At 40.7% G+C, this 72089-nt stretch overlaps 2 protein-coding genes across 2 annotated transcripts; one reads left to right on the plus strand and one right to left on the minus strand.

Moving 5' to 3' along the window:
- Nucleotides 1–5118: 5118 nt before the first annotated feature.
- Nucleotides 5119–29718, plus strand: LOC149285551 (endonuclease 8-like 3). Its single transcript, XM_089495212.1, has 10 exons — nt 5119–5223; nt 8850–8959; nt 10158–10292; nt 20489–20702; nt 22438–22512; nt 22588–22754; nt 25486–25655; nt 26407–26824; nt 28597–28771; nt 29569–29718. Exons 1-10 carry the CDS (start codon nt 5119–5121, stop codon nt 29716–29718), a joined length of 1719 nt encoding a protein of 572 aa, XP_089351338.1.
- A 7408-nt stretch (nt 29719–37126) lies between these two features.
- Nucleotides 37127–45620, minus strand: LOC149285552 (N(4)-(beta-N-acetylglucosaminyl)-L-asparaginase-like). Its single transcript, XM_089495163.1, has 9 exons — nt 45503–45620; nt 44023–44176; nt 43438–43550; nt 43047–43159; nt 42538–42655; nt 41619–41694; nt 41097–41204; nt 38126–38259; nt 37127–37227 (listed from the first exon to the last, which is right to left on the minus strand). Exons 1-9 carry the CDS (start codon nt 45618–45620, stop codon nt 37127–37129), a joined length of 1035 nt encoding a protein of 344 aa, XP_089351289.1.
- Between the last annotated feature and the right edge of the window lie 26469 nt (nt 45621–72089).

A 72089-nucleotide genomic window follows, 5' to 3' on the forward strand; every position in this document is an offset into this window, starting at 1 on the left:
AGTGAGGAGCCGGTATCCTCAGACGCTTCTCCTTTAAGCAAGGACAGATCTTAAGGAAATCCAGGAATGGATTACAGCAAAGGGGGAACTGTAGCGAGACAGGGGAACTGTAGCGAGATAGGGAAAACCAGAGATATGCAGCTCCGCAGCCTGGATGGGGCGTGACAAAATAAGAGAGGGTGTGGGGGATGGGGGGGATGATTGCTGGGAACTAGAGGACTGCATTGGGAGGCGGGTCCTGCGGGTCCCGTGGGACCCGCCTAAAAACTTGCGGGCGGTCTTGCTGGGGCTGCGGGCGGGAGCGGGCGGTCAGGCACTGTACCTGCGGGTCACAGTAATCCCGCGCAGTCCCGCGAGGCTGCCTTCTCGCTGCTCCCTTACAGTGTCTCCTATCTTGCTCTGCCCAGGAACAAAACGGAGTCACGTGATGTGATGTCACTTCCTGTGACTCCGCCTTGTTCCTGGATTGGCCACAAATGTGGCGGGAGCGGAACACCCACATTGCGGGAGCGGGATTAAAAGCAGCGGGAGCGGGATTAAAAAAGCAGTCCCGAGCAGGGCTCTACTGGGAACCCCAAGTTCTAAACCACACAATGACATCCAGATCTGTAGTCAATGTCTGCAGCGATCTGTGAGGCTGTGACACCAGCTGTGAAACAGCTTTTAGATACATAGATGTAATTTGACAGCTAACATTCTTATTTCAAACCATTATACCACTCCATCCTTAGCACCACCACAGTCAGTCAGTTAAGGCCACAAAAAAAATTAACAAAATAAAATGTAAAAAATATTTCTAAATAACATCAGATTTATAAAACTATCACATCTTATTTGAATGACTTTTTACTAGGGTCACAATGCACTCATAGAGATTAGACACGTAGCAGTGCAGAAAAATATACCCTGCTTATATATTTATACAGCAACGTTTGTATTGTTCTCACCATAGCAACCTTTAAAATGTTTTTGCTGAACCATTTTGGACAAGAATGAATCTTATACCCTAAACGTGCCTTTTTTTTATTAAGTATGTTAGAGACAAATTAACAACAGACTAGTTGCAAATTAACAGCATTGAAAAGCATGTGTTATATCTAGTTGTGCTGCGATGGCAGAGCCAAGACTTTGTCAAAAATGGTAGCTACCTGTCTGTTATACATTTCATAAGTTTTGATCAGAATATAAATTACGTAGGCTACTATGTAACTTTTAGTGTTACAATGATTACAATAAAGAAATCTGCATGTATTTAACATTTTTTGGAATACTGCTCTTTGGGAAAATATACTTTCCCACTACCCTAGTTAGCAGCATATCTATTACCTAAAGTTATGGGCCATGCAAAATGAAAGCTATAAGTATTATGGTGCTTAATAGCACTATTCAAACTGTATTAAAAAGCCATTGAGAAGTCATAATTGCTTATAACATTAAAAGCTGCAATTGTTCACTATAAATAATTATAGACTTTATCCTCCATTGCCCCATAAGGAATTGATTGGAGAGCCACGGTAGATCTACAGAATAACGCTTTTGTCTGCCAAATAACTCATTCTATACCTGGTAGCAGTTCATAATTTTCTAAATGTCTATATTAAGAGGTCAAAGATTATTTCAACATGTTGCACCCGTCATATATAATATCCAATCTCACTCCACAATAGTAAGATAAAGCTTTGCCAAATTCATTCAACAAAGCTGTCAAATTATCCAAAATGAAATTACAACCATTTATGTTTTTTAATGCACAATATAACCTTACAATGTAAATTCATGCAAATAGAGATGGCCTTCAAGCTTACAAATTGATGAAATTAAAATGTACTTTTGCACTAGAAAGTTTAAAATAAAAGTGTTTGTTGATATAAATTATAAGTATCCTTTGTTAGAAGGTTTATTTAATGTTGATGAAAGAGATGTTTATAGGAACTATACAGTTATTAGCATCAGTATAGCTCACTCACCTAGATGATGTCAAGTATGTGGACAGCTATTCACAGCTCATCACAAGCCAAACCAAGGCTGAGCTAGACCCTGGCCTGGCTATGTAAGCCCACACACAAGATAAGATCAGGCTTGTCCTTCAGACAGGTACTTGGAAGATCTATTATGGAGGAATATGAGAAACTAATAAAAGTTGATATTTTAGATGGCTCATCTTCCTATCCTCTTGATGAGCTGGGCTTAACCCACACATCGCATCTCACTCTATAAATGCTATGACAAAAAGAACACCTATAACTCTAACATCAGTATCTCAGATCACAAACTGAAACATGTTCATGATAGAAGTATGCTCAACAGTTATTTGATTAATGATAATGAATGATGAAGGCAGTGAGAAAAATGTTTCCTCAAATATTTGCCAAAATAAAGCTAGCACGGGTTAGGATGCATCATCAACTCCATAGGTTAACCGTGACATTCAGTAAGAGTAACTCTAACCCTTTAAATGCCTAAAAAGTTCTAATTTTCACTTGTCACTTGATAATTCACAATTAAAGATGGTAAAATAAAAATCGAGAGTATTTACAGGCAATCCTTTCTTTTTTATTTCTGCAGAGAAAAAAAAATATTAAGAGTATTGAAAAAGGTGTAAAAGTATATAATACATAAGAAACATTCAAGTTTATGAAATTTCAAAGTTCAGTTAATACTGTAAATATTAAAATATTAAACAGTTTAATAGAGTTTACACTTAACCAGAAAAAAGAAAATCATGATCAATCCCTACTTTCAATGGAAGTTTTCCCTTTACTTCTATAACACGCAGTAAGGTTATAAGTCATAAAGTCCAGATTGGTAAAGTAATTTTTAAGTTGTGCACGGCACCACCAAGCTCACTTAAGCAAGAAGGTCATCAGCGCCTCCTGTTTATTCAAGGAATTGTGAGAAAATGAACTTGTTCTTAGGAATGCATTGAATAGCAACGAAGTAATGTACAGCGCTGGAAATTTCCACTAGTAAACGTGCCGGCGTCCTCAGAAAATACAGCATAGATATAGACATAACGGCTTTGCAGAATAGTAAATATCCCCTGGATACATATTTTTGGTGCTTAATATTTGAGGCATCAAATTCAATGACATTATGTTTTTTCATCTAGCGACTGCATATTCCGTAACGCTATTATATTACAGGATGGTGAAAATACTTAAAATTATGTATTTGTATGTATTTACTTTGTTAATAGTTTCATATTGATGCTGTAAGGTTACTTTTGTAAACAAAAGTAATAATTAACCCCTTCAATCCCCTATAGACGTACTGGGACGTCCAAAAAACGCCCACAAAGAAACCCCTATGGACGTCCCGGTACGTCCAGCCCTTCGTGCAGCGTCAGGGACACATCCCTGCCGCTGCACGGGAGACCAGGCTGTCGTTTGACAGCCTGGACTCCCCACTGACAGCAGAAGCCGGCTTCGCCGGCTTTCTGCTGTCCGATCGCCTGTAACAGCTTCCGGCATGAAAGCCGGTAAGCTGTTACCGGTAAACTGCCCGATCGCGTGATCGGGCATTCCCTTCCGGGTTACGTCACTGCTGACGTAACCCGGAAGGTCATCGGAGGACAGGATATCCCCTGCGGGGATATCCTGCCCTCCGATGAGGCACAGAGACGCTGCGATCTCTATGCAGGTCTGTGAGGACCTGCATAGAGATCACAGTGTGATCGGTGCAGGGGGATCGCGGGGAGGGGAGTGAGAAACCATCTCTCTCACTCCCCCTCCCGGCCTGTAACAGAAAAGCTGGAAAAAAAAAACCGGTTAGTCATTTAAAAATAATATTAAATAAATCATTAAAATAATAATATAAATAATACTAAAAAAAATTATAATATGAGCTGTGATGTCACTGTGACATCACTGGTATGTTCAGGAGGTCCCTAGGAGGACCTCTAACCATTACTGTGTAAAAAAAAAAATGTAAAAAATACAAAAAATGTACAAAAAATTAAAATAAAAAAAAATATATAAAAAAATTTCTTAAAAAACCCTTACATCCCATTGCCCTAGCATAACATCTAGCCAGTATAACCCTCCTGCCCCCGTTCACAACCCCCAAACCCGTTAAGCCATAGGCATAAAAATTATACAAAATTGTACACCTAATAGTATGCTCCCTGGTGCTGGGAAAGTCTGGAAAATCTATATAAATTAGGTATTTCTGAAATCAGGACACCTGAATTGATAAACTTGGAGGGGATTTTCCATCACTTTACCTAATTTTGTGAGGATTCAGAGGGAAAATGTAAAAAAAAATTAGTTTATTTTTCTAATCTTCGCTAGTTTTTACTAAATTTCTCATTCTAAATTTTCAGCTAATCATCCAACTATGGTATCAAACGAAAGCTCTATCTCTCCTTGAAAAAACAATATATAGTTTACATGGGTACACCATTCACAGGAAAAGAGAATCATCGCTAAACCGACATACCCCAAAAATGGCAAAATTGCTCTGGGCTTTGAGGTACCAAAAACCCCTGGGATTGAAGGGGTTAAAGGATACCCTGGTGGAAAGTACACTGGATACATTACAAACATAACAGTGCAAACTTTCTGGGAAGCTCTATTTACAACCTGGTTTAAAACCATATTATGTAAACCTCTGGAGCATTAAAATAAATGGCTCCAATTATAACATATGCATAATTGTTCAGTAAATGTGACTTATATGACGGTGGCTTCCCGGTTAGTTACGTCAAAACCTACATTGATGCAACACTATGGCACGTTTACATAACTCCAGCTGCAGAGTCCACAATGTATTTTTCTTTATAATACATTCAATGTGTTTGTGTGGGGGAACGAGTTTATAACATGTGGCGTCGCAAAACGTTTAAAAAAAAAATTAAAAAAAAAAAATTATATAAGTTCCTCTTTGAGCCCGGAAACAGCTGCCAAAATGATAAACCAATAGGAAAATTGCAGGCACTTCTACTTCCTGTCTACCGGCCAATCAACGGATGGCTATGTATTGTGTCATTACGGGAAATATTGCCGCCAAATTTTGAATATCTGAGTTGCAGTGTCTAATACATACAGCTGGGTATTGATCAGTTTTATATTAATGGTGTTGCGGTAATTGTTAGCGTCCCTCGTCACTATTTAGTTAATCATGGTTGAGGGTCCGGGCTGCACGCTGAATGGGGAGAAGATTCGAGCTCGCGTTTCACCGGGACAAGCCGTGCAGGCGCTGCGGGGAAGCGCCGTCACTAGCCAGGTGAGCTGATCTCGGTGGAGATAGCTGGTCACGTAATAAATACATTGCTGTTAACGCTATGAGCGCCAGGCTGCTGTGGGTGAAATAATCGTCACTTCCGGTTTCCCTTTGCTTCTTGTCTTAACTCTTCGTGTAATTAGGAAACAAAGTGATGCCTGTCAGATTAATTTGGCAGTTAAATTGTTGATTGAATTCTGTTTTACGTTATGAGTTCCAGTGGGGGGGAATAAATATTATGGGCAGAATGTGTATCAGTGTTAGCAGGTTCTAATAAAACTCCTTCCAGTCTGGCCATCTTTCCTAAAATGAAAATTTAACTAGTTCGGTCATGTCTTAGATTCAGGATAGCCAAATGCCTATCCCATGTTTGTTTAAAATCCTTTACTGTATTAACCTAAGCCACTTCAGCTGGGAAACTGTTCTGCTTATCTACCACCTTCTCAGTAAAGTGAAACGTCATTGCTTTACATTTAAGCCCATGACCCTCTTGTTTTATTTTATGACCTCATGTCTCCTCCTTTTAAAATAAACTTCCTTCCTTTTCCCTAATGTGTTAAAATGGGAGACTCCAGCCATGGTGTCTGTCTTGAAAACTCATAGGGGCATCCTGCACGGTCCCGACATATGCCACGTAAGGAACATGTTCTGCTGGACACGTCCCTGCGCATGTTGGTGTGCGTGGGGTCTCTACAGACCCTTGCGAGGAAAGCATTTCCATTAATTTCAATGGGAATGCTTTCCTGTCACTGACTGCTTCAAGTAGCCAGCCAGTGGCAAGAAATGTCTGACCGCAGAAGTGGAGGGCAGCTTCTCTAGTGGGAGTGCAGATAAAAGCTTTTTCCCACACAGAATACTATAACATGCATTCTTCTTTATACAGATGTCGGGGACATACAATTGCTACCCCTTTTTTAGCGAATTAAAGCCAGCTGTCAGTCATCAGTAGTCCAATTTTCTGTTTGGTTTTTACTTTACTAGGTCCGGATTCATTTTTTTAGAGATTCATGTATAATTGTTATTTTTCAGAGAAATTAATTCCAAATATGAAATTATACACATACATATCTGTACAAACACACAGTTTCATATGTGCATTCGAAATGGTTTAGTAAGTGTAAATTAGAGCTTGCAACACCTGCAACTATACCAGGGCTTAACAAACCCCAGGTTGCTATGGCAACTAGAAGCCACTTCTTGGTGCCCAGGGTTTTGTGGGACAACGGGTAAAAACTGGCCAGGACAGCAAGGTGCCCAGCAGGGTAACAAAATTTGCATTACGTGACCCCACTGGGCACCTTACAACAACTGCAGAAGATAGGCGGTATACAAGTGTATACTGTAGTGTCAGTCAGTGTGTATATGTAAAGTGCTGGAGTCTGTCTGTGAATGTGTGTTTATACCGTTGTCAGTCGGTGTGTGTGTGTGTGTGTGTGTGTATAGTGCCAGAGTAAGTGTGTGTGTAAATATAGTGCCAGAGTCGGTATGTGTAAAGTATTGTAGTACCAGATTGTGTGTATTTGTATATATGAACAGTGTTGTTGGATAGTGAATGCATGTGTATAAGTGTAGCGTTAGGGTGTATGGTGTTGTGTATGTTACAGTATGACACTAGCATGAGTGTGTATGTCAGCATATATATAGTGTGTTACTGTATAGTGTTAGTGTATGTAAGAATAATGGTTAAAGATATTTAACCCTTGAAGAGCTTAACATCCTTTAACTGCTAAATAGTTATTTTTTAAATGAAACGTGGCCAGCTTTAAAACACTGTCACAAAGTAGCTGAACAAAGAAGGCTTTTATTTCTTTATCTTCATAGCTTTTTTCCCTCGATGTATTTAAAGTGAAGCAGACTTCAGCTTTAATTACCAGTTTGTACTCAGCCCTGAGAACAAGTAATTGACCGTGATGCATACCAGAACATATGCCAATAGTGTATTTGTAATTATCTGACTTGGGTGAAAGAAAGCAGATAAGTGTGCTAGTTCATTAGAACAAACTAACAGCTTCTTTACATGATATTCTTCCTTATTTCTGGTCCATGGCTTCTCATCGCCTTTTTTTTTTAAATTTTTTTTTCTTTATGTTCATTTAACGCTCACCTGCCACGTTGGCATTTAAGCTGCACAAAATCTTGAAGGAAGTTCATGAATGTGAATGATGTATCTGGACCACTGAATCCCTCTTGTCTATTTAGGAAGTATTTTGCAGTCATGGGGCTACAAGGCTTGGTTTCCAAAGGCATTTCGTTATTTTAAATTATTAAAACAAATATTCCAGCGGCGCCATGTACCATAATGGCTGCAGTTGCAAAGGCTAATTTCTGAGCAAAATGACTCTCAGAAGGAACGGCTTTGGGGGGGGACATCAATATTGCTGTTTAGCACGCAATTTTTGGGGGAGAAATTATGGAAATGAAAAAAGCTTTGATAACGGAATGAGGCTGTAGTCTGAAATAAGTTAGTCCTGTGATACCTATTAGGAGATCTTCAATTTACCAGTGTCAATACCATGGGGAGAACTCGGGGACCTTGTTAGCTTATGCAAAAAAAAAAAAAAAAACTTGCCATAGCGCTCTGTCTTTTGCATTCATTACAAGCATTTGTAACGTTAACAAGTCCCTAGTTATGTAGACAAAGTGGATCGGCGACTGCTGTCCTGGGGTGAAAATACGCTATTTTGTCTGGCTGTTGCCATATCTTTATTCAGGTTACTGTATATTCAATATTACTGCATATGCAGACTGCTTTAGGGTCCTAAAAGTTATGAGTCATATTTTACTAGTTTTAGTATTTACAGAATACATAGAAAAAGTGAGTTTAAGTACGCATGTATTTAGCTGTCCCTTACTGGAAGATTATAGATTACTGATATTTTATTTTTTTATTTTTTTTTCCTTTCAACATGGGGAAAAAAGATTGAAGCCCAAACTATGGCTAAATATTCATTCCGTTTGATGCCTGGGGACATGTATTATAAAGGACAGGATAAAATAATCCCAAATGCTCAGAACCTCCCCTGTTATCCCTAGATAGATGTGGAAGTGCTTTCTCCTAATACATGCTTTCCTCTCCTCCTTTTTAGTTAAGGGTATATGAAGGGGTAAGACAACATCTGAGGATGCTATAGATCTAGAAGGAAGTCTCCACAGTGCAGGGTCCTCAGTAGATTGTTTGGTGTGGGTTCCGTCCTCTAAGTTAGCAGAGACGAACTTCTGCACTAAAAATGCTGCCACCGTGAAAGACGAGGATGGTATGAGCTTAATTTTGTGTTATTTTGGTATGAAATGCCAAGACTGTTGGACTCCAGGCCTGGTATGAAAGTTGCGGATCTGCCCTGGAAAAATAGAGAGTTTGAACCACTATTTAGAAGTGTATATTTGTGTAAAGATGGGGTTAAGACAAAAAAAAAAAATCCTGGTGTTGGGCAGGTTTTATTTTTTTATTTTTTTTGTTCTTTTTTTGTTCTTGGCTGATTGGGCACCATACAATTATATTTGCACAAAATGAATTGCTTCTACTGTGCAGTACTTATAATGATAATTTACAGTTTTCAGAAACTTTAAGCATTTAACATTTTTCTCCTCTCTGACCAATTTTTTTCCCCTCCCAGAAGTCAAATGCTCAGCCATTTCCCTCCTGCACATGTGTTTTACCTTCACTTGTCGGATGCAGTTTTACCGGTGTAGAAACCTTAGGGAAGGAGCTTTTTCTGTATTTTGGAGCAAAATCATTACGGTAAGGCTTTTTTCTTGGTTTTTAAACTGTATGGTTTGAACATCGGACAGAACATTTCCATGCGATGCAAATAAAACTGATGGCAAATTGTACGTTTACGCGTTATTTCCAAGAAAAAGCAACCAAATCCTTTTGCGGTTACCCCAAGGGGGTTAACCCAAAAATAAATTTCTGAAGCAACCAAAAAGAAGTAACTAAAACTTTTACTGTATATCTCTAAGAAACCTTTTGTCAAAATTGCAAAACCATAAGTGCCTTTTGGCAAATCTAGATTGTCTAAAACACAACACAGAGTGTTCACTGAACAAAAAAAAAGACTGTGAACCAGAATCCCCTGAGCTTCCAAACAAAAAAGCCAGAGAAAAAAATGTTCTTTATTCCTTTAATTTCCATCTGCAGATACAGACTGTATCCTTGAAACATTGTCCATGCCTTGAGCTTGGAAACATGTTACCTTTTTTAATTTATGGCAATACAAATTTATTATTTACAGCCAAATCTAATATGTTTAAAATAAACAGCAGCAGCAACTGTATTGATGGTTACAAAGTCTCTAAAATGACCTTGTATGAATATTTAAATATGCACGTGTCTGGATAATTTAATTTTAAATAATTCACACAGGTGGAAACAAACAGCATTAATATACGCACAGTATTTTGGGTATGCAGATTATAATTTTTTTAACCGTTAGCACTGTGTCTAAACGCATAAGCATTTTCTGTATATAAACTCCCCGAACAAAATATGACTTCAACGGTTTATTAACATTATGTGGATATATAGTTGCGAAGCCTCAACTGCTGAATAAGACTATTCACGCTGCTGGCATTGGCTCATTTAAACTTTATCGCGTATAAAGGATGAGTGTGAATTTGTCACTGTCAGAAGCTCTCCGTAGTGGTCTGCTTAAGAGCTGGGTTTTTGTTTTCCTAACTTGCTATCTAAACTTTCTGGCTATTCAGCACATCAGTTAAATTTGCACCTCTCCTTGGTTTCAGCGGCGCAAAGTGCCGTGGAGGCGATCTGACTTAATTTTTATTAATGCATACAGTGAGTAGACCTCCATGGACAGCTATAACATACATCTCATCACGCCATATATTATATATATTTTTAATATTGCCGAGCAGCGACTTCTTACTGTTAATTCATTTTTCTGCATGACTTTAAGTAGAATTTCCCTTTCATTTTTCAGAGTACACTTTGGCATGAATGGGTCGATGCGGATTAATCCAACTGAGAACAAGGACAGAAACGGACACCCAGCTGCTTTGGAACTGAAACTTGCAAGGGATGTGATTTGCTTCTATGACTCTACATTTGACATTAGGTAAAACTTGTTTGAAAAATGGCATGGTATAAATGGATTAAGTGTGTGTATCTACAATATAATCACACTGTATATATATTTACCTTACTCAGAAGTTGCCTATAACATTTTATTACAATTGTAATTTGTTACAATTTTTCCTGCCATACAATGGCAGTACAACTGGGTAGTGTTCTCTCCTGTGGACAAGATGCTTAAAAGAATAGAAACAGGAAGTTCTACTTACCGAGAGCTTCTTTTCCCTGTCAATCCCTGGTGACACTAGGATAGACTCCTCCTCCGTACCTGATAGGGCAGGACTCAAAACTTTAAAAGGGCCCTCCCCTCCTACTAACACCAGTGAATACCAAAGACCACACAGGCAAAGCAATCTGATGCAACAAAATTTATTGAAAAGAAGGGAGGGAACAAAAACGTGTCACCAGGGATTGACAGGGAAAAGAAGCTCTCGGTAAGTAGAACTTCCTGTTTCCCTGCCATCCCAGGTGACACTAGGATAGATTTACCAAAGAAGAAGGGTGGGCAAACTAAGGAGACAAAACAGCCTCAAGGACCTTCCGACCGAAAAGAGTCCTCCTGAGCCATCTGGTCGAGACGGTAATGCTGCACAAAAGCGTGGAGAGTCCGCCAAGTAGCTGCCTTGCAGATCTGGTCAGGCGAAAGACAACATCTTTCAGCCCAGGAAGTGGAGCCTGCCCTAGTAGAGTGGGCACGGATCCCCACAGGAGCAGGTTGGCCGGCTGCAGAATATGCCAAGGTGATGGTTGCAACAATCCACTTAGCGATGGAAGACTTGGAGATACTGATGCCCCTGTTGGGCCCTGAAGAGGCCACGAATAAACGAGAGGATTTACGCAGGGGTAGAGTCCGTTCCAAATAGATGGTGAGGCATCTCTTCAGATCCAGAGTGTGAACTTCTTCTTCTTCATCCGAGCCAGGAGCAGGAAAAAAGGTAGGTAACATGATCTCCTGGTTCTTGTGGAAAGCCGACTGAACCTTGGGTGCGAACTCTGGCGGCAGAGAGAGAACCACCTTATCCGGGAAAAAACGGAGAAACGGTTCCTTCATAGACAAAGCCTGGAGTTCACAAATCCGACAAGCGGAAGTAATGGCTACTAAGAAGGCTGTCTTCAGCGATAATAGATACAGAGAAACCGACTGAAGAGGCTCAAAAGGAGGTAATGTGAGTCTTCGAAGGACGAGATTCAGGTCCCACGGAACCATCCTGGTGACCGAACGAGGACGTATCCTGACGATGGCCTTGGCAAAACGTCTGATCACAGGCAGAGATATAAGCTCGAACCCGAGGAGAGCACTGATGGCAGAAATCTGCACCCGGATCGTAGAAGGCTGAAGTCCACAGTTGAATCCTTCCTGGAGGAAATCCAGAACAGAGGCAGAGGAACAGGAAGTTGGCAAAATCCCCTTGGAACAACACCAACTGTGAAATCTCTTCCAGATCTTAATGTATCGCAGAGAGGTAACCTTCTTTCTACTCTGCAGAAGAGTCTCAGCCACATGACAAGAAAATCCTTGAGCTCTCAGCAGTCCGCGTTCAATCTCCAGGCCGTCAGGTGGAACACGGCAGGGTTTGGGTGTAGGAATGGACCCTGATGTAGAAGGTCTTTCCAAGCTGGGAGCTTCAGAGGGGGAGAGAGACCTAGAGCGATCAAGTCGGAATACCAGACCCGCTTCGGCCAGTCTGGTGCTATCAGGATCACGGAGGCGTGGTCCTTCTTGATCTTCTGTAGGACCCTGGAGATTAGGGCAAACGGAGGGAAACGCATGCGAGACGGAAATTCCATTCTTGTGAGAAGGCATCTATTGCCAAGGGATGATCCTGAGGCCTGAGGGAAAAGAAGACCGGAATCTGAGCATTGTCTCTGGATGCCATCAGGTCGATCTCGGGTAAGCCCCACCGTTGGACGATTAGATTGAAGGCCATCGGATGCAGAGCCCATTCGCCGCTTAGCACAGGAGTTCTGCTCAGGAAATCTGCTTGAGAATTCAAAGTTCCTCTGAGGTGAATGGCGGACAGAGTCATGTGATGGGACTCTGCCCAAAAGGAAATCCTGAGCGATATATGAAGAAGCCGAGGACTTCTTGTGCCCCCTTGTCTGTTGATATAGGCTACCACTGCTTGATTGTCGGAACAAAGCAAAATGTCCTTGCCGGCGAGCAGATGCTCCCAGTGATGCAGAGCTTTTTCTACTGCAAGTAACTCCAGACAGTTCGAGGGAAGAAGTTTCGTAGCTGGAGACCAGAGACCCTGCACAAACAGGTCCTGATACGTAGCTCCCCATCCCTTGACGCTGGCATCGGTGGTGAGAAGTACCTTGGAGACAAGAGACCATCTTCTCCCTGCGGCAAGGACGTTCTGTTGGAGCCACCAGGAGAGGGAAGCTCTGACCTGCGGAGGAAGACAGACACGCCTGTCCAGAGCCAATGGGTTGTCTTCCAGATGGTTGAGGACAAATCCCTTAAGTATTCTCATGTGGGCCAGAGCCCAGGGCACTGCCTAAGTTGCGGAGACCATCTTGCCCAGCAGGGACATACATAACCGCAAGGAGCTGCGGTGCGCAGAGCGAATCCTGCGTAATAGGAATCGAATCCCCTCTATTCTGGCAGTCGGAAGGAAAGCTTTCCCGGAGCAGGAATCCAGACGAAGACCCAGGAACACTAGACGTTGAGAGGGAACGGTGCAGGATTTGTCCCAGTTCAGAATCCAGCCGAGATCTTGTAATGTGTTGACCACCGTGGAAAGATGAACTCGAAGAATCTGCGCCGACCGGGCATGGATAAGCCAATCGTCCAGATAAGGAATGACTGAGATTCCCTGGACACGGAGATGGGCCGCCACGACTGCCAGAAGTTTTGTGAAAACTCTTGGTGCCGCCGACAATCCGAATGGAAGGGCTTGAAACTGGAAATGCTGGACAGTTGAACCCCGAGGAATCGCCACTCTCAGGAAACGTTGATGGGACGGATGGATGGGAACATGGAAATATGCATCCTTTAGGTCTAATGAAGTCGTTGAGGCATAAGGTGTCGAGGGTGGATCTTACGGTTTCCATCCTGAACCTGATGAACTGGAGGTGACTGTTCAAAAAACGCAAGTCTATGATTAAGCGAAGACCACCCGGTCTCTTGGGGACCAGAAAAACAGGAGAATAAACCCCTTGGCCCAGTTCTGGCCAGGGGACAGGAACCAGGACTCTGAGGTCTGACAACTGCTGAATGGTGGATAACAGGACTGACCGCCTTGCCTGGTCTGGAGGAAGGTGGGAGATCAAAAAACGGTCTGAAGGTCTGGTCCGGAATTGAAGTTGATATCCGTGCGATACAATGGCTCTCACCCAGGGATCTCGGGTGAGTGAGAACCAATTGTCGGTGAAAAAACGGAGCCTTCCTCCCACCGGAATGGAGGAGGCGTCATGCAGCGTTCTTGGGGTCTTGAAACGCTTTGGGGAAGGCGATCCTGTCAAATCTCCCCCTTCCGCGAGGGAATCTGCCTCGAAAGTTTTGTTCTCTAGACGAGGGGTTGAACCTAGAACTATGGCCTCTAGATTGTCCCGGGAAAAAAGGCCGAAAGGACTGCCGTCTTTTTGAAGGAGGCTTTCGTTGAGGCATCCAATGCTTGTCCCCTGTGGTCTTCTCCAAAAGGGACTCCAGCTCTTCCCCAAATAAAGTCTTGCCCTTAAAAGGGATATTAAGAAGCTAGTTCTTAGAGGCATTATCCGCCGCCCAGGCCTTAAGCCACAAGGCTCTTCTGGCTGCCACCGAAAGCGCCGAAGCTCTGGCCGTCATTCTGATGTTTTCAATTGAGGCATCACAGAGAAAATCCACGGCCAATCTCACGGCAGCAACATTCTTGAGGATAGTCTCCCTGGAGGTTTTGGCAGCAATATCCTCCTCGATCTGGGAGAGCCAAATTTTGACAGCTCTGGAAACTGAGGCAGAAGCAATTCCAGGTTTAAAGGTCGCAGCTGAAGCCTCGAAAGATTTCTTAACTGCAGCTTCGGCTTTCTTTTCCATATGGTCAGAAAAATGAGAGCCATCCTCAAGCGGCAGAGTAGTCTTCCTGGAGACCTTCATAACAGCAGTATCCACCAGCGGGGTAGCACAAAAATCAGCAAAGTTCTCATCAAAGGGAAACATGCGTTTAACCCGTCTGGACAGGTTAACCCTCCTTTCCGGGTGGTTCCATTCCTGCTTGATAATGTCAGAAAGCGCAGGATGAACAGGAAACGAGGCAGACTGTTTGGAGAAGCTGGCACCAAAGAAAGAGTCATTTTTCTGGGTGGAGGCCTCCTCCAAATGCATAGCTGATCTTACAGCAGAAATTAAAGTCTCAATTTCCTCCACCGGGAATAAAAAAGAACTTTCCTCCCGGATCTCTCCTTCCTCTGAGGAACCTTCCTCTACCTCAGGATAATCAAACTCAGAGTCTGAGAACAAGGGCTGACGCCCCAGAAGAGCAGGGTCTTGTACCGCGGGAAGGTGATGATAGGCAGGAACAGGAACCGACTGACGGAAGGCAGAGAAGGTAGACTGCATCTCCTCTTTAAGCCAGACCAAAAATTCCCTACCCCCAGAGGGCTCAGAATCCGCTACAGACCTCAGGCAAGCGGAGCAGAGTTTCTTCCTTGAATCCTGCAAAGCCTTGTGACACCCAGAGCATTGGGCATGTTTACACTTCATAACAGCTTTCTTAGGCTTGTCCTCAACAGAGGGCGGCTCAGAATTATCAGGGGCCGACATGATGAAAGATGCAACAGCACCTGAGCAAAAGAAAACAGCAGAAACACACACAACATCCAAATCACTTACCTTCTATATATATATATATATATATATATATATATATATATATATATATATATATATATATATATATATATATATATATATATATATATATATATATATATATATATATATATATACAGTGAAAGGAGCTGAAATTAGGCTGGAATCTGCAACAGCAGAGAGTTTGGCGCCAAAATTTTAAATTACGACCAAAACGAGGCTTGGAACGCACAACCAGAAGTGCAGAAGCCCAAAACCGGAAGACATCAGACGCCATATTGGCCGAAGCCAGTAAGCCGCAACAGCGGCATCTGTACGCCGAACAGCCAGACCGGCAGGCGTCCCCGGCTATAGGAGGCGCCGGCAACCCGCCGGATCACCGTAAACACGGCCGGAGGAGTTGCCGCGCTACCCGCCAGGACGGCGGCCACGATCACCGCCGGTGCAGCCGAACACCGCCGGGACGCCGGCGCCACCGCGGCCCGATCACCGCCAGGACGACGGTGCTGCCGAAGCTGCGAACACCGCCGCGACCGGGACAAGCGTGGGCGACGCAGCACCAGCCATCGGGCTGAGGTGCAAGGTATCCCCCAGGAATGGGGGCTTAGCCCGGGGAAATGGCTCAACCTAGAGCCTAGAAAATAATAAAAGGTAGACGAGTCCCCTACCTGGTAGGGCAGGAAAAAAACACTGGTGTTAGTAGGAGGGGAGGGCCCTTTTAAAGTTTTGAGTCCTGCCCTATCAGGTACGGAGGAGGAGTCTATCCTAGTGTCACCTGGGATGGCAGGGAAAGGGTTAAATCACGGATGACTCCTCCTACTCACCCATAAAACCCGGCTTCCCCTGAACAACACCAGTTTTCTTCTTGTCCCGTACAGGGACGGACTTGATGCTGTGCTGGGGAATTTTCCCCGAAGATCAGAAAGCTGGTGAGGCACACGGGTTGTTGCCTGGGGGTTTGCAGCCTCCGATTGCTCCCCGGGTGGTGAGCAGAGCGAGGTCCCCTCCATAATGATGGACATTACGGAGGGTTGTATCGGAGTTCCTTTTCTTCGAAGCGGTCTGGCAGAGGAGCATGCGCAGTAGGTGGAATGCACACCCGGGTGGCGTTGCGTTCCACCGAAGATCCATGCGCGAATCGGATCTTCTGGAGGGCGCCAAATTCAAAACTATAAAGGTTGTTTTTCGTTCCTGTCTGTCTGCATGGGCATTTCTCAGGATACCGTGTCACCAGCCCCCCCACACGGTTCTGAGGATTTGGAGATGTCTAGTCCGGTTGCTCCTGGAGATAAAGACAAGAAATCTGCTCCCATTCCTAGAAAGTCCACTTTTAAATCAAAGCATGTGGCTTGCTCTGAGTGTGCTGCTACTCTGCCGGATGGATGCAGAAAAAAGATGTGTAATCCCTGCTCGGCAGAGCAACTCACTAAAGACAAACAAAAGGACTTGCAATCCTTCCTGGGATGGTTTTAGGAAAACCTAGCACAGACCTTTGAGGCGTTCCAGGTCTCTGCGGCTCAAGCTCAGTCGAAGGTTCCGGGTAAATCTGCCCGTAAACGCAGGAGATCCCGGTCTTCCTCCAGATCAGATCTCTCATCAGGGGAAATTTCGCAATCTTCTGACTCCTCTACCTCGTCAGTTCTGAGGACGAAGCGGTTTTTCCTCCCCAGGAGCTTTGCAGATTCACTAAGGAGGTGACTCGCATGTTATCAGACAAAGAGGTGGATAAAATCAAGGGTTTTCCTATTCTTCCCAAGTTGATACAGCTAATGGCAAGATAATGGAAATACCCAGGGAAGAGGGCTTCTCTCCAGGCATTTTAAGCATCTATTCCGGCTTCAAAGTGAAGAGCATTGGGATGAACCCCCCAAGGTGGATGTCCACATAGCCCAGCTGTCGAAAAAGACGACCATTCCCATTGGAGGTGTCTCAGGTCTGAAGGACTCTACGGATAGAAGAGTGTAGACTTCTTGCCGGCGCGTATTTCAGACAGTAGGTGCGCAATGCAGAGCGGCAGTGGCCAGTACAGTAGTGTCTAGAGCACAGAGTTGTTGGATGCAGGCCCTGGAGGACTGTTTTCCGGATGATCAAGATTCCAAAATCTCCAGACTACTAAAAGATTTGCGATTATCCAACAGTTTTCTTACAGATTCCTTTCAAGAGTTGGTGAAGATATCCGCCAAGTATATGGGGTTATCATCTGTGGCTCGTAGAGCCTTATCGTTGAGATCCTGGACGGCCTCCAAAGCATATCTATGTGACTTACCTTTTGAGGGGAGTAAATTGTTCGGAGCACCATTGGAAGATTTAATTAAACAAATGTCGGAGACCAAGAGGGCTCTTCCTCAGGATAGACGTCCTAGATGGAATAGGAGATATCCTTACAAGACAACCAGGCCTTTCCAGATGTCTTCCAAATCGCAGAATTTTCGGAATTTCTATGGAGACAGTAAGTTCCAGGACCGCCCCAAAAAACAAGAGAAAATAAAGTTCTGACAAAGTGGGAGGAAGGCTGCAGCAGTTCAAGCATATTTGGGAACAGACTACACACAACAGTTGGATTCGGAAAATCGTTTCAGAGGGGTACAGGATCGGTTTCTTCTCCCTTCCCAGAAGTCAGTTCCTGATCTCTTCATATCCTTCCTCGGTGAAAAATTTAGCTCTACATTCAGCGAGCCTATCTCTCCTATCAAAAGGGGTTATAGAGAGAGAGTTCAGATTTCTCAACGCTTCCAAGGAGTCTATTCCAGACTGTTCCTAGTCCCAAAGCCGGACGGATCCTTTCGACCCGTTTTGGATCTAAAGAGTCAACAGCTGCATCCAGTATCGCCACTTTGGTGTGGAGATTATTTCTTCAGTCACCCACCTTCTTCAGAAGGGAGACGTCATGGCAACTTTGGACCTGAAGGACGCTTACCTTCACGTCCCAATTGCGGAGATTTCCAGAAAGTTTCTCAGGTTTGCAATCCATATAAAGGAAAAATTCATAATTTCCAGTTCAAGGCCCTTCCGTTCGGTCTGTCGTCGGGCCCCAAGAATCTTCACAAAGATTTTGTGTCCCTTGATGGCTTCTCTAAGAGGAAAAGGGTTTTCCATCGTTCCTTACCTGGACGACTGGCTCATCAAAGCCGAATCTTCATGGGAGCTCCGGGGCGGATCTAGTCACCACAATGAGATTGCTGGAAGTGGACGGCTGGATTATCAACCACAGCAAATCCAACCTCATACCTTCCACCAGGATCCAATTCCTAGGCCTAGAGGTGGATTCGATTTCCCAACGTATATTTCTACCTTCCGAAAAGATCAGGAATATCATAAAAAAGGTCAGATCGCTTCAATTACATCCAACTTGCTCTATCAGGAAGGCCATGAGCGTCTTAGGTCTACTGACAGCCTCCATCCCATCAGTCAGGTGGGCAAGATCTCAACTTCGTCCCCTTCAGTGGGATATTCTTCGGGGTTGGTCCAGGCGAGAGGACGACCTAGACCGGGACATAACTATCTCGAGTCAGGTCCATTTTTAAAGTGTTAGGTTTTTTTATGCTAAACAAAGTAAGGAGACGTTGAACTATAGTATTAGACAGGGCTGGCAAAGCTACACCTGCAGCAGAAGCTCTCCTATCAATTCTCTCTTTAGTGAATGTCTTAAATGTTCAGTCTTATTGAAAGGCAGTAAATAATAGGGTAAGAAACTTGTGCTAGCAAATGTGTAAGTGTCGATTATTTTAATAATTCAAAGACCTAGACCGGGACATAACTATCTCGAGTCAGGTCTTATCCCATCTGTCCTGGTGAAGGACCTCTTCTCATCTTTCAGAAGGCCTTTCTTTTCGTCCTCGCAATTGGATAACTCTTACCACGGATGCTTCCGGTATCAGTTGGGGCGCCCATTTAAGTTATCACTTCAGGCAAGGCATCTGGTCTCCGGAAGATTTGCTTGGTTCGTCCAACTACTGGGAACTAAAAGCACTAGTAGCCTTAAGGCCCCAATTGGAAGGACGTTCCTTGAAGATTTAGTCAGACAACGCTACAACAGTCGCGTATGTAAACAAACAAGGGGGTACACGAGTGAGGAGCCTGCAAGTTCTTTGTTCGACCATAATGAGTTGGGCCCAGCTTCTTCTGGAAGACTTATCGGCTACCCACGTAAGAGGCTGCGACAATGATATTGCAGAAGATCTAAGCAGGCTAAGATAGTCTCAAGCAGAGTGGTCCTTGATCGAAAGAACCTTCACCTCCCTGGTGTCAAGATTTGGCCTTCCGGATATAGATTTGATGGCCTCCAGGCGAAACAGGAAGGTACCTATGTTTACCTCAATCAACAGGCAAGTTTCGCCCGACTTCCTGGACGGTCTGTCCGTCAGGTGTAACTTCCATCTGGGATACGTGTTTCCGCCTGTTGCATTAATTCCCCGTGGCTCGGGTATTAGCCGTTATCCCATACTGGCCGAACTACCTTTTGTTATTTCCGATCACGGCCCACTCAACCAGGGCCGTGTCTGCTTCTTGGGCTGAGAAGGCTTCCGCTTCACCAGAGGATATTTGCAGAGCAGCTACGTGGTCGTCTTTCAATACATTAGTTTGTCACTACCGGCTAGACGTCTTCTCATCCTCGGCAGCGGATTTTGGGCGTAAGGAGCTCCAAGATGTTGTTTCCTAAGGAATTTATTGCCCTCCCCTTTTTTACGGGATCTTGTTACATCCCAGTCGTACTGCCACTGTATGGCAGGAAAAATGGAAATTTTTTTACTCACTGTAACTTCCTTTTTCCTTAATACAGTGGCAGTACGGATTTCCCTCCCTTTGTTTCTAATAAATTATTTTTGCAAGCAGTTTTGTGTTCTTGTTACTTACTGGTGTTGTTCAGGGGAAGCCGGGTTTTATGGGTAAGTAGGAGGAGTTATCCGTGACTTAACCCTTTCTATTCTTTTAAGCATCTTGTCCACAGGAGAGAACACTACCCAGTTGTACTGCCACTGTATTAAGGAAAAAGGAATTTACGGCGAGTAAAAAATTTCCATTTTTAAAGTGTTAGGTTTTTTTTATGCTAAACAAAGTAAGGAGACGTTGAACTATAGTATTAGACAGGGCTGGCAAAGCTACACCTGCAGCAGAAGCTCTCCTATCAATTCTCTCTTTAGTGAATGTCTTAAATGTTCAGTCTTATTGAAAGGCAGTAAATAGGGTAAGAAACTTGTGCTAGCAAATGTGTAAGTGTCGATTATTTTAATAATTCAAATTCAAAGATTTTGACCATTGACAGCTACAGATGTGGCCATGGCTGCAAATTGCATACTTTCATGACTATACATTCAGTTGAAGTGCAGATATGACTTGGATACAATGGAGAAAATTACTACACGTCTTCTTCTCCTCTCTTTATTCAGAAATGCCTTGGATTGTCAAGAGAAAGTAAGATCGTTTGGGGATTTGGACGTTTGCTCCCCTAAATTTAGTTTTGCGAGAGCAGAATGTGAGGTTAAGAAACAGGGGAGTCGTATTGTCTGTGATGTGCTGCTTGATCAGAATGTGTTGCCTGGAGTTGGGAACATTATTAAAAATGAAGCTCTTTTTGATAGTGGTCTACACCCTGCAGTACAGGTAAGTCATTGCTGACAAGCTTGAATTAAAGTAGGGGTGTGTTTATATTAAAGTGAAACTATAATGAAAGCAAATAGTTGATGCCTTGCATTTCAAGATGATGGGATGGGTCCTATTCCTCAGAAATATATTATTGCTTCACAACATCTTTTTAGAGGTCATCCTCTGAACCAAACTGAAATACAGTAACTGAAATTTTTTATGCAACTTAATACTATTTGAAAGTTAAATGCAGTAAAGAAAGCTGAGGGAATATGCCTCCTTTTATTAAATATGCTCATTCCTTTTTTAATACTTGCTTATATTAATACAGCAAACACTTTGGATTTATTTTTAAGAAGATTCACAGACTGTCCGAAGAAAAATTCTAACAAGTTTCCATGAAATTATGATTCCTAAACCAAAAATGTGTCCACCTTGGCATATCATGCTGCACTTTGGTCTAATTCAAGAACAACTGATGAAATTGGTCCTTTAGGAAGTGGCCACATCTGTTGACTATAAGTCATCCAATATTAGCAGTTCATGATGAGTAAAATGGATAGATGGTCCAAGAATAGTCATTTAGTCAAACGTGGTACCATTTTAGTGGGCAATATACAAAAAAAGGGTGCTCGATAAATGGAACAGTCTCCCATTAGAAGTAGTAGAGGCATAAAACTATCCGGAATCCAAGACAAGACCAAGGACTCATTAAGGTTGCATCCTTTACCATCAAGATACAAAGGAAGACTAGATGGGCCAAATGGTTCTTATATGTTGTCAAATTACGTGCTTCTGTGTGAAAAGATGTAGTCACATAAGCTCTTAGGGCCAAAAACTTATGTCGCCCTTCGTGTTTTTCTGTGTTTAATAAAAGGTATCACCTTTGACTTAATACTCCTGGGTTGTGATTTCATGTTATGTTGCGTGGGCCATTTAGAGGCACACTACAACCGTCGTGTATTTTAATACATATAACTGAGTGGTCCCTTTTAAATTTTATATATATATTATATTTTCCCTCTCTTTGCAAATGCATTAAATTTGGCTTGCGGCCAATCACATCTCTCGTAGCCACCGGTGGTATACTTGCTGCCGGCCAGCTCCGGTGCTGGCTGACACTACAGAGTGCCTCCTTATGAATTCAGTGGCATTCCTGACACTGACTGCTTTAAGCAGCCAACAGTGGCGTAAAAAAAGAGTTTGGGGTGATGTGCTGCATTTTAAGAGCTAGAGCTTCTCCTTTGGTATTTGTTTACAAAACAGTTTTAATATATATTCTTTGAGGCGGCTTTGACACTAAGCTGACCTTTTAACATATAGCTGAAGAGATGCTCATATAACTAGAAGATGAAGTGAGTGTGTGTAGAAATGTTCTGCTGTATATAGTAGGTTTTTTTTTTTGTTTTTTTATTAGCCTCATTCTACCCATTTGTTCTATGTGTCCGCTTTATAATCCATGTCAATTGTGTATGCATATCTTCTGCTAACAACGGACATTTGATCTGGTTTTATGGTCAAAGTATTTGATGTTCCTTAATAGGGTAAGAGAAGCAGAAATAATTAGAACCCTTTTGTAAAAGAAACATTCAGAAGGTTCAGCTAATGAAATCTGAGATATGCCTTAAACTAAAAAGTGTTTTATTACAATTTAAGATGTCTTTCCAGTTCCAGTTGATAAGGAAACATGTTAATAGTGTGCCCTTTCTGTTCTGTTTTTTTAATTTAATGAGGACTTTTTCTTTTTTACTAGGCAGGTCTTCTAACAGATGCACAAGTAAGCCATCTAGTGAAAATGACAAGGGACTTCACTCTTCTGTTTTATAAGGTAAAGGTCAAGAAGTAAATACAGAATACTGTATTTTTCTTTTTGAAACTCAATGCCTTCTTAATACACTTTCAGTGTCGAAAGTCTGGTTCAGCCCTTTACAAACACTACAAAGTGTACAAAAAGCCGAACTGTGGCCAGTGTGGTGCAAAGATCACGGTTTGCCGCCTTGGAGAGAACAATAGAATGACTTACTTTTGCCCTGAGTGTCAGAAGGATAACCCCCAATGTGTTGATGTAAGGTATGGAATCATGCTCAGGGAAGTGCTCAATTTTATATCACTTGTATTTTTTGGGGTGTGGGAGAAAATACTAGTACTAATCGGCAGTATGAAGATTTGCACGAGCCATTGATATTTGCTTCTTGTGATGTGGCTGACACATATTTACTAGTGTTTACTATAAATCATGACCTACACTTAACTAATTCTGTATCTAAGAAATAAAATAACAATTTTTAGTCTTAATATGTCAATTATAGTTTTGGCATACCGTTCGAATGTATGTACTGGAAGTTCTACAAAAGCAGAGAATTGTGATCACACAGACCTTGTTCTGGGTCCATAGTTGTTAATGAACTACTCTCATGCGCAAAACAGGCTGAAGCCTCTTTCCCTTCCAATCTTCTGTTGGCAGTACATATGACCTCAAGCTAGAATTCCAGGGCAACAACGGATCTACATGATATGTTTAGCTGGAAAATAACACTGCTATTATAGGAAGTGTCAATATAATGTAGGTCCGAATTTTAATGTCCTTTTAATACAGTCTTGTAAGTACATGGTCTACCTGGAATGAGACTGCACATTCGGGTAATGTCTGTTGGCAGTTTTGAACTACATAGAGAATATATTAAATATTATATATAAAAATATAATTAAGTATTTAAGGTCAGGGGCATACCTAGAGTATTTGGCACCTGGGGCGGATCCTGTATGTGGCACCCCCCCAACACTTTAAAACTGCATAACTTCTATGGTTATATACTGGCGCAGACATTGAAGGTGGTACAGCATTACTGTTATCATTATATACTGAGGCAGACATTGATGGTGGTACAGCACAACACCTACCACTATATACTGAGGCAGACATTGACAGCGGTACAGCATAATCCCTATCACTATACATTGAGCCAGACACTGATAATATGGCAGCATAACTCCTATCACTATATACTAACCCAAACATTGATGTGGTGTAGGCCTACCACTTCATGCACCGAAACGAAAATTCTGGACCGAAACCGAAAATCCAGCATTTACCTATCCGAAACCAAATATGGCCCCCACCATAAAAAAAATCTCACACTTTTATTTAAAGTAAGTAACATGGCAAAATAGGACAAAAAATTAAATAACAATATTATATATATATAATTAACAGCAATCATACTCCTATCATGCTCAGGCATACCCAGATTCCAGCATGTACTAGCTGACTTGGCATGATAGGAGTATATATATATAATATATAGTTATTATTATTGTTCACATGTGAACTCAGCACTGGAGGCATAGAATCAGACATACAAATCCCGTATTTGCAGGTATACAATAATAATGTATGGAAACATAGTAAGAGATAAAACTACAGGCATAGATCACAGGTTGCACAATGCAAAGCCAGCTCTGGCATGCACACTGGTCCCCAAGGCTCAAACATCCTACTTGTGCCATCTTTGCCTTTCCACAAATCAATTTTACATCTATCATACACACAAACACTTTAACAGTCACTCACTAATTCACACTTTCATTCACATAATTCACACAATCATTTATTCTCTCTTTCACACAAATTTACACATTCATTAATGCATTCTCACCACCTCATTAATTATCTTCCTCATTCAGACAATTCATCCACAGATTCATTCATTCTCTCACTCATTCTCACTATCTACCTTTCCCCCTTTTCTACCCCTTCTCACTATCCTACTCCCTTCTCACTATGTACCCCCCTCCCTGCCTCCTTCCTCCCTCCTCACTATATACATGTTCGGAGCGTAGTACTAAGCCTTGGCTAAGTCTAGGTGTTAGCACTTGATATCCAAGGCTTAGTACTACGCTCTAAAGCTTATTTTTTATTTTTATTTTTTTTGTCCCCCCCCCCCCCCCACAGCGTAAATATTTGCGCTCCTTATCTTGGGTTTAGCGCCCTTATTGGCACAGTTACTTCATAACATGTTATTGTGTCTGGAAACTTGCCACGCACCAGACAACATGCTAATTAGATAGCTAAGCATTAAAAGGGATATTATACCCCTCATCACTATCTCCCCCCCCTCCCTCCCTCCTCACTATATACCTCCTCACTATCTACCCCCCCCTCCCTCCTCACTATCTACTCCCCCCTTGTAGTTAAAGGTTTTTGTACTTGCCTTCCTGCTCTGCTGCTGCGCTGCTTCACTGCTGAGTGCCGAAATATTTTGGCGCTCAGCATGACATGCCCGCACCGCTACAGAGTTAGAGGCCTCGCAAAGGAGACTGAGGGGCGCCGAGCGGTTGCTAGGCGCCCCTCTCTCTCCTCCGTGAAAGGGGGGGGGGGGGGGAGTGACAAAGCTGCCGGGTATCCGGGACATGTGGTCACCCTAGCCCATGGCACCCCCTTGACGAGCGGCACCCGGGGCGGAGCTAGGTACGCTACTGTTTAAGGTAATTTGTTTTTCACCATATAATTGTTGGAATTGTTAGCAACACATTTGTTGCTGTGTGTTGTACTTCCCTAAAAAACTAACTTTACAAACTAACTTTAAAACCCACTACCATACAGAAATACTTACCACTTTCAAACACAAGTAACACAACTGTATATTGTTTGCCCTTAAGGCTCCTTATTTCTGAGAATCAATACTGAAACTATTTTACTTAAGTCATGTTTTCTACTTTAATTTTCCCTTGGTAGGTAAGCAGACCATAAATCGTGTTTCTGTATGCTTTGGGTGATGGTGTTTTGTTGTCTTCCTTCCAGTAAGCTGCCAACAAGAAATAGTCTTATTGGGTGGGCATGTAGACAAGGATCACAAGTAAAAGAAGATGTGGCAAGACGTGATGAAGAACAGTGGTCGTGTGGCGTGTGTACACTCATAAACAAGCCTTCAGACAAACAATGTGACGCTTGTCTAACTCCAAGGCCACAAGGTAAGGTTCAATGTTTAGCCATTGCATTCTGAAAAATAGCAGCGAATACTGTATCTGCATCGCTTACCTACATTTTTTACATCACCTCTGATGCACCAACTAATGGCGTGTACATTTTATTTGTTTTAATCACAGATGCCAAATTAATATAATATATAATTTGCCTTCGTAATTTTTTTTTTTACAGATTCAATAAGTATTAATTTTTTATTTTTTTTTTTAACAACTCCATCTAATATATTTTTTTGTGAATTTGTTTATTGATTAAAACTGTACCAGAAACTGATTTCAGAATTGTCTAGCTGCCTTTTAAATTGGCATATTTGTATTTATGCATTTAACTAAGTAGTTTCTCTCCCAAAAAGCAGTTCTCGGGTTTGTATGTATTGGTACTTTTGTTGGATTGGTGACACATTTTTCTTCGAATATTAAAAGTAGCACCCCTTGAGGTCACATGTAGCATAGTGTTATTTTCAAATCAGTGGCCTGTTTGTGCACACAGGTGACAAGTTTCCGTTCCTGGACAATATCTCCTGTATGCTGGGCCTTTACTCTGGTATTGACTTTATTTGGGACCAGACTTAGCTATGGCAGTTTATACTATTTTATTCTATTTTTTTTCTTTGTTACTCTACATTTTCACTACTGGTGTTCTACTGAGATTTGAAACTTGCTCCTGTTCAAACAATCCATTCTACAAGCAGTAAGTTTGATCATATAGCTAAAGTGTTCTTGTTTTTCATTCTTTCAGGTTCCTCAAGTGTATCCAATAACGATACTGAAGATATTAACTTTGGCCTGATTAAATATCCTTGTAATAATTTTGGAAAGCCACTCTCTGAGGTGAAGTTAAATAGAAGAACAGCATTTGGAAATGCAACGTTGGTGATGTCTGATTTTAGTACAAACAGCACTTCATGTAATATGAATACTAATCCACTTCCTAACCATAACTCTCTTCTTGAGACTTCAGTAAATAACAAATTCGGTAACTCAAAAACCACAAGTAAGAGAAGAGATTGTGAAAATGAGCAGGGGGCAAATACTTTCAATATGTTCAACGGTGGTTTGGCACCAGACAACCGGAGTTCCCTTAATCACCCACAGAAGAAAATGAAGAACGAGGACCCAGCGCCAAAACGCAATTCAAGCATCAGCTCACCAGTGAGGTATATCTTTTTTTTTTGTTTGTTTTTGACATGTAAATTGAACAAAAACTATTTGGTCCCTCCAGCCAGGCCCGGACTGGCCATGAGGCACACCGGGCAGCTCCAGGCCCCTACCTTAAAATAGGCTCAGTCAGGACTGGATTGACTGGGCCTATGCGGCCGCATTAACGCAGGCCATAAGGGGCACCTGCCCCCTTAAGCCCGCAGCAACTGCGACCAGGTCCGCCACTCTAGGGGGCCGGCCAGCCGCAACCAGGGCCGGCCGTAGGGGTGCGCGGCCGCACAGGGCTAAAATTAAATCATCGTTTTTTGGGTTTTTTTTGGTTTAATTTATGTAACATCCTTCATGTTAAAGTTTGTTGAACTTTATTTAACATCCTCCATGTTAAATAAAGTAAAAAATAAAACAACAAAAAACCCCAGATGTTTTAATTTAAGCCCTGTGCGGCCGCCCACCCCTAAGGCCGGCCTTTACTATATAATTTGGTCCTTGGCATTGTCCTACAGTCAGGATATCCATGCCTGTTTTTAAATTCCTTTACGGAACATTAATAGAAATCTACCCTGCTTTCTAAATCTTTTAATTTTTTATTTTATACATTCTTTAAAAAGAAGTCTTTCGGCATAGGTTCTGCCTATGCCTCCCGATGGACCCCAAATTTATCTGTAAGCTTATCTGTTAAGTGTCACTTTGTTATGCACATGAGAATTTTCTAAAATAATTCATATTTATTCAGTTCAACTAACCACTTAATTATCTATTCATGACAATTTAATATTTTTCTTAGCTTTATGCAGGGATATAAAAATACAACATGTATTTTGAGTGCACTTGCTAACATTTGTTTCTCTATTACACAATGAATTGATCAGCCTTTTAAGGCAAGCATTGTTCTTAATTGCTTGGCAAATTGCACTCTCATGCAATGTCCTTGAGGGTGTTTGTCATTCATTCACATGGTTGGGAAGTGCTTCAATGACATATTAGACAGGCAGGGGTTTTCAAAGTGTTAAGTACAGACTTACAGATGACCCTACATGACAAACGAGCCTATGTCTTGTTTAGCAAATGTTTTATATTTCGAGCAAATGTTAACTTTAAAAGAAGTAATGCATTCTTCTCTAAACTGTGATCAATAAGCAGAGTTTTTTTTATGCGCACTTAAGCTTCTGTTGGTTCTATACAAAATTCAGTATTTCTAGGTTACCTAACATACACCATACATTGAAAACCAGAGATGTATAAGAAATGCATAATGTCTCTCCAAGGCCGACCATTAATCCTCGCACTTGTTTCAGCCTGTGACAGCAAAGAAAAGCAAGACCTGCAATAAGTCATCCAATTTTTTGTGGTGCAGAAAGCACAAAATTAATTTTCTTTGATAACAATGAAATGTCAGAAAACTAAGTGCTCCTAAAACATAGCCTTATATTTAAGATGGAGGCACAAAACTAGAAATCACTATCCCTTTGTTTTGCCATAGGAGAGTTAAACGTCACGCTAAAAAACATCTAGGATATTGTCACCGTTAAATCGATACAGGTGCCATGTTCATTGAAACTCCAAATTTAACAATGTCTTTTTATTCAGGTCTATCTCATACATTTGCAATTTGAGACGTTTGTTTCTCGGGCAGAAAGATCGCTCTTGTAATCTTCTTAAAACTTCTTACAGAGATGGTGCTGTCAAAACTGTACTTTTGGGCACAGTCAGCACTTTGTGATAATCCTTTATTCTTACAAGATACCAATTTTCCAACTTGTCATTACAGTTCACCGCGTGTTAACATGACAGGTGGCACTTCTGCTTTAAATAAAAGTAGCCCTCTCTGTGGTAAACACCAGCGTCCATGTACACTCCAGGTTGTAAGGAAGGATGGCGATAACAAGGGGAGGCAATTTTATAGTTGTTCCCTTCCCAGAGAAACACGCTGTGAGTTTTTTGAAGTAAGTTACACTTTTTTTTTTTTTTTTTTTATGTTGTGAACCATTTTGATCACTTCTATCACTTTAGAATAACTGAGCGGCGGTTTTAAAATCCGAAATTTTGTTTGAGTGCCAGCAGATTCTACAGTGTGATTTCAACATGGGGGGTGCACAAAATTACCAATAATACCGTATTGGCTCAAGTATAGGCTGCACCCTAAAGGTTTGGTGCTATTTTAACGAAATTTTTAGAAAATTTTAAAGAAAAAATACACAGTGGAATGGTAAGACAATATTTTTGGATCTATTATGCCGTTTGTCAGCATATGTTATATACAAACAGAAAACCAAAAGCCATTTTAAGGTCCCCCCATTAATTCATTATGCACATTGCTTAAAGATATGCCCCTCCCGATTTACCAATGCACCCCAGACTCCTTGGTGTCATGTCATGCCGATGCTCCACCATATAAGTCCCGGCGGAAGTGCCGTCAGCGGAGGTTGTCTATGTGCATCACACAGACCTCCAGAGGCTGCAGGGAGAGTAGGATCCAGATCCCCTGCAGCGCTGTGACCCTGAATCTTGGCCTTGTTTCTTATTCCCATCATGGTATAGATACAAATGTGAAACATGAACTTAAATACCCCAAAAACACCCCACTCCAGCCTTGAGTATACTCATACCTTTCTAGGGTTTAAGTGCATCAGTCACCTCACTAACCCTATGCATGTACACAAAGCATCAGTCTCCTTTTTCATGTGCAGACATTTTGCTTTTATTTTTTTTGTGCATGACTTATGTCTTGATGTCTTTGCAGTGGGCAGACTTACATTTTCCTTCCTGCCACCATGCGAAACGGTGTGTTATGAGAACAGTGCTGAAGATTGGTCCAAATAACGGAAAGAATTTTTATGCTTGTCCATTAGGCAAGGATAAGCAATGTGGTTTCTTTGAATGGGCAAAATGATCCGAAGGGCTTTACTTGGCATTAGCGGTAATTATGTAACCTTTTTAAATGTTTTACTGTTTGAATATTCAGACTGTCTTTATATACTGTCATTTATGCAATCTAAATATGTGTCTGATCCTACCTGTATTTTACATTCTCAAATAAAAAAACAAACAAAAACAATTTCCATTGTTCTAGTGACTCCATATTTTCAGACTTGGATGCCACAAAACGTGTCTTTGTTTTCGGGGGGGATGGAGTTTTTTGTTTTTTTTTTCCTGCTTTTGTATTCAATGAAATTCTCGCAAAATTCTCATTTTCAGAAACACTTGGCTGTCCGGTTGCCATGGAAACGAATGAATGCGTAAAAGTTGAATTAAAATGGCAAGATTCTTCTTATCTTAGTGTAGTTCAAATGGTGGCTGCGGCGACAAAAGAATTAACGAAGATTTACGTTCTGCGCACTTTTTTCCCCCCTTCCTTTATTTCTTTCATCCAATGTTGCGTTAGTTATTCGGAAAAAAAGTTTAGTCAAAGCCAAAAATACATAGTCCATCCTAATAGTCCACTAATCAGGAGTTTGCCGTTTCAGCTCGCTGATTTGATGACATACCACCGACTGCAAGTGTCTCCTGCAACAAGGCCTGACCTAGCCAGGTCTCCTTCATCTTATAGATTAGAAACAGCCTTACTCAGGCGAGCAAACCACACTTGCTGCGCTGCTGTTTTGTGTGAAAGACGGCAAAGACTTCAATCTCTCCATAATACAAAAAAGCATGGAAAAAAAATCTGTAATTCAGGGATAAAACGCTTAAAATTGAGTCCTTGGATGTAACAGAATTCTGTCAGAGTACTATGGCAAAAAAAAACAACAAAACTAATACAATCAAGTGAAGCAATAACCATAAGCGTCTAGATTTTAATAAAGTTTTTGACACCGACCGGAAAACCATTGCTTGTAATTGGACACAGTAATTGTTCAAAGGACGAGGGATTATTTCGAAAGGTAGGGTCCGGAATTGCTAATAGATGGACCCGTGGATGTAGCGCAACAGGGAGTGCTGGGATTCATTTGCCTTTAATCATTAGCAATATTAGATATCTGTACCATTTGGAAAAGGAAAATAGACACTTCAGATAATTGTTGAGAGGCAGTGTTCCAGAATGGTAAACGAAATTAGGATTTCCGTAAATTAGAGAAACTAATAAATGTTGCCTGTTATTTTCAGTATAGTAAATGCAAACTAACACATTTGGGAAATGCAAAACGTGCGATTAATGACCCTGCATCTTAATAACCAATTTTAAGGTAGACAAGGCGTTTGTGGAAACTAGAGTCATCAAAATGAAGTAGTTGTGGGGTCGAGAGTGGGATGTGAAGGTACTTTTTGCGGATGTGGATGCTTAATTGTAAGGAAACTGAAGTGTGTGTATATGATTAAAAGGAAAAAAAAAGTGATGGAACAAGGGATCACACTTTATAATGGTAGAGCTATATTTTTTCCATAAAAAAAACCAAAAAACTAAAAATCCTTGCATAAATAAACTGTGGTTACAGATAGTCTTTTTCACACAAAACTCAAGTCATCATGTACTGGCAGCTCATACATTCATTTGTTTTACAGACTGAGCATAGTGATGTCAGGTCCTAATAATGTTAATCGGTTGAATATAGAAATATTAAGTGGCCTTTGAATACATTACCATTCAAAGGTTTGGGGTCCATTAGAAATTAACTTGTTTTTAAAAGAAACGCAAATGTTCATGGAGGAGCCGTTCTCGGCTGCGGAGCTTTCCGCGGCTCTGAAGGCTACGCAGCGGGGTAAGTGTCCGGGCCCGGACGGTTTGCCCTTGGGGTGCTATCGCACCTTCTCGACGCGTCTTTTCCCTCACCGCGTCTTTTCGCCTAAAAAAAATCAAAATAGACAAATCACCAGGTCCAGATGGCATTCACCCCCGCGTTCTAAGGGAGTTAAGTAATGTAATAGACAGACCCCTATTTCTAATATTCAAGGACTCTATAGTGACAGGGTCTGTTCCCCAGGACTGGCGCATAGCAAATGTTGTGCCAATATTCAAAAAGGGGACAAAAAGTGACCCGGGGAATTATAGGCCTGTTAGTTTAACTTCTGTTGTGTGTAAACTGTTTGAGGGTTTCCTAAGAGATGCTATTTTGGAGTATCTCAATGAAAATAAGTGTATGACTCCATATCAGCATGGGTTTACAAGGGATCGGTCCTGTCAAACTAACCTGATCAGCTTTTATGAGGAGGTGAGCTCAAGACTGGATCGGGGTGAATCGCTGGATGTCGTATATCTTGATTTTTCCAAAGCATTTGATACGGTGCCACATAAAAGGCTCGTACATAAAATGAGAATGCTTGGGCTGGGGGAGAATGTGTGTATGTGGGTAAGTAACTGGCTCAGTGATAGGAAACAGAGGGTGGTTATTAATGGTACATACTCTGAGTGGGTGACTGTTGCTAGTGGGGTACCACAGGGGTCAGTTTTGGGTCCTATTCTTTTTAATATATTTATTAATGACCTTGTAGAGGGATTGCATAGTAAAGTATCAATCTTTGCAGACGATACTAAGCTCTGTAACGTGGTTAACACAATAGAGGACAGCGCACGATTACAAATGGATCTGCATAGGTTGGAGGCTTGGGCTGGGATGTGGCAGATGAGGTTCAACACAGATAAATGTAAGGTTATGCACATGGGGAAGAAAAATCCAGGCTGGGAATATGTATTAAATGGGAAAACACTGGGGACGACTGACATGGAAAAGGACTTAGGAGTTTTAGTTAACAGTAAATTTACCTGTAGCGACCAGTGTCAGGCAGCTGCTGCTAAGGCAAATAAAATCATGGGGTGCATCAAAAGGGGCATAGATGCCCACGACAAGGAAATAATTCTACCCCTGTACAAGTCACTAGTCAGACCACACATGGAATACTGTGTACAGTACTGGGCACCAGTGTACAAGAAAGATATAGTGGAGCTGGAGAGGGTTCAAAGACGGGCAACCAGAGTAATAAGGGGAATGGGAGGACTACAGTACCCAGAAAGATTATCAGAATTGGGGTTATTTAGTTTGGAAAAAAGACGGCTTAGGGGGGACTTAATAACTATGTATAAATATATAAGGGGACAGTACAGAGATCACTCCCAGGACCTATTTATACCCAGGACTGTATCTATAACAAGGGGACATCCTCTACGGCTGGAGGAAAGAAGGTTTCTACACCAGCACAGACGGGGGTTCTTTACAGTAAGAGCGGTGAGATTATGGAACTCTCTGCCAGAGGAAGTGGTGATGGTAAACTCAATAAAAGAGTTCAAAAGGAGCCTGGACGTGTTTCTTGAAAGCAATAATATTACAAGTTATGGATATTAGATTAATAGGGACAGAACGTTGATCCAGGGATTTATTCTGATTGCCATATTTGGAGTCGGGAAGGAATTTTCCCCCTGGTATGGGGCAATTGGCATCTGCTTCATAAGGGTTTTTTGCCTTCCTCTGGATCAACACAGTAGGGACACAATATGTATATAGGTTGAACTTGATGGACTTTGGTCTTTTTTCAACCTTATGAACTATGTTACTATGTTACTATGTTACCTGCTTGCTGCCCTCAATGCCATACGAGAGGGACTTCAGTTCCCTTCCCAGTCGTTGGCGGCCACGATCACGGTTATTCCGAAGGAGGGCAAGGATCCTAGTTTGTGTCAGAGCCACCGGCCCATCTCGCTCCTCAATGCCGACTTAAAACTTTTTGCCAAAATGTTGGCGTTGCGCTTGGCTTGTTTCCTCCCACTGCTGATCCACCCCGACCAGGCAGGTTTTATCCCTCGGCGTGAGGCGCGGGATAACACGATTAGACTTCTCTCCGTGTTACATAAGGCGCGGGTGGAGGCACGCCAAATTGTATTCTTGTCGACCGACACGGAGAAAGCCTTTGATAGGGTGGACTGGGTATTCTTGGAGGATACCCTGGAGCATCTGGGTCTGGGTCCCTCTATGTTGGCCTGGATTGGGGCCCTCAAGCCGAATGCGAGCAGTTGGTGAGGAATAAACGGGGCTCTCTCCCCCCCCTATAGCGATAAAGAACGGAACTAGGCAGGGGTGCCCCCTGTCCCCGATACTCTTTGCGCTGTCTCTGGAGCCTTTTCTGGAGGCTGTCCGCTCGGACCCGAACATATTGGGGTTGCAGAAAGGTGGTAGACATCATAAGGTAGCGGCATATGCGGACGACCTACTGTTTATCGTTGACCGCCCCGGTGTTACGCTCCCGAATATTCTTGAGCCATTTCGCCTCTACGGCGGGCTATCTAGCCTTAAAATAAACTACTCGAAATCCGAAATTTTAAATATCACCCTGCCCCCTCAGTTGGCGGCTGCGCTCTTGCCTAGCTTCCCCTTCAAGTGGTGCCCAGAGAAGCTGAAGTATTTGGGGATCTGGCTGACCGCCGACCCGGGACATCTTTACCATGTCAATTTTACGCCTTTGCTCGCCGTCCTGTCCGGGGACCTGTGGCGGTGGACGCCGCTGTACCTCTCCTGGATGGGCCGGGTAAATGTCATCAAGATGAACCTTTTGCCTCGGGTGTTGTATCTGTTCCAAACGCTGCCGATTCGGATACCGCGGGAGTTTTTCCAGGTTCTTCGGTCCCTGGTGTCTAAGTTTGTCTGGGGCAATAAGAGCCCTCGGCAGCGGTTCTCCCAACTCACGAGACCCAAAGCTGCGGGCGCCCTGGGTCCTCTCGCTAAGCCGTGGGTCGACCTGGAGCTCGGTGAGTTGTGGGGCTGTGTACCATGCCTTGTGGGGCCCGAGTGGCAGCCACGGCGGCATTTCGCACCCTTTCATTCTGCCAACTCTGGCAGTTTGGAGGGAGGTGGGCCAACGCGCCCACCTATCTACCACTCCGTCACCCTTGCTACCCCTTTGGGGGAACCCGGACTTTGCACAGGGGCGTGGGGAGGGTCGACTAGACTTCCTTGGGGTTCCTGACCCTGTCCGGGCTCGGGCGCTCCTGGGGGTGGGCGGGCAGCTGCCCTTGGGTTCGTTATTAACGGGTCGCGATCCTACGTGGTTGGAGCGATTCACGTACCACCAAATTAGGCACTACCTTTATACCTTACCACGTGGGGACCATCTTCACCGGCCCTTAACGGGCTTTGAGACCTTGTGCACGAGGGCTCACCCACCAGAGAGGGCCATCTCCCTGCTCTACTCCTTACTCTTGACAGCGACTCGACACGACCGCCCTTCTGCGCGACCTGGGAGGCCACCTGTGACACTCGACTCTCCGACAAAGACTGGGACAAGATATTTGTTTTCACCCACAAGAGCTCTAAAGCGACTAAGACGCAGGAGACTAACTATAAACTGTTGACGAACTGGTACAGGACGCCGCAGAGGCTCCATAGAATGTTCCCGGGTACCTCTGATAGGTGTTGGAGGTGTGGTGGGGACGTGGGCACGATGTTGCACATATGGTGGTCATGCCCCTTGTTGCAACCCTACTGGAGGGAAATCCACCGGGCGATCTCGGACCCCCCCTTTCCAACCGCTGCCCATGCTCCTGCACCACACTTCCCACTCGATCTCACATTACAAGCTGTCGGTGATCCGACATCTCCTTGACGCTGCTAAAAGCCTTATACCCCTACACTGGAAACAACCTTGCCCTCCCTCTCACCGGGACTGGGTGGCAAGGGTGGAGGAGATCAGGAGGGTTGAGGATCTCTCCGCCTCGACTCCGAAACTTAGGGAGGCCTATACGGCCACATGGTTCTACTGGTTGTCCTCTGTTGTGGGGCACGATGTGTAGTTGCTCTGTTTTGCCAGGTTGCTCGACCGTTCGATGCTCTTCCCTGCTCTGTTGACGGGTCTATCGCGGCCTGCCTGGTCTTCTCGATCTGTGTACTCCATTTTTGACGCTGGTTTTGTTTTTTGTACCGCTCATTGCTACCTCATGTTGGCCGACTTATGTACTTGTATTCTGTACCTGGATTTGTGATCTTGCACACCATTGTCTCATGCCGGGGATACCTGATTCCCCCGCATTCCTACCCTCCCTCTTTTTCCTTTCTGTATCCCTACCCCCCTCCCTACTGTATGTTTGGAAAATTGAATAAAAATAGATTTTGAAAAAAAAAAGAAACTTAAATGTTGCCCATTAAAATAACAAGAAATTATGTGGAATACAGTGGAGACGTTAATGTTGTAAACGACTTGTAGCTGGAAGCGGGTGATTTAATGTCTCTGGCACATGACTTTGTAAATAAAGATATTGTATAAAAAAAAATTAAAAATCAGCAGTTGATGTCAAAACTTTTAAGATACATATTTTTTTTTAAATGTTAGAATATACAGCTTCTTCCATTGCATCGCAAATCAGAGATAAAGGTAATTTCAGCCTAACATCAGTAATTGCCATTTTAAGAAATCTTATAATCGTGTTTAGGCCACACTTCGAAGTATCAACAGTCATTAATGAAAACCGCATATGCTAACCAAGAACTTGCTATGCTTACTTCATGTAACAGATGTAAACCCTTTCCTTGCCACAGGACAAGGGGATTTTTCCAGCTAATTTACGTTTGGAATAAAACTGGATTTTCCTTTGTGTGTTTTTCCTTTGCTTGTGTCGAATTGTACTACTGAAGATCACCCCCAACCCTGATATCACATCTGTCCTTTCTTTTTCATGCCTACTGTGCTCCAGAATGAAGTGGAACTTGTCTTGCTATGACATGAAAGTAACACATCACAGGTTATACCAGAGGGCTAGCAGTCTAACCGCATAGCCTGTAATGCTTGACTCCGCTTACATATTTGTGGTAATAGGCAGCACAAGCATGATTGTAATGTCTGACTTGCTGCTTGCCTGTACATTTGGTCTGCTTTGGGGTCACTTCATTTGAATTGTGCAGACTTTTAGTTTAGAGATAGTGTGGCATTAAGGTCATATGAAGATTGTGATATTTTGTAGGAAAATGTAGTTAGTGGCTTATGTTTTCCCAGTAAGTATGATGGTACAGACTGTGAACATAGAGTCAAACCATATAAGGATTTATCTGAGATAAAACAAAATACCTTTAGATTAGTTGTGGCAATATTGGTGTGTAAGCTCCAATGATAGTACAGTTTGGACTTTAGCAATTTTATTTTCTCTTTTTAATGTACAAATAGATGATATTCATCAAATGTTTTTACTGTGCAGTTTAAGACATTAACAACAAGGAGTTGTGTGTGTAGAATCAGCCTTGGTGGAATAATTGCCACTTTGGCTAAATATCCTAGTTTTATTTTAAATTGTCAGTCACGTTTAGCTATATGCCAATAGGCATATATGACGGACCTATGCCACAAATGAAACACTACGTTAATCCATTCTATACCGGTCAGCAAAGATGCTATAAGCAGTCCACTACTTCTTCCAGCGGGTCCTTCAGCCCGGTCTTGAATACTGTAAAGTGAAACTTGGTGAATCCAGCAGTTTTGCTGCAGGCTGCACCTAAAAGAATGAAGGGTACAAAATGTTAAGATGAAATTGCTTTCATTTAACTTTTTTTTTTTTTGCAGGTTGAAATCAAGTCTGAGGAAGTCATTCTCCCAAGTACACTTCTATGCTTATGGAAATCTTATTTACCAAAATAACTTTTCACTGTAAATCAAACGCCCTCTTGATCTGTGGCATGACCTTACAGCATGTAGTACATTTAAGACCATTAAAATTCAACTCCAAACCTATTGAAGTAACTTATGAAAAGTGCATCTTAATAATGATTAAAGAATAATGAGTTTCTCCGAGTATAATCTCACATACACAAAACTGTGGGAAGTAAAAGATCAAAGCACAAAATAAGAAGTCTAAGCTAATAAGTCTTATTGATCGGTAAATTGTACTCTCTACTGAACTAAACCGCACTAATGAGATATGCTGCACAATGACTGATCTCAGCTTGCTTTGAAGTTATCATAGTCAACTAAAGACCTTTCCTATATATTCATGCAAACGAGAGGCAGATTTAAATACCACATTCTATCATTATAAATCATTACAGTGACCAATTTGTAGTAGGGATTTGTTAAGGGAAACTTGTTAAACATGTATTTCTGGCTGAATGTGACTCGAACACATGATATCATACCAAGACTCTAGTTAAAATCACAAGTCCAAAAAAATCCCTAATTCCATCCCCCCTGGACTTAAAATGGAACTGAATTTAAAACATTTTTTTTTCTCATATCCACACGCTATAACAGGTTATGGTTTGGTGTTTGCAATGATTTGGTGGCAGTGACATTAACTTATTAAACGTGTATTTTAGTTTTATCTGACAAACTGAAGAGAATAAAAGCCAAGAGAATGCAATAGAAAATGTACAATATTACATGATATATATATATACCATAGCTTCCTGTAGTGTTAGCGCAGATCACAGCTCCAAAGAAGTTTTTAACATACTTCTGTATTCTGAGAATGGCCTTTTTACATGCGTCTGTGGGATCTGCTCCCATCCTCATGTACTCCACAGCTTGGTAACTAAAACAAAACAAGTTTTTAACATAACTGTGCAGAAAGTCAAGAAACATTGCTTCACCAACATACATAATTATTTGATTTCTTCAAAACTAAACATGTTTATTGTTTCACTGTACTTATCACTGGGGGGGACAAACCTTTTTAGCAGGGTATTTGATGTTTATCGGTTTTCCCACAAGTACACAGTTTTCTCCAACATGCAAAACTGGGCTCGCCAGGGGAGTTCACTTGAGAGTTGGGACGTTCCACGCAACAACTTTACTGGACCTTAGTAAAATTCAATTTGTGAATTTCCTTTAGTGAGTCACTTTACCTAGCCATTTTTTAATGGATTAGGAAAACCATAGTAGGGGATCTAGTTGGCTCACTGTCTCAATAGATGTCTCCCCAATCTCATGATACGCCATATGCATATATATTTTAATAATGTAAATCCTTTAACCCCTTCGCGACCTTTGCCGGTTCAGGACCGTCATAACAAGAAGGTCACTAAATGACCTTTGACGGTCCTGAACCGTCAAAAAATTAAATAAGCTTAGAAAGTGATCAAGGATCACTTTCTTCGCTTAAACGGCCTTGCTGCAATGCCTCGATGTCGAGGCATTCAGCAAGGCCGAGATCGGCATCGGGGGCCATGTCTGGCCCCTCCCCGGGGCGTCAACAGCCGCCATACATTGTATGGTGGCGGACGCCCGTTTTAAAAGCGTTTAGGAGGCGATCAACGATCGCCTCCTAAACTTAAATGGTGTCGCTGGAATGCCTCGATCAGGAGGCATCCAGCGACACCAAACACTTACCTCTGGGTGGGCTGTGACCGCTCCGGAGAGCGGTCACAGCCGCCGCTGCCGGTGATCTTCGCCATCAAGCAAGATGGCGGCGGCCCGGGAAATAAAACAATAAAGACGAAAAAGTTCGCTAGAGGGTCTCCAGACCCTCTAGAGAACTGGCTCCACTTGCTGGTTGAATACAGGTACTGCATTCAACCATGCAAGTCAATGGAGCCCAGCTTTCTAATCACTATGTGATTAGTAAAATATTCAAAAAAAATAAAAATAAATAAAAATGGAAAAAAAAATAAAAAATAAATGTGCTAACATTTAAAAATAATTATGCAGTGATGTCACTAGATGAACCATCCAGTACCAGCAAAATGTGTAAAAAAATATATAAAAAAAGTATTAAAAAAATAAAATTAAAAAATAAAGTTTATTATTTTGAGCAAGTGCTAAAATTTCTCAAAAATCTCAACAAAGAGTTAAAATAAAAGCACTTCAAATACCCAAGGGGTGTCTAATATATAAAAAAAATGGCTGATGGGGTAAATTGGAGTGGCCTAGCTCAAAGATAGGGCATAGGTACAGACTGACCAAAATGGAGAAAAAAAGCGCACTTCCCAAATGTGGCATTTTAAATCTGAAACAACCCAACAAACCCATGCATGTCGGGTATCACTGCACTCAGGAGATGTTCCTGAACACACATTGGCGTGTTGTTTGACAGTGGCATATACCAGGACCTGTATATCTATAACTAAAGTACAATTTGTGTGAAAAAAAAATAAAATAAATTACTATTACAAAGTTTGACAAAGTGTAGTTCTATAATTGGTGCATGGAAAGGGTTAAAATAACAGCATTTGGAATACCCTGGGGTGTCTAGTTTTCAAAAATATATGGTTTGAATGGGTTAAATTGAGTTAACCGGCTTCAAAGATATTCCAAAGAGGAGAGGGAGGCACAATGACCAAATGACCACCTGAATTACGCATGCCCCAAAAGTAGCCTTTTACCAGCCAAACAATCTGACAAACCCATGCATGTGGGGTATCGCTGTACTCAGGAGATGTTGCTGAACACATATTGGGGTGTTGTTTGACAGTGACATATACCAGCACCTGTATATCTATAACTAAAGTACAATTTGTGTGGAAAAAAAAATAAAAAAAATTACTATTACAAAGTTTGACAAAGTGTAGTTGTATAATTGGTGCATGGAAAGGGTTAAAATAACAGCATTTGGAATACCCTGGGGTGTCTAGTTTTCAAAAATATATGGTTTGAATGGGTTAAATTGAGTTAACCGGCTTCAAAGATGTTCCAAAGAGGAGATGGAGGCAGACTGACCAGATTTGTTAAAAAAGATTTGGAAATCATAAAACGCTGCTTGTACTTATTGCCCTATAACTTACAAAAAACAGCAAAAAAACATAAAAACATTGGGTATTTCTAAACTCAGGACAAGTAGTAGAATCTATTTAGCTAGTTTTTTTACTTGCTTTTTTAGGTGAGTAAAAGATTTTTCAAATAAAAGTCATAAAATGTGTTTTTTTTTCAATTTTTCACCATGTTTTTTTAATTTTTTTAATAGTAAATAAGATGATACGATCAAAATAATGGTATCTGAAGAAAGCCCATCTTGTCCTGAAAAAAACAATATATAACTTATGTGGGTACACTAAATGGGTGAGGAGAAAATTACAGCTGAACACAAGCACCACAAAAGTGTCAAAACAGCCTCGGTCCCACAGGGTACAAAACGAGCCCGGTCCTTAAGGGGTTAAAGTAATTATTATATTTCCATTATCTAAATATATATATTTTTTTGTTTCCAAACCCCCCCCCCAAAAAAAACCCAAACATTAATCTTGGTTCTTAATGAGGGGAATGACAACAGAAAAGTGCTCTCCAAAGTGTATGACCCAGGGCCTTGCTTGCCCCTGTTCCCTCAAAGGCCATTCTGTATGCTGCTAAATTCCTTGGCCCAACCCAGTAACTGGCATCTCACGACCCAGTACTCGGCTGTGACTCAAAGATTAAAGAGATCCTGCATTGACTTACCTTGGTAAAAACCTCATCATGGTGTCGCCATCTCCTGTGGCTGCTGCTCCACCCACCGTGCTGTCTGCGTATGCTCCTGCCCCGATAATTGGTGAATCTCCGATGCGCCTAAAACATTGTTATATTTTAAAAAGCTTCCATCACTAAAATAAGTAACTCACACAAACTATTAACAGCAATTCCAAAAAGGCTGCCAATGAAATTTCTACCATGAGAATTTTCTCCCACTACTGGAAACCTTTACAAGATTCACATTCAATTATAAACACAAATCTTGTAAGATGTGATCTGAAGTTACAAGAGGAACACTATATTGTGTAATCTGCTGTACAATGTACAACAACTACACAAACCCCATTCAACAAAATGTAACTGCGGTGATATACTTAATTTGCAGTTTTTGCTACAAACATTCGTATAACTATATCACAGGGCCATGTATTTAGCAGCCAGCTATTTCAAAGGAAAGGAGTATTTATTAAAAATGCAACCAAAAAAAAAAATCATTAAAACATGACTAACCCTGGGATTTTGTGAGTTGCACCATTCGTAGATGTTCCTGTGGCAACACATCCAGCTTTATCAATTGCAACCATTCCTAAAGCCAAAAAAAAAATCATTTATAACAGGGCTCGACAAATCCCAGGCGCCAGGTCGCCATGGCGACAGAGAATTTTGTCCTGGCGCCTAGGTTTTGTCAGCCTCTTACATCCATAAAAAAATGTGGATGTAAGAGGCTGAGTAACCACACGGGGGCGCTGCTGCTGCTGTCTGCCCAGGAGTGTGGGCAGACAGCACAGCCACTCAGAGCCCGCCCCCGAGCCTGAGATCACTCCCACGGAGTGATCCTGTAGGCTGAAACCGCGGTTGCTGCAAAACCAGCAATCGTGTTATCAGCTGCCACAGGCAGCTTCAGGGAAGGGGGTTGTGTGTTGATTGGTTCCCCACACAAGTGTGGGGACCTGACCCAACACCCCCCTGCTGCCTGATCGCTCCATGAGAGCGACAGTGCAGCGTTAACCCCTTCAATGCCACACTTGTGTATGACACATTCGTGGCATTGCAGGGGTTAACATTTTTCCCCACAAGCTTGTGGGGACTAAATATCAGTCAATGCTGTGCTCCAATGGAACATCAGCATCGAAAGAGTTAAAAAAAAATTAATTAATAATAAAAAAAAAAAACAGCACTGACCTGAAAGTCCAGGCTGCTTCCAGGTCAAACGCTGTGAGTTTAGTAAGTGGGCTGATGATCCGATCCCTCCTAACCAACTGTTAGTTTAAAAAAATCCTGGCTCCTAACTTTTTTACCTGGCGCCGAGATTCACAACAAATTTGTCAAGCCCTGATTTATAACTTCATATAAACACTGGCCAGAAAAGATATTTTGTGTATAGAAAGAAAAGTATGTCAAATATAATTCCTTGAAAAGGACGAGTTACCTATTGTATCATGGTTATGCACATTTATTTCTTTCTCAAGAAAAATCTCCTTCTTGTTTTGTAATCCTCTCACAGGCTTATATGGTCCACATGACTTAGAAGCATCAGGAATCACGTTCTGCAAATAACAAGCAACAGTATAATTAATGTACGCTGCAGGATTGGTCATTTAAATCCATACTTGATATGTGTGTGCATTTTACCATCAAATCCACTTATAGTTTTATGGAACAGCAACCTAAATAAAACTAACAAGAAATGTATAAAAAAAAAAAATCACCACGACTGTTCTGCATGATATCCATAAATAGAAATAATTACAAAATATTAAACTAATGCAGCCAAAATACAAGAAATAGAAAATATTGCAAATAAAAAATTGTGGACCTGAACTAACAGTGAAAGAGGGAGCTTATAATATGGAGAAGCGCCCTGAAACGGGAGATGGTCTGAAAAGAAAGAACAGTCTGGAGAGATGAAATGATAATGAAAAAAGGTTTACAACATACCTTCCAAAAGTTTGGCTGGCACCTCTGCTCAAGCCACTTTGAATAAATAGTAAGTGAGTTGTTGGTCGTTAAATCTTCACTTGGAAAACCCATGCTCTCAGCAAACAAAGATGCTACAATCGAAATATCATGCTTATGTGTTAAATTCATTATTTGAATTACTTTAAGTATTATCCCATAATGCATACAAGTGAAGTAAGTTATATATATATTTAACAAAATGTATTAAAACCCCACAGCAACATACCATTCACTTTTGTTAACAATGAGACTATGCATGAGCGATAAAATAGCATTGCTTTTCCATACTAGTCCCTTTCTCATCAGTCATTCAGTTGATAACGATTAAGTATAGTTAAATATAGTGGTAATTTTCTACACAAGTACATACCTGACTCTCCAACTAAAAACGTGTGCTTAGTGTGTTCCATGACAGCTCTGGCTACACCTATTGCATTTTTTATTCTTCTAAGATTAGCAACAGCTCCAACTTCCATTGTGTTTCTAGAATATAAGCAAATGCGTTTTTGTCTAGTATATCATTAAAATAACAGCCCCTTAAAACCAGACTATTGGATGTGTGCAAGTATAGGCTATTCGTCATCCTGGATTTGTAGCAGACTAAAGCTAGTATTATAGGAAAGCAGTATTGTATAGCAATGCAAAAAGCAGAGTGATATATAAAAAAAATATCTTGTTTATACATCAGTCTACACACAAAAGCTGCTACTCAAGTACCCAGCTAAAAACACCTAGCTTATAATTGTCATAATGCAAACTGGCCGATTGATATGGATTGCTGGTTGGTAAAATTTAATCAGCACTGATTGTACTCTTTGAAGTAAACATCACTTACTTCACTTTATTCTCCAACCTGAATAACATGTTATTTATGTACATGTTCCCTTTTAAACAAATCGGCATTTATAACTGTGTCCATAAATATTTTTATTTATTTTTTTTAAAACCCACCTACCCATTCATAATCATGGCATCTAAGGTGGTTTCACCATGTTCATCAGGGCTGCCTCCATAACCCACGCTGCCATCACATTGATCGATCTCACACTGCGTACAGCCTTGCTCTACAGCATCCAGAGCCGATCCACCTTCTTCCAACACCGCCCATGCTTAATATCAACATATATTGTGAAAATAATCATAGCATTAGGATTTTTCCACCCACATTGAAAGGATCTAGAGGATCACACATCAGTACATAGTCCAATCCACCGGAATATACTGTGACTCACTGGTTTGAAATTACAAATAATAAACATAAAATTATCTCCAAGATCGAGAAATTTTATTTACTTTGGTTATGTTTAGATTGTTTTGAGAGGGGGTAAGGGGTGGTTTCCAGAAGATGTTTTAATTCAAAGGGGGGAGATGGATTGGGGACTGAATGATTTCTCTGTGAAAAAAATAACAGGCTGTTTTCCCCTCAATCTCCTTATTTTTGGTCCCTGTTTCATGTTTGTATTAAGAATTTGAAAAACCGAATAAAAAAGATTTTCAAATTATATATATATATATATATATATATATATATATATATATATATATATATCCAAGATTGATGTGTTTACCAGATTTTATACCGGTATTCAAGGATATCAAGCAAAACTCCCTGATGGACCGGATTCCACATTGTTATTAATGTAATGCCAATTAGAAGAATATTAAGACTATGGAATGTTTTCACACTTTGGCAGAGTTTAAACCGGTTAATAGTAAGGGTGCACATCAATGTCTCAATATGATACATTACTTCCTCTCCGACTGTTTCACTTTCCCCTCAACCACCGAATATATTGTAAGCTCCCTTTTCCTTTTGTACCAGTATGTGTTGTGTGTGATTTTAAAGCCATTTACGGACTCAGCTGTTACAGCGCTACAGAATCCACTAACGTTATATAAATAAATGCAATACACTGTTGTAATACTTGGATTCAGGTATTTAGTTCTGGTTTAATGGATATGAAGTTGTAATAATAATAATAATAAACCTATAAAGTCACATAATCCCAAATGTTAATCAGGATACCTTGCTTTATCCCCCTGCAGGCTTGTCAATTCATCGCTCTGTCACTTAGATACAAACTATATTAAAACACACACTCCTGATCTCAAGGGGTTTTATTGGAAAAGTATGCTTAGATAGATGCTTCCGTAGAAGGAAACAATATTCTGTATACAGTATCCACAATAATCTACAGTTACAAGGGGAAACTAAATCTCATTATGGAATCCCACTGTTGCTATGGCAACTGCACAACCCTATACCGGAATTGCTTCGTTAAATCAGGGGCCAGTTAATATATTTAACAGTGTTTACGTAGCATACGTCATTAGGACAAAGGGGCAACTGGGAGTTCCGTAAACTTTCACCACTTGCTAAGAACGCACTGCTACAGTGCAGGCGCTCGCTCCCTCCAAAGTATTTTAATTTTCACCTGCTTCCGCCGCCCTCTGGAACGGCCACGTGTTGATAACAAGTGGGCGCGTGGGATCAGAGCCCGCGGTGCGGAGCAGCACCCACAGCACCCACATTACAGGACTCCTAAGCTCCATGACAACTGAGAACCGGAAGTAGCGCGCTGCCCCGTGCGCGCGCCCTGTCCACCGAGGAGGGTCACGGTCTGGGGCGTGATCTGAGTCTGTGGGATTGTATATAGGCGCAACTCAAGAAAATAACAGTTGACGGTTTCAGTCTATGAAACGGTATTATAAGCGTAATGACGTCTAATTGGATCTGTGTCCCAAACCGACGTAACAATGACTCATGAGATACATTTTAATTTAAAACAGTCTGTGTATTGCTTTACAAGGCTGCAGATTCACATGAAATGTGCGTTTTCCAAACGTTCTCCAAAGCCTTATCTATATATATGTGGTGTTTGTAAGTGCCTGGGTTTGTTTATTAGTTTCTGGGAGAAAGAGCAGTTTCTCACTCACACAATTTGGACCTGACTTCTTTATAATCTGAATTAATGGTAGCCGAAAATCTTAATTGCCACTTTTTTTCACAGTATGCATACGGTGTGGGTCAGAATATCTCGTGAGCAACAGTTTCCATAATGACCATTTGGATGCCACTATTAGCAGGGCTGTGGCCACCTCCTTCAGATATTTTGGGGCCACTTACAGAACAAATGATCTGCACCCACCAATGATAAATGTGCTATTTTATTTAACACCAAACAGATGTTTCTCAGGCTAATGTTTTAATACCTGCTCATCAAAAGAAATACATTCTAAGGGCCGAGCCAGGACTGGCCATCTTGCACATCAGGCATATGCTCCAGGGCAGATCGGATGCTGCAGTATGCGGTCGGCGGCTGGATATGCCTAGCCTCCAGGGCAGATCGGATGCTGCAGTATGCGGTCGGCGGCTGGATATGCCTAGCCCCACGCTATGTTAACATAAAAAGGGTGCATACGGCTGGTCATATCCATCCATCTGCCGCGCTTACGTCACCAGGCAGCACCTGGCCTTAAAGGGCCAGTACGCCTCTGGCTAATGCAAAAAATATTGTTAAAACGTTTACAAACATTCCCTGTTGGATCCAAGATAAAACACTTTCCTTGAGAGGTAGAAAAAAACTTTATAGCTAATGTAAAACATATTTCTTTATTAATTTATGCTATGTGGTATTATAAAATGTATTTATGTAACTCTTCCAACCAAATGACTTTTCCAAGCTTTCCAGCTTAGTTTGAAACCTATTTATAATGACCAATTAAAAAATGATCAAGCGTCAAAGCAGAAGCTCAAGTGTACTGTATTTTTTCTGTTTTTGAGTCAAGTCGACAGCGATAATTACCCAGAAGGACTATTAGCCCAAAGAGATATCAGATTTCCATGGTATTGGTTTTAGTCCATATAGTACCTCATCTAGCTAAGGCCAATTGAGTGTAAAAATATTAACAATATGAATCAAGAGTGAATGCTATGCGCGTTAGCTGTAAAGATCTGAGTGATGAAGTCTTCATCACCCTCTCTGCACACATATTTTTTCGTTTTACATAGTTTGTTGCTAGATTATTATCATTTAAATGGGAGGACCAGCTGTGCTGTTTGGACCCAGCTGTCGGACTGCAGAGAAAATAGCCATCTGGTGCCTGGTTCTGTGTTGTTAAATTCCAGCTGGGTATTTGAAATGCTATCTAGCAGTCACCATTGGAATGGATGGGTGCGTAATATTCTGCTGAAGAGGCCCTTCTGGAATATTTTTTTCTTCAGAGAGCATCAACAGAGCATTGCTTATTAGATTATCAATACTCCATTTATATTGTTCTGTGTTATGCAAAACCAAAATGTTCTGTTATGTTTCTTGCGAGTTACAGAATTTCATAAACTTAATTGAAAGTTACATCGCATTTAAAGGGAATGTAACCTATACAAGCAGTCGCTTACCCTGGCATAGGCCTAGGACAGCAGCTTTAATAGGGTTATCAGAGAATTTACTTTGGCACTGCCCTCAGCCCAAACATTGAAGCGCCCCTGCTGCCCTCTTTGAGGTGGGCTTTCAGGCAATGCCCCGTCTAAAGACACCACTGTATATAGGTAGACATCTTCATGAAAAAACAAGTAGATATGATGTTTGTTTTTTTTCATGTTTCCGCTGGATGGTGTTGAGAATGCCCCAGCATAGTAATTTATACATGGACAGTATGAGAATATATGAAAGTCTCCCGAGATTATATATATGGTGAAGTACAATTCACAGTAATAGTAGACCTTGGAGTCCAAACACAGGGATGAATTCATTCTTAAAACCTTAAAAACCAAAAAACAATGGGAAACGAATCTTCCTGCACTGAAACTTCAATAGCAATGGTGCTCTCACTTCCTGTTAGAGAAGGAAAAGCCTGGAGAGTTGTGCTCATCCTCTTCCCGCCATAAATGGACAATCCAGCCATCATATGCACTTTAAGGGATATGATAGCTGATTGGTCCCTTTAAATTTGTGTGATGCCCCCCTACAAACGCATGACACCAAACACTTGTTTGGTGTCACAAGAAGCCAATCGGCTAACATCTGTTGTCACCAGAACAGTGCTGCATGGGTGCCCATATCTCCCATGCCTTCTCTCCTGATGTAGAGGTCAAGGTTCATTATCCTGCTTTCCATATTATTTTAATTTCTATTTTCTAAATACCCTATTCCACCACACTTTACAAATTGTAATTAACATTGTCAAAATCTCAATTCAACCTTTAGCCTCGTAGTTTTCCTATATCTTTCTTTTGTGCAGAGCTGCATTACCTAGGGTCTGTCTTTTTTTAATGAACTGTTTGACCAGCTTTGGTTTAGAGTTTTGGAATCTATCCATTGCAGGTTAATTTGCTCTGCATTGTGGTTGTTATGTATTAGGAGGCACTAGTCACTCCTGGAGAAGAATATGTTTCATGTCTGCATTGGTTATCAATTTGTCTAGCACAATATATGAAAGTTTATTTTTTTTAGCTTGAAGCATAGTTTGTCATCCATTCATTAAACTGGAAAAACCATGCCAGGCAAGACGTTGCAGCTAACGTGGACCTATTACAGGATGTGAATTTTTAACTGTCATCTCTAAATGACACATTACTAGGATGAAATATGTCACAGAACAGTACTGTGACAGATGTAGTAGAGGAAGCAAGTTCACTTTCTAAATTTTTAGAATTATGTCACAAACCTACTCACCAGTACACAATGTTAGGCAGTTATTATCACAACATATAAATTGTTCTGTTGTAGCCAAATTGATGAACAGTGAATGAAATGGGGCAACAAGGACAAAAATTAAAAAGTACCACACATGAGAGGCGTCACTAGGGTTGGTGTAACCCGGTGTCACCTCCTGGATCTTCTCATGTACCAAACAGAATACTAATATACTAATGGTTACTCGTAAATCATAATTCTCGTATACATCACTGAATGTAATGGCAATCGTAATGACAAACAACTAGATAATTGCGTGTCTGGTAATGGCAAAAAAAAAATCCCTTGTTTCCAACTCTGTCCCTGCCAAGTGCTACCCGGCAGTATGTAGGATGCATATAAAACAGATAATACAATTCATTAATCATGGCATGTCCTATGTGATTCCCACCCTGATTAATGAATCGGATTGTGTCTGAGTGTAAATGCATCGTACATTCTGGCAGGCTGTATTTGGCACACTCTTTCTGCACCATGTGGGACATGCATGCACCTGGAAACGCATTCCATGCTTCCAACAAAAAATTACAAAAACGCCTTAATAAAGTTCAACTTGAATAGAGAAAAATCATTATAAATAATAAAATGTGGCCATTATTGTCTTGAAAAAACAATAAATAAAATTTACTGGATATTGTCTGGCTTGTGAATAGGCACAATGGTCTACAAAATACAAAGTTGTTTACAAAATTCAATAGAATAAATATTAGAAAAATACAATATTTAACATGTAAATATAATTTAAATTAAATGCTGACCTGCTAGGCTGCTCCTCCTGACTCGCTCCTAAACTAGTGACCTGCTGCTGCTGCTGCTCCTGCTCCTATGTGGCTGCTTCTACTGCTGGAGCCTCTTGCCTTGCCCCTTGCCTTGCCCTGATTTGCCTCTTGCTTTACCCCTTTGTCTGGCCTCTTGCTTTGACCCTTGCCTTGCTTTGCTCCTTGCCCTGATTTGCCTCTTGTTTTGCCGGTTGCCCCTCTTTTACCCCTTGTCTGGGCTCTTGCTTTGGCCTGCTTTGCCTCTTGCCTTGCCAGTTGCCACTTGCTTGCCTTGCCAGTTGCCACTTGCTTGCCTTGCCACTTGCTTTGCCCTTTGTCTTGCTTTGACTGAAGTCAAGCAATTTCATATCCATGGTCAAGCCATCAGACCATTTAGAGAAAATAGTACTTTTTAAAACTATGACTGGATTTAGGCAGAATTGTCACGCATTTACCCCTATACAATATGGTATGATTTCTATACAAAAATCTAAAGGTACAGTGCTTAACCCCTTAAGGACAATTGGCGGTCCCTAAACCCATTGAAAACAATGCATTAAGGGGTTAAAAAAATCAGCCCATTGCCAACAATTGACATTTGCAAATATTTCCTATGTAACTATGTAACAGTATGATTTTTACTGTAAAAACGTAAAGCTATAGATCCAAATATCTGCTCATTGGTTACCTGATTCCTGGGGCGTTGCTATGTCTCCAAAAGATCCAGGGCTAGAACCTATAGCAGATTTGATAGCGGTGCCTGGGTCCAAGAATAAAATCATGCCCAACCCTCACCCACCAAAACCACGTCCATCAAGCCATGCCTACATCAGTTATCTATATAATAATAATTGTTCTCCATTTACCTTCAAATAAAGCTCACACTGTAATATAATTCATTTTGTCAATTAACCTTGCCCTCTAATGTAATTTGGTTTACCAATAAAGCTCACACTCTAATGTCATTTATTTTGCCAGTTAATCATGCACTTTAAGGTAATTCATTTTGACAATTAAGCTTGCACTCTAATGTATGTATATATATATATATATATACACACACACACCACAAACACACACACACACACAGGAAGTCCTAGTGCTCCAAACTGTTATCATGCCATGATACTCTCCCTCTCCTCCCCTCTCCTCTTCATTCTCTACCCCATTCTCTCTCCCTCTCACATCCTTCTCTCTCTCTCTCTCTTCAATATCGCCTTACCACCGATCCCCACCTTCCCTAAATGTCATAGCATCTGCCCCATCCCCTACACCTGCCCCTTAATTTGCCCTTGCCCCAATGCCTGCCTTTCCCATAACTTACCTACAGTATATAAACCCCACTTCCTTGGCGATGATCTCCCTCACTCTCTGTATCCAAAAAGAGTGAGGGAATAATTCTGGAAACTCCAGCAAGTGCCCTTTAATTGGTGTATACTTCAAGCAGTGTGACTGACAACTTTCAAGGCGACTAGCATGATATACAGTATTTGCTCTGAAAAATAGCCCTAGTCTTATAATCGAGGTCGTCTTCTAATCAGACCTCAAATAGAGGTCTGACTATTTGACTAAGATCCAGATCCCCCGCAGCGCTGCAGGGGACCTGGATCCTCCTGTCTGGTAACCTCAGCTGCTGCCAGCACTTCCACCAGGGCTTCTATCACTGAGCACCGGCGAAAGTGCGGGCAGCAGCGGAGGTTGTCTACACGCATACCTTCCCTGGCTGTCCTTGCTGCGGGGAATTCTCTTCTCTGGCAGCCGACAAACGTCCGCTCGATGACAACCCCCGCTACTGCTGGCTTTTCTGCCAGGACTTCTATCACAGAGCACCGGCATCACATGACCTTCCGGCATTTCTGGAGGCAGAGTGGAAAATAGGGGGTTAAAAGGTATATCATGGGGCAGAGTGGCATATAGGAGGGTATAAGGCATATCAGGGAGGCAGAGTGGCATAAAGGAGGGTATAAGGCATATCAGGGAGGGAGAGTGGCATATATACATAACTGGTTGCAGGTTGGGAAAAAAAAATTTTTCTCTGAATCATAGCTTTTTTAAATATAAAAACATAGTGTACATGAATATATATATATATATATATATATATATATATATAGTACATCAAAGAAGTGTACAGCAGAGCATAAATCATAATTATTTGATTTGTGTTTGGAATGTAAAACACAATAAGGGCAATAAAATGATACTAGCGTTGCTTTATTTTATAGATCCAGTGTGACTTTAAATGAACTTCTATGTACAAACTAATAACACAAAACACGTCATGGTAAATTATACAAATTCATACAAGAAGATTATCCAAGTCATGTTTACAAAAAAACTCAGCAATTATATAGCACATAAATGTTACCTAAACATAATGCAAAGTCCCTTTCTCTAAATTAATTTTCTTAAGATTGGAAATAAGTATTACTACAGAGAATTACAGCGAATATATTTTTTCACTTTTCCAAATGTAATATGCATGTGAAGCAGATAATAACAATTTTCATTTATACATTTCCTATTATTATTGTAGTAAATTATTGAAAATGAAATCTTACCAGTTTTATAAATCAAAGTAGACATAAGTGGGGGAGTGAAAATATTTCTTCAGTGATAGATATATTTTAGAGCACTGTACTTCTATAAAAAAAACAACCAAATGATGTAAAAGCAAGCCATGCCTTGTTCTGTACCTCTCGGGCACCCAAAAGAATACAGTATGTTAGGGGCCCCATTCATCTCAAGAAAAGCTATTTGGCTGTTGACACATTGCCTATCATGAAATGAAGGAGAAAAAAATGATGTTAAAGTGATCTAGAGAACCAGAAAAGTAAAAAGGCTATAAAAAAATCAATATTTGAAATCGAATTATTAGCATCATTATACAGTATGTTATAGCATACCATGGCACTCACTGTCACATGAGCCATACAAGGAAATGAGATTGTAAGGTTAAGAACTAAACACACAGATCCATTTCGCTAGGGGTTTCAACTCAAGGTCAAGGATGACCAAGACATTAAGTCTTTATTACATTGGCACTGGTGTGTCAGGCAACTGATCTGTAATTTTCATGGTGCCAACTTACTATGAGTATTCTACTGTCACCATTGCTTTAACTAAATAGAATACGATACCCTTGTGCTATTGTTCAAATGATATTGCACCTTTGACAATGTAATATTAAAATGTACATCAACTTGTATGTTGGCTCTACCAGCCGGGCTAACCCACCTCTCATTTACACTGTAGTACTGTCAAATTGTGTAGCTTTTTCCACTGTGCTGCATCCACTGCAAATTGAATGCATTATATAAACAGAAATCTTAGAAAAACTGTATCTGCCAAGTATGTATAGTGCTTCCTTTATCATTGTTAAAAATGTTTTGTTATTTTTTTTTTACCAGTTTTCTGTAAAAAAAGACATACTATGGATTCGAAAGAGTATGTCTGGGGGTGATTAACAACCTTTTTATCTTATCTTTACAAGAGGCTCATTAACACCTAGAAACCCTTTGTATGTATTGGACAACCTTCTTGCACCTAAAGTGTAAAATTCCTGTTTGTTTTATACAAATATTAGGTGGCAGTCAGGTGTGGCCAGAGGTGGCTAAGGTCAAGACAGGCCAAAAGGACAGCTGAGGTCAATAGAGCTGATGTACTGGTGTGATCAGGGATAGCAGAGGTCATACATAAGAGTTCAAAGTAGAAAAATACAAATCAGTAGCCAAAGACAGAGCAAGTTCTTGCATATGCATCTAAGTGGTATTTGAGCAGATTTTAAATATGTTCCAGCACAATGCATGGCCAAAGAAGGAGGATGAGGGGGCATATAAAAAATTGTAACGGCCCTTTACATTTTTAAAAATGGCATTTGATGCAATTTGTACTAAAATATATTGAAGCTTGCAGTGGGGATATGGGGCTCCACCAATATGGCTGCCACAACTTGTGATATATGCTGGAGCCTGAGCTTACATGTACCGAACTCCACCAAGATGGCCGACGCAAGCTTTCATGATGGGCGCCTCATGCTTCTGTGAGCTCGAGCAACTAGGAACAAAGGACCTGTGCCAACCACTGGAACCTGAAGCAAGCGTGTAAGTGACTTAAGTAACAAAAGTAACAAACTTATCTGGTCAATGTTAAATCCCATACACTTTCTGGAACTCCCATCTGAGGCACCAGACTGCTGAAGAATTAAAATCAAAACGGGACATGACATCAGTAATCGAAAATATGCCTTGCTTTGATCCAGATATTATAAATCAAACATAAATAAACCAAACACTACCCCACACTAACCCCATATAGTGTCAATTCAACAAAATCATTTTATTGGCTAAATCCTTACCCCCAAACTTCCACTACTGGAAATAAACCTAGTAACACCATATTCTTCATCCATTCTTCCATCACCCATGTCTGCGGCCATTAACCACCGCCCATCATCCTTGCCAAAATAGGCCAAAGCCTTGAGGTCATGGGGAATCTGTAAAAAGTTCTAGAGAGTCACTAACCAGAAAGTTACCCTGCCAAATTGTAGAACCATTAAGCTTAAGAAAAAGATCTCATACTCTTTCTTAACTTGATTGGTTACTTTGGCCTGATGGTCAAACTCTTTTCTTGGAATAGATGAAGCAAGGTGACTAGAAAAATATCCCAAATTCCTGCCAGTAACATGGCTCCAGGGCAGCACTAACTCAGCATGTGTGCAGTCAAGAACTTTCCCTTTGCCCTCACAACACAACTTACAACATAACAACTTTTTATTTATGTTATTCTATCCCCTCAACCATGTCGGCCCGCTTTAATAGTACAGGGATTTTCATTACGCTTTACTCATATACCAAACTGGCCCATTAAACATCATACTTAATTGCGTTCAATGTGCACCCATCATTATTTGTAAATGGTACACTTGATTATAGAAGAAATTGGATTTTTTTTCTGTAAAGAGTACAAGACACTGTAGTTACAATGAACATGTAACATCTTTAATCTATTAAGTGCATTAATTATATAACTGACGCAACATAGGTTTTCTTCTCTATGCTCTTGAGTTAGACACATCCTCAGGGGATGACATGTTTAAAGATGAAAAGTAATGATTGTAGAATGTTCTCCAAGTTGAGATTTCTATTCATTTGAGTTAAACCATTTCATTAGACATAACTTTTTCGGAATAAAACAAAAACACAGTAATTTGTGTAACCAGAAAAAGAAAAGGAAAGCGCAAAATATTACATTAATTTCTAGCTTATAAGCAAATAAAGCCTTTAATATATCCAGCAATATATAAGTACTAACTTAAATTGGTTTTTAAGTTTCAGTATAATTGCAAGCAGTTTGTATAAAATTAACTCATTGTTGACATACTGTAATTCCCAAAGTGTTGATGGATTAAAGCTGCCATCACATTAGCTTGCTATAGGGTACTACTAATCAGTATTGAAATAACCATTCTAAGGACCAACAATAACCTATGTCGGGGGCATCCAACCTGTAGCCCTCCAGCTGCTGCAGGACCACATGGGAGATGTAGTCCTGCAGCATCTGGAGGGCCACAGGTTGGATGCCCCTGGCCTATGTCATTATAACAGTGCCCCAGATATCCTGACAAAAAATGCATATTAAAGTGCTTTGTAAGTACTTTCATATATATTTTTTAAACCTGCCCTTTTCCACTCCTTTAGGAGAGCTTACACAGGTCACAGTGGGTCCATGTGACCCAGGCAGCACTTTAACAGTTTTCAGTGCTTTGGTAAAGTGTGCTTTCCAAAAAAAGAACTATGATCCAAATACCAAAGTAGGATCAACCGACTGTAGCCTATTGCTACAAAAGCATGTCTGAAATTGAATATAACGATAAAACAAGAGCAACGGTAATACATATCTCTTGATAAAAAAGTCCTATGATAGTCCTCAACGCGTTTTGCCTATTAAGTGGCTTCTTCCGGAGTTAACCAAACATATTACTCTGCTCTGTATATTTCCGCATACCTCACACTGCCTATGACGTATCTTTCTGTGTACGTCACCACATTGTCCTGTAACTCACATAGAGTCCTAATTCTTAAATAATAAGGATTTCTTGCCACTGCTGAAAGAAAATCCAATTTATATTAGTTTTATTATTTTTAAAACGTTTGGGTTTGGGGGGAACTAGGTGTTTCAGACAGTCTTGAAGCCTAATTAATGCGGGTGTCGAACGCTGCTACACTTCATCTGTCAGCATGGAGCCAGCAAAACACCCCTACCAGTGTACTATTAAGTCCTAAGGACTGTTTGGGACTCTTAACTCAGGATGTGATAGTATGTCCTAAGGACATCAAAGATATGTTGGGTGTGGTTGTATATCAAATCAATACATAGACCCATGGTCTTCTGTAGACATTGTTTCATTCTGGTAATGTGTTGGCAGGATATAGGAAACCACCCAGCAACTGAGAGTGGGTTATCTGTAGCTCATGAGTAACACGTTAGAGACCCTTGACTTACAAAGATGTCACCTTCTTCTTCATTGAAATCTTATTTGTGCTTCCAAAATTCATGGTTCTTTTTCCACCTTAAGACTTCTTTATGCCACAGAACCTTCTGCATTATGTCTCATGCTTTATAAGATTTTCATATATAAAATCTTAACTGGAAACTGACTCCTTTGAGAGTTGATTTATATGCCATGCTTAGTATGCTAAACTGAATGGATTGATCTTTGTTGTATTTGTAAATTTTTGGTGTAATTCTCAAAGAGAATTTTGATAGTTCTTTTATTTTATCTGCAACTTTTCTACATCAGAACACTGTGTCCTTGAAAACTTAAATTTTTGTCTTAATATAGAAAAGCAATGGTAATTTAAAGCCTCCCAGGTAAAATCTTCAAAGACTAAATGGTTGCTGATAAAAATGGATAAAAGTCGATAGTTTAGACCACTCAGTTGCTTTTAAGATTTTCATCAAATATATCCCAGCAGTTGAAACTGACTAGAGAATGTTCCCAACTGAGTTAAAATAATAAAACATGAGGAAAGTTACCTTTGTTTCTGTTCAGGAAACATGAGGTGGTCAGACATATGAAAAAAATAAAATCTGTAGTTAAGGTACTAAAAATGTAGTAGTTGGAATATACAATATATGGAATATGCTTGTTTATATTAATATTTCATCAGATGTTCTTTACTAATCCATCAATCAGCAGGAATATTTTCCAAGAATGTTTTCATGTCAAGCTGTAAGTTACACCATACATACATCAGCACATTTTTTTTTTTTACAACTTAACATTTTTTTCCCTTCCATCATATTCACTAAATATCCTGCCATTTCAAGGCACCTGAAATATGACCCTTTCTCACCCAAGATACAAGAACATCTTTCACTCTTTTGTCATTTCCCATCTGGGCTACTGCAGATCTCTACTGATGTGAGTCCTTGTTTCCTGCCTTTCACCATTTCTATATACCAAAGTCTTTTTCCTCGAATTCCCCATGGTGGCTACCACTTGCTGTCCATGCCCTCCAAACTAAACTTAAAGTTGATTTGTCAGTTTTCCCTAATTATACATTTTACATGGTACTTAATAGACTCGGGCGCCGGCCAACTCTTCGTGTTTGTCTTCAAGGGAAAAAAAATCTTCGTATTCCACGAATACTCTTGTGTTCGGTTTAAGCGTATATCCGTGTACATTCTTCGTGTTCGTTTTTTTCTTTGTTTTTGGCGTATTTTTGTAGAAGCGGTTAATACGGGGTTAACGCGGGAGTTAGTAAACGAAGATAAACACGAAGATTCTTTGTGTTGTGTTTCTTCGTATACGTTTTGCCGCCGTCATGTTTGTATGTTCGGTATTTGGGCTCAACAATGAAAACGCACCCTTCGTGTTTTTTTTCCATGTTCGCTCGAATACGAATGCGCAAATCTAATATTTAGTATATTATATGTTCTTCGTCATTTAGTCTTGCACCTTTCCTCTTTGCTCTGTCAATTAATCTCTCATCTGGAACAGTCTTTAAAAAAATAATAATCCATATTAAAATGTTAATATGCATTCTTTAAATCTGCAAAATAATAATAAAATAAATTATTTGCCTTTATGGAGAAGCTCAATCATTTCAGCCAATCAGAAAGCACCTCATTGAAATCAACAGCATTTTCTATGCGTGGAGTTACTGTAGGAGAAGATGTATTCGGATGAACACATCTCCTGCAAGCAAAATAGCTAGGGGAAGGGGCAAATACATATGGGGGATTATGCAGAATCCCACCATGCTTTAGCAGTGGGTACCACACATAAATTTCAAAAGACTACTCCCCTATCATATACCTCAATGTGTATATGATGGCTGGACTGTTCCCTTAAAATGCTAGCTATCATACCCCGAACATCTTGCACAGTCCAGAAGGTATGTTTTTTTTTTTGTTTTTTTTTCACTAAACAAATGATTTTATTATTATTTTAGAACACAAGGGTTTTAGTCCCACTTACACTGTCAGCTTTTAATGGGCTCCAAAATGTGGGCAATGCAGGCTTATTGTGGTAATTTGCTCAGCTATTGAGAAATTATCCCAAATGATGGCTAATCAGAGAAAGGGTAGCCACCAACAGTGCTGTTCAACCTTAAAACATCTCAAAATTTGCAAGGCAGATTGAAGGCCACAGGATACCCGCTTTGAGAGAAAGGGACAACTCCAGATGTTTTCTTCCCAGCATGAAGATTTGCCCACACTGGGCTATCAAGCCATTACTACAAGCTATTGAATAGATTAAAAATACAAAGTCAAGATTCCTGCACATTCATTGTGACACGTTTTAAAATAATGTGTATTTTTTTAATCCCGCAGTGCAATGAAACATTTTATCACGTAAAAAACTGAAAACATTAAGAATGAAAGTACATGGATTATGTAGCTAAATATATTTAGTGATTTTCCATTTGTGTGTTTTAGATTTTTTATTTTTTTTTATAAATTCAAGTTTTATTAGCTTCTGTGACATGAAGCAGGTCATGAACAGATACACCAACAATGTATACAAGGAAGTCGCACCAAAGATGTTATACAACACGGTGTGTAAAGACACATTCAAGTAGATACGGATACAGTGTAATGTTACAAATAGAAAGGCACAAAGTCACATGACTGTTGAATATGACAAAGGAATCTATTCATACACCGTAGTACATGCAGCTGCACAGAAGTGGTTTTGTGATATGTTGTGACAGGGCCAGGCTAGCTGGCTCATGTGTCATATGAAGTTTAGCCGGGTCACGGAGCACTTTTGTGTCCGGTTCCGTATCCCGTGACCCGGTAATATATTATATTGTGTATTATTGTGTAACCGGCCCAGAGACTGATGTGGCTTCAGCTCCAGCCTTCAAAGAGACGATCCTATAATCTGGCTGGGGCTCTTAATCAGCCAACACAGCCCTGTCTGCCCAGACGGCACCCGCACTACAGGGGGGATAACACAGGTGGGGGAACCCATTGTATTCTGTAATCCCCTCACCTGATACATCCCCTGTATACTGATGGGATGTGGCTGATGGGATTGGGGGTTGGGTTCGGTACACATTGCATTGAGATTGTATATAAGTTCTGTGTGTTTGTAATAAAGAGAGTTCTTCTTGGTTTACTACGAATGGTGGTCTGGATGATCCGTGGATAGCTGAGTGCTATCCGTATGAGGGACTGACTGGTGATTCCTCAGCCCTCAAACAGGGGTACCCAGCCTTGGGTACGGTGACCCTGTAACATTGGTTGGCAGCGGTGGGATGAATCCCACGACTTGGGTGAAATCCAAACCACCAACTGGGATTGCAGACAAGAGACACCAAGAGAGCTCCTGGAGGTTTGTAGCAAAGGAAAGGCTACTCTGATTGCGGACTGCAGAGAGATGGACCGGCACCAGGATGCCCCAGAGGAGAGCCTCGGACTGAGTGCTCTACAAAAGAACATTCTATGGCACTTATCCCTGTACCCAGGAGGGGCTACATCGGAGCAAGTGATGACGGTGATTAAAATGTGTCACCAGGAACTGAGCCAGAGTGGGTCTGTATCTCCCAGACTAGGGGAACAGACCACCAAAATATCATACCAGGATATCCAACCCTTCCGAGAACCAGAGGATGAGATAGACCGGGTTACAGCCGAGGTGTGTGAGCTGGAACACCAGCAATGGCAGTTAGAGTCTGCGCCTGCAGACTGGAGGGATGATTTCTCCCATCCCCACTTTGAAACGTACTGGGCACAATACTGGACAATGTGGGATATACGAGTTCCACTCCTGGGGGAGAACCCGTTGCCGGAGTGGGAAGAAGAATTGAGGGGTCTCATATATGCAGAGCTCGACCTCCAGAGCCGCTACCAGGGATTCTCCCAGCAGTTAGCAGGTGAAGACCACAGCGACCCTCTGATGCTGTATAGCCCCGTCGACCCAGGACTGATATATGATGCCTTTCAATTTGACTCGTCCTTCGGAAGCCTGTGCCAGTACCGCAGGGATACAATCTGGGACAACCGTGCAGAAGTCCTGGTTTATGCTATTCCCCCCGAGCTGGAGGCTGTTATGGATTGCCTGGTCCAAGACGAATGGCAGCTCGAGAGGGACTATAAAGAATTGCTGCGGAGAGTGGAGCTCCAGGAGTTACAAGGAGACTGGGAGCATGATACTACAACTTGCGGGAGTAGGACCGAGGTCCTCTTCACCTACTCCATTGCCCCTGTCCTGGCGAGAAGAACCGAGTTCCTCGCCAGCAAGAAGAAGCGGAGGAGGAAGCCAAAAGCTCCGACCCAAGTCCTCACCAACAACCCTGGCTGCTCTACCCCGGCAGAAGAGATGACTGTCCCCACCGCCCGAGTAAGTGGCACAATTCCCCTCACCAAACCCCTAGCTATGCCCGTAGAAGCCAGTGCCCCAGACTGTCCCCCTGATTTCCCGAGTGTCCTGGAAGAAGCCTGGGTCACTGCCCCAGAGGTTCCCTATGAAGTCCCCGGTGACCCGGTAGAGGCACCGTTCCCCGACCTAGCGAGCGCGCCAGAGGGGCTGCTGAGTTCCCTGGGTCCTTTCAGTAGCCTGGCGCAGGCCCTGGTTCCTATCCCTGGTTCCCCAAGTGTCCTGGTAGAAGCCCAGATCACTGTCCCAGAGTGTTCCTCTGACTCTCCCCGTGCCCAGGCAGAGGCACCTGTCCCAGAGAGAAAGATCGAGGGTCTGCTTAACCCTCCCGGTGGTCCAGTATTGGCACCTGTCCCTGCCCCGGAGTATTCCCCTGGGTCCCCTGAGTACCCCGCAGAGCTGCTTAGCTCGCCCAATAACCCCGTAAGGGCACCCGTTCCTGTACCAGAGTGTCCCCTAGGTCACTCTAGTGTCCCGGTAGAGGCCCCTCTTACTACCTCTACGTGTTTCCCTGGTTCCCCGAGTGCCCCCGGCCCGATCAGCAGGGCTTTCCTTCCATGCAACCGCCCTGGCCTGGCAGCTGCCCCAGACTCAGTTCCCAAGACTAGGGAGCAAGAGTCTCCAGGTGCCCCTGTTACCCTGGTGAGGGGGATAGCCATGTGCCCCTGGCTGAGCTGGGACCGCCCTCCAATTCACAGAGAACTACTGACTATCTTTTTGGGCAACCAGGGCCCTGGCCCACCTTCTCTGGATGCTTCTGACAAAGGGCGCCATGAACTAAGGCCTGCACCTTTTGAACTTTGTCTACTCGGACAGCCTGCAGCAGACCCGTGTGGATCTGCCTGGTCTGCCGGACCGTTGGTCAAGGGGGAGATCTGTGACAGGGCCAGGCTAGCTGGCTCATGTGTCATATGAAGTTTAGCCGGGTCACGGAGCACTTTTGTGTCCGGTTCCGTATCCCGTGACCCGGTAATATATTATATTGTGTATTATTGTGTAACCGGCCCAGAGACTGATGTGGCTTCAGCTCCAGCCTTCAAAGAGACGATCCTATAATCTGGCTGGGGCTCTTAATCAGCCAACACAGCCCTGTCTGCCCAGACGGCACCCGCACTACAGGGGGGATAACACAGGTGGGGGAACCCATTGTATTCTGTAATCCCCTCACTTGATACATCCCCTGTATACTGATGGGATTTGTGATGGGATGTGGCTGATGGGATTGGGGGTTGGGTTCGGTACACATTTTGCTTTGAGATTGTATATAAGTTCTGTGTGTTTGTAATAAAGAGAGTTCTTCTTGGTTTACTACGAATGGTGGTCTGGATAATCCGTGGATAGCTGAGTGCTATCCGTATGAGGGACTGACTGGTGATTCCTCAGCCCTCAAACAGGGGTACCCAGCCTTGGGTACGGTGACCCTGTAACATATGTTAATAAGAAGAAAAATAAAGAAAATAAATCATAGATAGAGGAGGAGAAAGAGTCCTAGAGTGGGAAAGGAGAAGGAAGGAGGACTGGGAGATGATGACCGCCTCAGGGGTATAACTGGTTAGAGATGGAATAGATCCAACCTGGTGGTAAAATGTGTAGAGAGCCAAGGCGACCAAATGGTGTCAAACTTGGATAACTCATCCTTCAGTTTGGCCGTCCGATGTTCCATGATTATGATATTCCAGATAGCTGCTTGTATCTCGGCATCAGTCGGCGGAGACCCCTTCCATCTCCTTGCGATCGTCATCTTAACCGCTGCACAGATGCGGTGAATAAGCTTGTGGTTGTGGGATGAGAGCGCAGGTTGCTCGATTTCCATCACTAACAGGGCAACTTCCGGGGTACCCTGAATCTCCAAACCCAACACCTGGGATAGCTTGCGGAAGGCGACCCTCCAGATAGGTTGAACCGACGCACAACTCCACCACGCATGCAGGTAGGTGCCGGGCTGTCCACAGCCCCGGAAACATGTTGCAAGGGCCGACTGGAATATGAGACAAACGTATCGAGAGAGGTACCAGTGCGCTACCACTTTAAATAGCCTTTCCTGTACCGTCGTGCATACAGTAAGTTTATGTGCGGTGGTTGCCGCCCTCTCCCACGCCTCAGATTGGAACACACGGTTGAGGGCCGTGTGCCAACTGTGTCTGTAAGAAGGTGGATCTTTTTATTTAAGCTCTAGGAAGTGACCGTAGTATGCCGAGATTGCTTGTTTGCTAGGGGAAGGGGCAAATACATATGGGGGATTATGCAGAATCCCACCATGCTTTAGCAGTGGGTACCACACATAAATTTCAAAAGACTACTCCCCTATCATATACCTCAAAGTGCATATGATGGGTGGACTGTTCCCTTAAAATGCCAGCTATCATACCCCGAACATCTTGCACAGAAGGTATGTTCTACAATGATGGGTGCCAGGTGAACACAAGGCAACACATCAAACGCAGCTTGCTTTAGAGATTCTTGAAAATGTAATACCAATATAAAATGCTGAGATTTTTCTTTTAAACATAGAAATGTTTTTGAAAGGACAATTGTAATGTATATTTAAGAAAATTTGCATTATTTTTATCATTATTATAGGAATGTCTTTGTGAAATTTAAATAATGGCCGAAAGAAATTTGATTTTACAAATAGCGTAACAACCAGCCTTACTTTCTTTGTTTATGAGTTGGTTACATGCCATTTTTTTATGTCTTTTATATTTTCCAAAGGACACATAATTGACCTGTTAAGATTAATCATTGTTTCTGCAGTTATCAGTTATCATCATCTGACCTCCTACTAGTTGCTCCAACCTCGCTAGCAAATTACAATCAGTGGGTGAAAAACCTTGATTATGCTTGGTTCTAGAGAACAAAGTTAAAGCAAAAGATGACATATCGGTTAAAACAAGAATTTTTTTAAGGATTAAGATCAACAATTAAGACTCCAACAGTCAAAGTTGAAAAGAAACAAAGCCATTCAGCTCTACACTTTCTTGCTACTCAAATATAACTAAATAAATATGTATACACATTACGATTTAAATAAATGGTAATTTCTCTTTCATATCTGTCTAGAATCAAATGGACATTCACAAGCAAATTAGTCAAGAAATTACCTGATATAATTAATAGTAGCACTATTATTTTATTTTACTTATAAGGTGCCCCCTGATTCCACTATAATGCTATTATGAAGTAAAATACAAAATTAACAATAATATGACAATTAACAAAAATACAAAATTATCCAAATTATAAACAACACAAGACTATATGTTCAGATGCAAAAGTTGGTCAGTGGTGCTCTTCATTGTTTGCAGGGAAGCTGCAGATTCTCATTTATTTTCACTCTATTTCTTCTCCCTGCATTGACTACCGTGGCAATTTAATTCTTCTTCCCTGCACACTATTTCCTGAAAAAGTATTTTTGATAAAATGCAATGCTTTAAATGTGACCAATTGACTTATTTATTTTATTACTGTAGCCACCAATTAAATATTCCTGCTCTGTTGATAAATGTTTTAGAATAAGCTTTTCCACATAAAACTCAAAGAGACTGGAATGCCATGTGCTGTTTCACGTGTCCAAACTAATTTCCAAACTAAATAAAAAAATGGAACATAATTTTAGGGATTGATTTAAACCTAGCCAAGAACGTTGATTAGATTTGGATCCTCAATAATAAGACTTTACTGTGACAACAGTCCAATACAGAAATAGGCTTTGCGGTCTCTGAGACTAACAAAATAAGATCTTGTTATGTTCATACTATGTGACAGTTGTGACATATGCAGTAACAAGCACAAAAACATTTTATTCTAAATGATACAAGTTTAAATCATGCGGATAGAGATATCTTATCTAAACAATGCAAGCCCAATTTGTGTCTGCTTGACATGGGAAGGAAAAGAATATAAATAACATATTTGAGTTTCTCCTAGTCGATATCAACCAAAGCCCTTATTTTGTGCAGATTATAAGTGAATATAGCATTAATAAGGGAAGCAGCAGTTGGGTTACAAAATTAACTCTATTATTTCAATTTGACTGATTCCATGAATATAATCAAAATATTTCTTAGCTCTTTCTGGGGATTAGTCCATTTGGATTTAGACCAGAGTTTCACAAACTCTATAAAAAGTGGTTTGCATGCAACTTGGGGATACAATAGTCGTCTTGATGCTTAGCTTTTTAAATTTATTTTATTGTTATTTCATTTTTGCTGTTTTGCCTTTTTTGAGGTTTCTGTTAATGTATGGTGATCTAACTAAATATTTTAAAATATAATCAGCATTACATTGGAAGTTTATTTGGACTCACTTTGTGAAAATAACTTTTAAGTTTAGTCAAGGAGTATATCTCTGGGAATAGGCTGTTTTGAACTCCTAATAAGTCAGTATCAGACACATATGTTTCCGCCACACAGTGCTTACATGAAAAGATCAATAAAGTGCTGTATTATTACAGTTCAATTTTCTGAGAATTCAGCCACTCCAGGAGGAGTCCATCCCCCTGATGCGGAGATCACAGCCTTAGAGATCCATAGAAAAATCTGCTGTGGAGAAAGGATTCTTACATTTCTAAGCACATTTGCAGTTGTCAGTAATAATAAATACAATTTTGGAGGTTTTAAAGGAAATATTTAGAATAACAATTTGCACTGACATGTGTGCGTGAATGTACGCACACACAGCTAGCATATGATGCACACTGTATACTTGTACAGATGTGACAAAATGCTGTAAAGTAAGAATGCTTTCAAAAATAGCATGTTAATAGTTTGTCATTTAACAAAATTAAAAGTGAATGAACAGAAGAAAAATTAAAACCAAATTAATATTTGGTGTGACCATCCTTTGCCTTCAAAACGGCATCAATTCTTTTGGGTACATGTGGACAAAATCAGGAATTTTGTAAGCATATCGTTAGGTGTATGATTAAACAATTATGCCAAACAGCTGTTAGTGATCATTGGTTTAATAAGTAAGTTGAAAAACAATCATTAACTGAAGGAGAAACAACTGTGTAGAAGGACTAAAACTCGGTGAAGATCAGCCAAACTCACTAACAAGGTGAGGTTGCTAAGGTTTAATCTCAAAAGTCATACACCATGACAAGACTGAGCACATCAATAAGACAGGAAGAAATTTTAAGGCAGACAGGGGTTTCTATCTTCTGTGCAAGCTCTTTTGAAGAAGCACAAAAGAAACGGGCAATGTTGAGAACCATGGCCGCAGTGGTTGGCCAAAGAAACTTGGTGCAGCAGATGAAACGTTGTACTTACCACCCTTAACAATCGAAAGATGTCCAGATGTCAGCATTGGCAGGAAACAGTACACCCATCTACTGTCCAGGGAAGTCTAGTCAGAAGTGGTCTTCATGGAAGACTTTGGGCCAAAAACCATACCTCCAACGTGGAAACAGGGTATTACCTTGGCCCCATATTTATTCCATATTTTATGACAAATTTGGAAGCACCCCATCAATTAATACTTTGCTGATCTGTCATTAACTGCTGCCATACTGGTTTATTGTGTTTGTTCAACTTTCTTATCTTCCCTCCAATGTTAGCTTTCCCTCAACAGTTTTCCTCAATGTCAATGGTGCCATCATCTCCCGGTCACCTCACGCTCGCTGCTGTGGTGTCGCCCTTGAATCTAAACTCTTGTTCACCCCCTACATCCAGTCTGTCTCAAAAAAACTGCCGTCTCCATCTTAAAAACATTTCCCGTATTCGTAACTTCCTAACACAAGGTGCCCCTAAACCTCTTGTTCATGAGAGAGAGAAGAATTCCAGCGATGACAGCTTGCAATAGTGGTGGCACCAGTGGCGTTTCTGGTGGCTAATGCTTGTATTTTGATTTTGTTAATAAACTATATGCATAGTTTCATCCATTGAGTAAGTGTCATCTCTGTATCCTCGAACGTGTTAACCCCTGCCTGTCCACACAAGAGTTTCCAATCGTGGGTTAAAACACATGCCATCACATGAACACTCATACTCTCTCGACAGAAGGCAACAGCAAGTCACAAGCATCTACTTTCAGTAGATTTATTATTTTATGTTTGATTTCTTGAGTTACCATATAACAGTGTAAAATAATGGGGTTTTACAAACAATATTTCACAATACCTCACTACGACAAATACTGAGTTTATTTCATTTTGTAATTGTGTAAAAGACAATGTATACTTGCATCTTTTACTTAGTAAAGTTATTACGCTTTTACAGTAAACTTCTAAAAAATTAGTCAATATTTATAAATTATTGGTTTTCTGTAAATGCATGTGTTAAAACACAGAATGGATTAAATGTATGTGTTCTGTTTATGCTGCAAAAACATTTTGTTATTTTCAGAGAATCTAAAATTGACCCACATATAATGGAAAACCACTGAAGAATGTAAACCCAATTATTTTACAGAATGTTTGCTTATAACTAAACCAATCTTACAAAATTGCTTTTGCTATTAAACTAGATTAAATAGAAACAGAACACATGAAGTGTGTTAAACATTTTTTGATATTTGTCACAGTTTTGTTCAGCATTAATTTTTCCCATTCCTTTGATAATGAGGTTATGACTCATAATCCAATTACACTACAATGGTTCTTGGGAGTAATTGTTTCTTGGCTATTTCATAGCTTCCTAAACACATTGTTTAAGCTTAGGGATGGAAATCATTGATTATTTTTCACTATAATTATTGTAAAATTATTTTTTGTTCTCAAGTTTAATTTCATAGCAAAATAGGCCAAAAGTTATGAAACTGAAATACTGTGTTGTTAGAGAGTGTGGATATGTCAGTTTCATCTTTATCATATGTAACACTGAGTTACCACAATTCTATCTTTAGACCTGGATCCAGATCTATTAAACCCTTGGCCAAATTAGGACCCTATAATCACACCTATACAGTAAAATTTCTTCACAATATAAAGGCCACAAAAGAATGTACTTTGCTTTGAGACCATACCTAGGTTTAGCCCTGAGTCTCAGGGTTTTTGCCCCAATACTAGGGTCTCAGGGTGAAGGAGTAGATTATCTGGGTCACTCCATCTGGAACTGACTCCTTCGTATTCTAGACTGCTGTAGGTTTCCTTAAGGACTGCTATTAGAACCATTTGCTTAAAACATTTGTCAAGTGACTTCGAAGAATTTTCAAGAAAGGCTTTTAAAAGAGTTTCACTGTCAGCTTGTTAAGGAAGTTAAGACCCTAAGCAATAGGCACTATGTGGGTTGAATATAAAATCAGTTTATAACTTTTATGACCACCTATGGCATGTCTGCAGTTTTGTACCTTTACTATGACACAAGGGGACTGGATGAAAATAATCATCATATAATATTATTATAAAATGTAGTAGTATTATACACATTGTAAGACAATCGTTTGTAAATTAACTGCAATGTGTTACCTTTAGTTATAAGTTAACATTATATGTAAGCTATCAATCAAAATTCAAAAATGTATGTTTAAGCCTAGCATCCATCCCTGGTAATCCTAGAGGTAACACTAAATAATGTAGATATCTATAACCAACATATTTTCCGATATACCACATTGGGTTTAGTGAAATAATTCTATTATGATTCTATCATGCTGACGATTTCTATTACCTATTTAAATATTAGAACTTCACAGAAATAGAAGGAAAAGTATGTGCGTGTAGTAAGCATTCATGTATATAAATATATTATTCTTTTGTGTATCTAAAAATGTACATACATTTTCACCTACAGAAAATAAGAAATTTGTAATAACTGTAGAATATTTTCAGACATAACTGATTTTTCAAATTTCTGATGTCGATTTCATGCAGCCTAAAATTTTTTTTTCTTTTCTTAACTTTTTTTTTATTTATTTCCACTAGAGTGAAAATACACTTATATTTTACCCTTATATTCCAACTATTTTAGGATTTATAACTTGTTGCAGTAGAAAAAATAATGATCACAAGTCAGGTAAATAATTCATAATTCAGAAACTACTGTCCTGTCCGTCATATTCTTCTTTCCTGTGCCTATATCTCTAAATGTTGGACACTTGCCTATATTCTTCCTAACTATAACCCCTACTGCCTGCTTTCACTGTCTCCATATACCAAATTTTTGACTATATTTAGAACAACTAATTGGAACTTCTGTTGTCTTAGAAAACAGTGACATTTTGTAACGCTAACGAGCATGTTGTGAGTACATGCCTTTTATAAGCTACAACAATACATTGTTAGTGCAAAACATGTTCCCAGTTGGATTGCAAGCTGATTGCTAGATTTTTGTTTCATAGTTTTTGCTTGAAAATTCTCATAACAAAAATTCCCAAAAGGTATCATATTCATTTTGTATATCAACAATATGAATCCCAGGAGACATTTCCCAAAACAGTAGGTGTAGGTATAAGCTATTGTTAATAAGAACTAATATGACAAGTTGCATTTTTATACTCACCGAAATTACAGTTTTCCTTTTTTTCAATACAACTTCATTTATTCTAATTGGTCATTTTATGGTTTGAACACAGACATATATTAGTAGTTATAATGATATGACAGTGTTTTTATGTCTGTGACCTTGTTAAAGGCACCTTTTTAAAATGTGCAATAAATACATATTCATATAAGTTCTCAGAAGTAATATAAATCAATTGCAATCAGCTTAATGGTTCTTATTATTTTAGGGCTCCAGGAACATTTCAACCTTTTTTGTTCATCAATTATGAAATATGAACATGCTGTGAATTACAGCTGATCATTTTCACAGAACCTAGACACAAAAGGATTTTTTTATGAAGACCTATAATTTTCCTCATTATGATATCAAGTGTTTTGTATTCTCTTTTAGTAACTCTTTATTCAAATTACATTTCAACACAATCTAAAATGGAATCAAATGTTATGTTCAGTCCAGTTCAGTAGTATTCTGATGCTTTTAATGTCTATTGGTATGGAGGTATGCTAACTTTCGTGGAAAAAAACCAAACCTTTGTAAGTTAAAGGAACAGTCATATCATGTGTTTTGACATGATTATTCTGTTGAGTAATAAGATCTTCCCCGACTGTCAGAGAGCAGAGTTCCCCGCACCGCTGCGGGGAATTCTCTCTGACAGTGGAAAGGTGTATGCGCGATGGATGCAGACAACCCCCGCTGCTAACCGCACCTCCTTCAGGCTGCAGCGGAAGTTGCCTACGTGAATCACGTAGACGTCTACCCGCTGCCCGGACAACACACCGGGGAGTCAGAAGCACCGGTAAGTTTTGGGGGAGGATCCAGGTCCCCAGCAGCTATTTGAGGTCTGATTATAAGACGACCCTGATTATAAGACAAGGGGTATTTTTCAGAGCATTTGCTCTGAAAAAAACCTTGTCTTATAATTGAGCAAATACGGTATTATTAAGGAAGCCATTTTGAATTGTATTCATGATTTCATTTAATGAACACGAGGCCATTGTGCATGTATAATTTGAATGTATTAGAGTAGAACTTTAGAGTAGTAGAGTAGGGAATACATTTACCTTAAGACATTATATAGTAAAACAGGTAAAACCCAAATCTATAATTATCCGACTTCTTTATTTTACTTTTATGAATGAGAGGCTACTAAAAGCAGCATATTTGTAAAAAACTAAATCTAGCCAAAGCTGGAAAGCTATGGGTAGCCTATATTTATTCATGTTTTTCTTAAAAAATATATATATATATATATTTTTTTATATATATGTAGTAATACAATTTGATTTTCTTAAAGGGTATTTGATAATACATATCTTTCTGATGGTACATTATTCTGTTTTCCTTCATTGTTCTCATCTTTGTATTAAAATGACTGCAGAAAGATGAATGTTTACTTTCTACAGGCTTTTCCACATAGCTGTCTGCAAATTGGATCTAGAAAAAGAGGTTCATAGACATGCAGGTTCAATGTATATTATAAAAAAAGTAAGTTTTGCACTTAAAAAAATTAATCAATAACTCTTATGAAATACAATTTAACACCAAATGATAAAAACTGATATCATACTAATATTTTTATTTGATTATGATTGTGTTCAACTTGAGAAGTGCAGAGCTAGATATAATTTATCTTTTTTACTGCCTTCTATTATAGCAACAGGTTATATATACAGCTTCCATAGAATTAAATAGTTTCATGGTTTTGCATATATTTATCCATTAAAATGAAAAAAAAAATGTGATACAAATTTAAATAGAGCCGATTTACCACTTTCCAAAACACCAACTTGTAACTTTTTTTTTATTTTACTCATTTAAAAAAAAACACAAAACATTTTCTTATGAAAAGATCATTAGAGAAAATATTATGTAACTTACTATAAGGGATAACACCACATCTGCTACATGATAAAGTATCCTATCAGTTTCATTTCATGTTCAGTTATCAATCAAATCTTACCTGGTGTAAAGCAATCAGACTGCCGTTTTCAACTTATCAATCACTTTGGTAAATGCTGACAGTACTTATAAAGCAAGAGGCATGACTCAACCATTTTTGTAAAAATTGAGTTCAAGCTTCAAGGTTAGGAATTTATACACCCATGAAACTAGGCTCAAAACTTTCCCTGAACAGGTATAGGAGGCAGGGAGACAGAGCTGAGTATTGGTTTTGTCTAGCGTGGAAGCAAGAGTGTATCACAGCTTAAAGTGGACCTAGCAACCTAGCAATAGTTTCTTTTAGGGATAAAATGAGAATTTTAAGAAAGAATCACACAGGTCTTGAGACAGGACGTTAAGATGGCTGCTTTCATGTATACACATAAGATAGATTTCTAGTGAATATATCATTACAAAGGTTTATAGATATTCTAGATGAAAGGCATTTAATATTTAAAAAATGAATACATCAATATGTAGTGGTTTGCTTTATTCCCTTTATATTTGTACATAGAATGGTGGCATATGTAGTATCAAGTCTCTCCTTGCTCATTGATGTTTAATGCATAGTTAGATCTGGTACATGTAAATGAAAATAGTGGGTTAGGTTATAGGAAAGGACAGTGATGTCCTGTTGCAACCTGTTCTTTAAAAACGAACTGTGTTGTCAACTTTGCTTGACACTAGCCACAGTGGAAAGGGCACCTAATGCCGTAGGTATTTCCTTCAAGATAAGCTTGATCACACAAGCAACAGTCTGTTCCTCATCTCCCTCTAATACATCAGAAATGTGTACTTAAAGACAGTCTGATGTCCCTGGCACCCCTACTATAGACAATGCATATTACAGTACTCATTATAAAAAAATAAAACACTTACTTGACACTTGAAGTTGTAGCCATGCTGCAAAATCTTCTTCCTTCCTCCATGATCTGAAATGTATTGCCACTGGTTGGCTGCCTAAACTGTCAATCATTGGCAGTGGAGTACTTGCAATGAAATCAATTGAAGTATGTTCTACTGATTGACATCTTAAGCAGCCAATCAGTAGCAGGAAGATATTTCCATTGAAATCAATGGGATGACTTTACGCATATGCACTTAGATTGTGTGCTCCCTTATTTTGTATTTTTTTGTGCTGTGCATATTTGCAGGTTCTTATCAAACCTTAGGATTGAGCAGCCCCCTGCCTCATTAACTGTGTCCAGAGAAGGCTTTAGATAGAACTTGGGATACCTTGACATAGTGGCGGGCTAAACAATATATCGCCACATAATGTGACGGAATGCCCAATATTT

Source organism: Sceloporus occidentalis, unplaced genomic scaffold (assembly GCF_023333645.1).
Source record: "Sceloporus occidentalis isolate IW3139 unplaced genomic scaffold, rSceOcc1.0.p SCAF_77, whole genome shotgun sequence".
NCBI classification, from domain to species: Eukaryota; Metazoa; Chordata; class Lepidosauria; order Squamata; family Phrynosomatidae; genus Sceloporus; species Sceloporus occidentalis.

Coding starts and splice junctions, on each gene's coding strand:
- LOC149285551 (XM_089495212.1), top strand. CDS start 5,119: ATGGTTGAGGGTCCGGGCTGCACGCTGAATGGGGAGAAGATTCGAGCT. Junction 5,224..8,849: donor GAAGCGCCGTCACTAGCCAG/GTGAGCTGATCT, acceptor TCAAATGCTCAG/CCATTTCCCTCCTGCACATG. Junction 28,772..29,568: donor CACGCTGTGAGTTTTTTGAA/GTAAGTTACACT, acceptor ATGTCTTTGCAG/TGGGCAGACTTACATTTTCC.
- LOC149285552 (XM_089495163.1), bottom strand. CDS start 45,620: ATGGAGCTTAGGAGTCCTGTAATGTGGGTGCTGTGGGTGCTGCTCCGC. Junction 44,177..45,502: donor CCAGAGGGCGGCGGAAGCAG/GTGAAAATTAAA, acceptor GTTGATATTAAG/CATGGGCGGTGTTGGAAGAA. Junction 43,160..43,437: donor GTTTTTAGTTGGAGAGTCAG/GTATGTACTTGT, acceptor TTTCGATTGTAG/CATCTTTGTTTGCTGAGAGC.